The sequence below is a fragment of the Pholis gunnellus genome (assembly GCF_910591455.1).
Source record: "Pholis gunnellus genome assembly, chromosome: 2".
In the NCBI taxonomy this organism is placed as follows: Eukaryota; Metazoa; Chordata; class Actinopteri; order Perciformes; family Pholidae; genus Pholis; species Pholis gunnellus.
Window position 1 is genome coordinate 19422559 of NC_136536.1, and position 72089 is coordinate 19494647.

The 72089-nt window shown below is 43.0% G+C and overlaps 1 protein-coding gene across 1 annotated transcript; it reads right to left on the reverse strand.

The window, feature by feature from the left end:
* Positions 1-14331: 14331 nt before the first annotated feature.
* ajap1 (adherens junctions associated protein 1) lies at positions 14332-58753 on the reverse strand (the record flags this gene model as incomplete). The annotated part of the gene is made up of 5 exons (XM_079174646.1): positions 14332-14404; positions 16271-16513; positions 16652-16739; positions 30432-31195; positions 58725-58753. 5 exons carry the CDS (start codon positions 58751-58753, stop codon positions 14332-14334), a joined length of 1197 nt encoding a protein of 398 aa, XP_079030772.1.
* Between the last annotated feature and the right edge of the window lie 13336 nt (positions 58754-72089).

The following is a 72089-nucleotide window of genomic DNA, read 5'->3' on the forward strand; positions in this document are numbered from 1 at the left end:
TTGGTCTTTTACACTAACTGGCTTTTGAAAGATTTTACATTTTTGAAATGAGTGTTCTGACGTGTTGAAGGTTTTATTGTCCCTTCCTTCCTCTGATGACACACTGGCTCTCTGAGACATAATTACTACGGCTGCTGGAGGGCTTTGTTACTTGAGCATGAGCAAACGTATTTCCCCGAAACAACTGATGCTCTTGTTTTTCTTAAGCGGACAGTCTCTTTTTAGCATATTCAATTTTTCTCTCTTTTCTGCATTTGACGGCTCCCATTTTTTATTTGTGTTGTATTTTGGAATTTTCATTAGCAGTGACTGAATTCGGCAACACAAATGTGCAGTGTGTGAATGTAATTAAAGGCAGGCGTGATGTTCTCCAGAACCTATGGTTGAAGCGTTGTGTCTCCTTGTCCTCGCCGCATGGGAAAACTCTTCTACCATATATATTTTGAAAGAGAGCTTATGAGCTTTACAGCTTTAGGGCAGATGTGCTGGTAGTTCTACCTGTTAAGGTGGTAATCAATGTGCCACATATACCATACCCAGTGATCTTCAGCCCCATTTCTGCATCGGTTGTGGTGTGAAATCTGCAGCCTTGATGCTGACGCAACACTGATCAGCTCTTGGTCACCTTAGTAGAGTAGCTAGTTATTGATGCTATTGTCAGTTGTTTATTAGCTTTATTGATAGCAAAGTAGAAATTATGATTTCAGCTACCGCACAGACACGCAAAAGGAACAAACGGATCAAAGCTAATGCCTCTCCCAGCTCACACTGAGCAAGAGTCAGGGTACAACCTGGACAGGTCACCTAACTTTCATAAGGCTGACACATACAGACAACCATTGTCACCTGTGGGAAAAGACCAAAACTCCGGAAATCCGTCTCTAGACACAGGGACAAGTCTTCAAAGGTGTCATGCTAAAGCTGCACATGCTAACCTGGAGACCGTTGCGCTCGGTTATGACTCAGGAGATGATTCTGGATAGGCGTAGAGTTTGGGAAGGTCTGTTGCCTGCTGTCTGTGAAGTCGATCGTGGAATTCAAAGCCAGGACAACGATGTCAGAGAGAAGGACTGTCAAAAGGAAGACGAGCTGCCCAAAGACTGTTGGTCCTGTTGGTTTACCAATAGAGGGTCGGTGACACTTCGCCCCTTATTTGTCCTGTACTGGATGCGGTCAAGCGTGACCCGCGCCACGTCTAGAACGGCTAACCAGACTAGCGAGGAAGTCTGGTTCCTGTAACAACACACGGCTGCGAGACACACGCTGTCTGTCTTTTGACTTCTTACTGGAGAGGGTACGCTACCCACTTTTCCCTGCAGCTAACCCATGTTTTGGACCTGGATTATATGAATGAAGATAATCAAACAGACACACTTTGAGAGCCTGCACGACGCTCTGTTAAAAAAGGACAATCACGGCAGGATATGGCCCATTTCAACCTCTGGCTCTTCAGCACTGCAGCTATTACTTTAGGTGATTTTGAAATAAAAGTTGTGGAACTGAACTTCCGGGGTCAATCAGCTGCCTGCGAACAGAAGAAGAAGATGTGAGGAGGTTAGGTGTTTGAGACTTTCTCTGGTGCAGCCAACAATTTCATGAAAGAAACTTTAAGCACCGGTTTGGTAGTCTTCTCTGTCCTGCCCACACCTGTTTCAGCTGTCAGTCAGAAGCAGTCCCTCCACTCCTAACCGGACAACCAAGGAGCTAATAAACTTTGACTGTGCTGTCTGAACCTGCTGGTGGCAGAGTCTTTGATGGGTGCAGGTTTGCAGCAGGGATTAATCTCATCACACTAAAATATCTCCCTGGCAGCTGTTGGCATGTGTCGTCCACCCCATTGATCGTGCCCGTCTGTGCAGGCAGGACTGCATAATTCTATTTAATGTATGAGGAGCAAAGGGGGGCTCCGGGCCTGTCACAGACAGTGCGGGCCGATCCAACTGGCCTCATGCTAATGCGGCCTGCCAGGTCCCCCCGAGGACAGAGCCTGGCTTAAGGGAGCACAGAGGAGGACTCATTCTGCCCATGCCGATCCGTCAAACACGAGAGGAGAACTGTATCTCCAGGTGATCCCAAAAACATTCCAGACAGCATGCGAGAGAAAGCAAGGGCGAGGCAGAAAGAATACGACAACCCAGAGACGGAGAAAGAGGGCACGAGAGAGCGAGAGAGATGCCTCTGATCAGAAGATAGGTTGTTAAATGGAGAAACACTAACTGGCTGCTTGGGGAAATTAACATTTATTTTTTTTTCATCGATGGAATCAGCTGAGTGTGTATGTGTGGGTAAGGAGGTCGGAAATGCCTCCACCGTTGTTTGTTGTTGTGGCATTTCGCTAACAGCTGGGCGAAAGGTTTGTCAAGCCGCTACGTTCCAGCGTTTCAAATTTCGAGGATTTATTAATAAGTGGAAAAGAAGTATGACGTTATATTTCCATTACCGAAACAAGTGAAACTTGCATCATTCATGCAGAACAAGAATTATTGTTGAGCTGAAATGAAATATTAATGCTTCAAAGCACTAAGGCAGTCTACTGGGAAACCACTCCACCTCTTATACTGTCTCACGTAACACTAGCATAAAGTGCATGAATTAATCAGATTCTGTTCCTTTTGACCCCTTTGACATCACTTTGCATAAGTCAAACATACTTGTATATATCCTGGAACACCCCATTGTCGAGTTAGCGGCTCCCTAGCAAAGCTAACATACATATACAGTGTATCAGATTAAAGTTCTAGTTCCACGTTTAGCTTATTTACAGTGCACATTTAAAAACGACAAAAGTTGACCAAAGTGCTGTACAGTTGTAAAAAAAACAATACGATATATATGAAGGATTGAAGCATAGAAAAAAAACATAGTTGGCAAGTACAATTGAAAGCTTTAAAAACCAACTGGAGGATCTTAAAACGAATTTGGTAGTGAATTGGAAGCCAGTGCAGGATGGCCAGGATTTGGGGGAGGGGGGGGGGGGGGGGGGGGGGGGGTGCTGTGGGCTCTTAATCTTTTCATGGTTCCAGTGAGCGGCATTGCAGCAGCTTTCTGAATGAGTTGCAGGCAGGACATGGAGGAGTGGGAGAGAGTAGAGGGAGTTGTACTCGTCAATCCATAAGGATATGAAGGCATCAGTGGCGGGCTGTCAGGGCCTGCAAAGCTTTCTCTGCTGGTCTAAACAGAATCACAAAGTTAGAGCTATTTTATAATTTAATACTTTTTCTTAAATACACTACATGTATTATAATGTATAAAAGAAAATGTCACTATTATCTTATTTTCTCATTGCACAGCTACTGTGTTCCTCAGTTGCTCTGCTTCCAGTGCAGCTTGTTTTAAGTAGAGCTTTTATCCAATCAGATTTCACCTCTGTGTCTCTAGGTAAGAAGAGAGGCCTGAGGCCTGCAGACTCACAAGTGAATCCATGTGTAGTTTAAGTGAATGGGGATGATATTGTTGATTGTCATAGTGTTCAACCAATCAGATCTTTAGTTTGACATGTTGGGCGTATTCTTTGACATGTCAGAGCCTTCTAGCTGGCCTACATGTACGTGATTGGTCAGTGGGCTAGCGTGACATGTTGGGCGGTGACAATCTCAATATCTGCTGCCTCTGTCGAGCGGACATTTTCAGCCACAAACGCATTAAAACGTATTCAAGAAATACAACTGGGGCGGCTTGACTGTCTTCACTGGCGTCCATGAATCGAAGAAGGACTTCTTACTGGAACTAAAATGCACGGATGTACTGAACAGCCGTGAGATTAAACTCTTTGTTAACAAAGAAAGGAGAAACAGCAGCTACATAGTGAACAGCAGCTCTGGTAAGTCAATTGCTTTTGTTTGTACATCTGCAGTCGCTTTAATATGTTTATATATTATTATTTGTATGAAGATGGATTTTTGTTTGGTTTAATATGTGATAGGAACCATTGTTACGTCCAATGTTGCTCTGGGGACATATTTAGCCGGTGCCAGTGTTGGCAACTTGCCGACTTTCTCGCTAAATCTGGCGACTTTCCAAACCATCATGGCGACAAATCTAGCGACTTGTTCTGGTGTTGTTGGAGACTTTTGTGGTGTTTTCACTCTGACGTGAAAGCACGTACGTTCTGCACTCTCGTGAATGAGCAGCGGGTGCTGCACACAGGCGGGCACTCTCACAGAAGCCTCGCGCAGCAGTCCCAGCTGCAGTCAGAGAGGAGAGGAGACGCACTCTATCTGTAGGTGTTGGCTTCATTTTTGCACGAAACAAATAATAACCGTAGCTGTTGTTTCAGCTGCAGGACAGCAGTGAAGGCCCAGGTATAAAATGCACGGCCCGCCACTGGAAGGCATGGATGACTATATCCAGGTCGGGGCGGGAGAGGAGAGGTTTGAATTTAGCTATGACGACTGCATTTGTCTGTTTAACAAATATTTGGGCGGAGTCAACATTGAAACCAAGGTTGGTAGCTGGTGGTGAGAGGATGGGTTGGGTTTCTAATTGAATGGAGCCCAGGGGGGCAAAGACTACAAAGCCTCAGATTTGTTTTCATAAGCTGCATGAAATTGAGTTATAGAAAAAGTGAGACATACAACACTATAACTCTCGGTTATTACAACTTATGGAATCTTCAGATCGTCTGACTCCTGAAGTTTTACTTCTTTTTAGTAGTGTTGCCAAGTTCCCATATCTCAGCAATTACTTTGGTGAACATAATGTTATCATCGATAGGAATGATGCCCAAATAAAATACAAATGACGATTAAAGTTTTAATAAACCCTAATTATCCTTTCAGATATTACCAGATCAATCAAAACTAAATTTGATAATGATTATAACATGATTGTTAATCTGAAAAAAAATACCAACTAACATTTGCATTTGTGCAAAGCTTTACTTTACTTTCTACTTGAAAACAGCACATTAAGGTGTAACACACTTTAGGATATGGCAATTCATCAAGACACCGACAAGTCTGAAAATGGATTTATAGGCTAAACAGTGTTCTTTGAGCAGTGCCTGAGCTAAACATTTACAGCTGAGGTTGATGAGACATTTATTACTTTGCAGGTATTTACTGTAGCCATAAATCAAAGTATTGGACAATCTGATGTATTCAATTTCACATCAATCCATTCCACAGGCAAGATATTTCACCGTCACCCTCGTTGTGGTGCTTGAGGAAAAGTCAAGGAATTAGCAAAGTCAGTAGCATTCATCCTCGAGGGAGCATGTATGTAATGGTAATACATCCAGTAGTTCAGTGGTGAGGCTGCGCTTAGGCCGGTACTTCAGCATGCTAATATACTCACAACAACAAGGTTAGCATGCTGATGTTTAGCAGGCAATATTAGCCATGTTTCCATCTTTTTTTGGCATATTAGCATTGCATTTGCATTTGCTAATTACCACTAAACATAAAGCACAGCTTAAATTTGTGGAAATACTTTTCAGTTTTAGAGGTATTTCAGTCATAAAACCAAATTATTGGACAAATGAACAATTAGGCCAGATGCTTTAGCTGGATGAAATGTCGGGGGTCATTAGAGATCATCCTGTGGGAATAATGAATGTACCAAATATCTCAAACTTTTGTCGAGACATAACAAGCCAAATCATAAATGTCAACGTTGAGGTGGTTCCATGTGGGGAAAAGTGAAGATTTTCACCAAAGTCACTGGGATTCATCCTCTGGGGACCACGAATGTCTATAGAAAGGACGATGTCTCAGATGTTTCAGTCATGCCGAGAACCATTCCGCCAGATTGACACAAAATATAACACAATTAAGAACAAAAGCCATGTATAGTGACTCAACTGAAAGAAATATAGTCGGTGCTAGAGATGCCAGCAGCTGTTTCATGTGAGCTGGTAAGACCAGGTTTCAACTTTGATCCAATGTTCAACAGGATTTGTAACCCTGCCGGCAAAAAACATTCTGAAGTGAATACTGAACAAGCAGACGCTGTGCTCATTAAGCTTTAATCAATGCTATTATTAAAGGTCTGACTGCTCGAGATAGGAAGAAGAGCCAGCTTAGAAGACATTTCACACCTTAATCAAGTATAAAAGGAGCTGTTGGAACACTTTACGGTCCTTCCTGCAAACATGTCTCTGCTCATTTTGGAGCTTTTTACTCCGACGGACCATGGTGCCAGAGTTACTTTTGTCAGTTAAGGAGTAAATAGCGCATTTGGGCCGATGATAATAACCATAATAATATTGTCAGTAACATAACACATGTTCCTGTGTCAATGACCCCAGAGAGACTCCCAGCTGATCACATTTAGACCCATGAAGAGATAATCCTGCATTTACAATAGCCAATCACACATTAGCAAATGAAGTGCAGTCATAGTGGGATAATTATGGGACATTACACTCATAACACTTGAGCAATGCAGACCTTAGGCAGCGAAGCACAGCAGCTAATACCCTTCATGATACTTATTGAATAATAGTAATATGATTAATATCCTCGGGTATTCGTACGTTTTCTAAGATAGAACATTTTAAATATGCAGACAATTATTAGAGTGTTTTTTTATTAAAGCTGTTGCATGAATGAAACCATGACCATTATAAACATTGCTTAGAGGACACAACCGGTACAAAACAAAGACCAGAACCAGTCTCATGCGTAAACCAGGATCGGATAAAAGCTAACTGTGGGAGTGGGATCTTTTTTAGTGCTGTAATTTTCTTGCGATACCAACTTATTTTTGATAACTCCATTAGGAATGATCGTCATAACTGTGACATTAGGTCTACTTATTATTGATCTGGCATCCGTGCTTTGTTCTCACCTCGTTATCTCCGCGCTCAGAACAATACAATGCCATCAAATGAGACGTAAATTATTGTTTTGATATCTGGAGATAACATTATAGTTAGATTGGTAATGATTTTGGATGAAGTTCTATTTGTTTTTCCCACGGTATGTTGTTTGTATGAACACTAAATATTCTGTGATTGATGTCCAACTCTCTCGGTGTTTGAAGAACCCTGGTCCGGTGTCAAACCGCGTAAAGGCCGGTGCGCCATGGTGCTCTCCTTAGTGCTGATCGCCTTTGTTTGCAGTCAATATATTTGTGTATTTAATCTAACAAGATAATAATGTGTTGATTTAAAATGCTAACTAAGCATAGCACCCCTAAAATCAGCATGCCATTTGACAAACGCATACAGAACCCAGCATGAATTCATATAGAAATCTTTTATTTGTGCTGTTTGGCCCTCGTCGCTGCCTTTTCCCCTCGGACTCGCTCCAAGAAACTCCCCGTGGCACAAGCCCATGTTGTTTTACATTTTATTAATAGCAACATCAGAGTACTAAATGTACAGAGGACGAATCCAATGAGAATCGCATTTACAGTGCTTGCAAATACAGAGCTTAGTAGTACAAGAGTAACCAAATCATAGTCACCTGGAAATCGAAACGTTTACCAATAACTACAAAAGGAAGAGATGTGGTTCATAAGACACGGAAAATAAAAGTCACACAACATTTAGCCGTCACAGAGACAGACTGAGTCCCTTTTGTGGAGGTGTGTTGTGTGTGTGTGTATGTGTGTGTTTGTATATACTATAGTCATAGGTCTTATACAAAAGTTAACAGAGGTACTCATTGATATATTAAACACAAATATAAAAAGTTTAAGAGTCACAAAGTACAAACTCTTCATTTTTATGGCGACAACACATCTCGAGTCAGGTTTCCTTCGTGGTAGGTATGGATTGTGATTGTAAGTCGGCTTCGATGAACAGACCACTGTGTGCCCGCATGTGACCCCCCCCCCCCCCACCAAAAACAAAAAAAATCACAAACAACTTCCTCACCAACAGAAATTGAAACTATGTGATATTTATATATATATATATCTTTTTTATTTTTATTTTAATCAACTCTCAGGGAACAAGCAAAGGATCTATATTTTCCAAATGTCCTTGCAGCGTCGGGGGCAAATTATGCAAATCAAACGGCCGATTTGTGTGACGCAGCTAGTCTCCATCTAGCAGAGGGGGATTATGGGAGAATTGAGATGTTGTTGTCTCTTTTTTTTTTTTTTTGAAGTCTTTGACTGTGTTGACACGCACTGACGGTGACAGTGCCTTAGCTCTTGTGAATAGAAAAGTAAAAACATGACTCAAGAGGAGAGTCAGAGCCCTCCGCTTTAAATACAGTAAGCGCACAGTACGTGATTTTTTTCTGAAACCGCGAGAAGCGGCGCGAGGAGAAGAAGCGCGAGGAGCTACAGGTTTCTGACGGAAAAGAAAAAAGAGAAAAAGGATTGAGTAAGATACACATCAGTCTATGAAGATACACGTTGTCCTGTCCCGCTGCGTTTTACTTTTCATCTTCAAATCAGATATTTGCTTCTTCCTGCTGAGTCTCACCTTGCTGACATTTATATGAAACTCACCACCACGTCACACGTGTGCACGCTCATCAGACACCCGAAGGCCATGACTAAACAGAGGCGATGCATTGATTCTCCTCCTCCCTTGATATGGAAAAAAAAAAGAAAAAAGAAAAACTCAGCCTTGCAGATGTTCAGGCTACATCTAATTCACACACACACACACACACACACACACACACACGTGATAGATTTGATTCCGCTCTGTATGTCTAATATGCAAACAGGAAACACGGTCCTCTGGAGGGAAAACCCTTGCTGATTGACAGCTTTTTTGTGCTGAAAAGGGGGGACAGAAGCGGGAGCTGCACAATATTCATTTGCTGTGGAAAAAAAAATGCATGACAAGTCTTTGGTGTCTGTTTAAGACTTTTCTACAACCCCCCCCCCCCCCTCCCCTCCCCCCCCCCCCCCCCCCCCCTCCTTCACCCTGTCCCTTCTGCTTTTGCCTGCGCTGCCCTCAAATGATGTTTCGTGAATCAGATCTGACCAGCGGAGTGGAATCATGTTCCTCCCTCTCAGCTATGATACACCACGCTCATCAGCCATCCCAAAATATATGAACTGAAGAGGCGAGGGAGCAGCAAGGCATTTCCCTACGCATCAGTTTGAGTTCAGACAGGGGTAGAAGGAGGAAGGGTGATCTATGCCGATGTCTGCAGATAGCCTGTCTCAAAGGTGCGTCTGAGCCGCTCCCTCGTCCACAAGTCCTTCCGGAATGCAGAATGAGTTGCTTTCAGCTCGCAGCTCCCTGCGGGTTTAATGAGATGCTGCCGATGCAAACTAGCTTTTCGAGGCTAACCCCTTTATTTTCATACGGTATGAAACGGAGAAAGAAATTCCAAATGTCAAGGTTTCTCTTTGTTCGATAATTAGATTTTTTTTTTGTAGGTTTGAAAGAACGCGGAAACACTCACGCACACTCATTCTCAGCCTTGTATCGAATTTCAACCATTTTCCAGTAAGGTCACGTTGACGTTTTACAATTATCAGCTTACAGTGTTACTAATGCAGAGACTTGGAAAAACACATTGTACCTTCTTTGATGAGACAGTTTGCAGTAATACAAAAGAACCGGCATGGTCACAAACACAGCAGCCCAATATGTCTAAAAGTTTGGGGTTCGTAGGGAACTACTTCATGATACTTCAGCACAGATCTCTCACGGTCGTCAGCAGTTAAAGGACCAGTGTGTAGCGTTTAGTGGAGTCTACAGCAAACATCTGGATACTCCACTCATCACTCCCAGGTGGCAAACTCCTGGTCTGAACAGTGAAGTGCCTTTAACTTGCGTTCTTTGTTGTCGACAACAGCTGGCGACTCCTCTGGTTGCAAAAAAAAAAAAAAAGTCTGATTGTATCAAATACAATGACTGTTGTTCTTAGCCCCACCCCCTCGTGTCACCGCTTGTTGCAACTACCAAGATGGCGAAGGCCAGAATGCCAAACTCGAGGCGTCAAAACGGTGAGAATATAGTTAAGACTATTACGTTCCATCTTTGCTAATAAACCCTCCTCAGTCCTACACACTGGTCCGTTAGGCTGAAAGGATAATTCAGGTTCTGTAAGACTTGGGTCTTATTTTCTGACCTCTCTTTGCCCATCACTGCCGTCACTAAATATAATAATGTATTCAATCAAGTTCAATGTTCAAAAAATAATCCAACAAGGCACGAGCAGTCGGGTTGTAAACAAAGCCCCGTTTCAGCTGTTAAAAGGATGAACTTTGACTAACTGTGCTTACCGTAGTTGTGTGCGCACACAGTTTTGCGCTTGTGTTTTACCCCGTTGGGACTTAATTTGTTCATTTTGTGTGTAAAATGTCATAATAGTCTGGTTGTCGCTTTGGCCAAAATGTTTAGGAGGCTGACTTAAAAAAACCCAGCTATCAAGGTTAGAAAAAAGCCCAAGTTAAAATAAACCAGAAATATCCTTTAAAGACTCTTCACATCATTGTGCGTAACTCTTGGCATTTCTTAATTAAACAGGTCAATTTAGCAGTTGCAATCAAAAAGTACTCAACAAACCGTCTTCCTCTCACGTCTTTCCCTGATTATTGTCATTAATCATAAATGCTAATATTAGTTAGTTTACGCAGTGATTACAATGTGGCAAACCATACATGTTATGGGGCAGTTGTAGCAATATGTATATACAAAAAGAAAATATGACAAAATGAATGCAACCCAGTCTAGGTTAAGTTTAGTTGGTTTCTTGGCAGCTACTGTTGGATTTACACTGATTATCTTTTTTTTAATTTTTTTTCATTATTCCTGTGATGAAACACTCAATATTAGAGTTGATGTAGAAATGATATTTAAGCACAGAGAGTCACTGGTTTCTCAGCGTGCCGTGATCGCAGCAAGCTATGATCACAACACCTCTTGGAACCACTCAGCACTTTCACACATCCCACCTGGAAACCCCCCCCCCCCAGTCCTCTGAACTATTGCAGCGTCTACTGGAGTATTATACTGGTTAGCTAAAGATATAACACACGTACTGCTTGAAAGTGCAGGTAGGAAGCTTGGCACAAGGTTAGTTTTGTGTTTTTAAAAGAAATACTGTAGTTACACATGTAAACAAAGACACTATCCCCGATCTAGCTGAAACCGTCCCCAAAAAACGGGTCAGGTCCTGAAAAATAGAACACACCTGTACACAAATAGAAGCAAATATATAGAAAATACATTTACACGTGTAGAATATACAGTTCCGTTTTTTCGTAACCCTCTCGACTATTTAAGATAACACTCTTCATTCAAAAAAATATATGTTATGTCAAAGAAGCGACTCCGCAGCCTTGACAACACACGTGAGGCTGAATCGGTACGGGGTCATTCATGAGAGTGTGGGTGTTTCATGTTGTGAAGGGGCAAAAGCGGGAGCTTTGTGTGTTTGTTTTGCACCACAGTGTTTATCCCAGGCCGTCCTGGCGCCTCCTGAATGGCTCACATTTACAGATACTGATCTCACTGGGACAACCTGCTTCCTCGAATCCTTCAAAAGACGAATAAGCCTGAAAACAACCGCAGAGAGTTACTGGAGATCCACCGTCGACGCGCTAACAGAAAATCCCTCCCCCCTCCCCCCCACACACCTTTTTTTGAATCTGTACATATTGCTGTCTGCAGCCAAAAAACGCTTACAATTACAGAATTGTATTTGTGCTTTGAACAAACCCACAGCACAATAAAAGGTAGATTCGTAGGCGGCTTCCTTCAAAAAGCTCCGTAGCACAATGGTAGTCTGTCTTTCAGAGCTGGGAGGTTGATCATAAAATGATTTTGGGGGATGGAAATGCTCTCAGGAGAGCTTTTCCTTCCTGACCATGGAGTTCCCTCATCTTGACACAAGAGACAGTTTAAAGCAATTTGGCAGCGGCTGATTGGCTCGTCATAATCCCCTTCCTTGGACAATAGACTGGAGTCTTTTGGGCCTTTTGAAGGAACAGAATGAAACTCCCCTTTCTCACACGTCCGCGTCGCATTTCCCTTCGGCACAAATTCAAACAACCTATCTGTGCACAAACCTCGACTTCTCTGGCTGTGATAGCTGGAACTGTGTGATATGCTCGAGATATTGTCCTCCAGGACTGAGTGGCTCCGGAGAGAGCGAACTAACCTCGGCCACACATTCGTCCAGAGAGCTCCTCCCTCCCTCGCATTTAAAACATCACTCTGATCCTGATGGACGCCTCTTTCACAGCTTCTTCTCCCTTCTGAGTGGAAAAACTGAGGATAATTTGACGTTCCGTATTCAACAAAGTGGTTCATGCTCTTCTTGATTTACTGTAATTCAGACTCTTTAGCTTTTCCAAATGTATTATTAATTTATCGAGTGAATCTGGGAGTTGCGTGGGGGGATGTTCATGTAGAGGGATTACTTTTTCAATCTCTTTCCTATTCATGCAAATTGTCACATGAATGGTTTGAATTTGAAGCTCAAATTAAATCTATTCCGATAAGCAATCATTAGAATTCATCCCAAACAGCGACTGAAACGGAGACCAACGTGAAGTGTGCAAAAGAGCCAGACAGACCTGAGGCAGTATGAATGTCCTGTCCAGCTCCATGCCGTCTGTTACTCCAGCTATTCATGAACTGGCTGCTGTGGGATTCGTTGTGATCCAGCACCACAGAAACCTTTTTGTTTCTTTTTTTTTCTTCCATTAAGCCAAATCGAGGTGCAAATGGTACACATTACGCGCTTGGATTGGCTGGCACCAGGTGTATTCAGATGGGTTTCTTTGTTATAATCTCGGCCCGGGTGGGAGTATTTCATTAACAGCGCTGAATCCCGAGTGCTCCGGACCTCCACTGTCGTGGCAGACTGTACTGTGTAAAAAAATAGACATAAGTATTCTTTTTAAAATGGGACCTATAGAAACAATGTCTTAAAACCAACTGTTCACTAAAGCATATACCGTCGTCTTCTCTCGCCCCCAAACTAATAGAATAATGTGTCTTATAAATATCTTTTAGACTCTTTTTGCAACACATTTCTTAAAACTATTTCAAAACATTTTCAAATACATTTGTCGCGTTTTTTATCTTTCACATTTGTTAGAAAACAAACCAGAATGTAGTTGGAGTCGATACAGGGTTGATATAGCGCTCTTTGTTGTAGTCCGTCCGTTGTTGTTGAAACTTCCTTCTATCCAGGTTGTGGCACATAGTGGCATTATTGGCACATTGTTCAGAAATACAGTTCCGTCTTCCACCCACTGCAGCTCCTTGGGCTCCTTTTTTCAAACGTCAAATGTTTTCCTTGAGACACCTGTGACGTCCACAGTCCCGTCCCTCACATCCTGTAAATATACCTATATATAATCTATATCTAAATGACTGTACGTTCCTGGAAAGTATGGAGTGGCAGCGTTGTGGCTGCTCTGCTTGTCATCTCTAGAAAAATAAATATCTTCACCAGTGTCCAAAGAGTGATCACACTATTTTACAAAAGAAGCTGTTTTTGTGTGTTTTGTTGTTTCCAACTGGAGCCTGCGGAGAACAAAATCACAATTACCACTCATGAAAGAAACAATACAAAACAATCACTGTAACACAGACAGGACTTTCTACTTTGATGTTATGGGGGAAGTGGTATCCAGCTCTGGCCTGGGGGAAAAAAAACCTCAAGAAATGTCAATGCTCTATTTGAAATATCTACTGTAATACATTAGGTTTGCAGCACAATAATAAGGGATCTTGTGTCTTTTAAGGCCGCAGCACTGGGGACTCGCTGCGTGGAGCTGACTGAGACTAATGTGTGTCCAGACATCAGCGAGGCGCTGTCCTCTCGCTACACTACCTGCGGGCCATCTATTCCTTTTCAAATCTGGGTCAATAGCAGACGTTACACCTCCCCCCGGGCTTCCAGCAACACTGTGGGGCCAGAGCATGTGTTTAACTTTCATGCTTTGAATTTCAAATGCGGGGCCATTCTGGCATATATTAGCCATGCATAAAAAAAAATATGGCACAAGTCAAGTAAAAGGGCTCCTTCACTCCTGTTCAGAGTGCTCAAAAACAATCGGTGTAGCTTTCGGTGTGAGGATGAGAGCGGCGACATACATATGAATGAGAGCGTTTCAGAGATGAGGAGGGAAATGATTAGTTGTGAGCGTATAGCTTATAAATACTGATTTATACATAATTAACTTCCTATCTAAACTAGACCTCTGATACTGCACTGAACTGGATTTCCTCAGCGCGCGGAAGATGGAGAGAGGAGCGTAATCATGTCACAAATACCAAACATATGCCAAGTTCTCATCTATTCCCAAAGTGGGGCAGTGTCGCCGTGGCAGTCGAGGTGGCCGACGCTCAGACGGTGATTGGCAAAGGGGGCAAAGTGGCACGGGACCCACCGGAGCGTGACTTCAGGAAGTCTCTTTCACCCACAGGAAGTGAGCAAGGCCTTCAGCTCGTCAACAAGAGATCTCGAACCATTTCTCTGACACGAAGGCCACAGGAATCAGCTGTCTTTCAGTGGGGGAGGGCCTGCGGGATAAAGAGGCGGGAACGTTAGTACTGACGGATGGCAGTTTGATAGCTTTCATATTTGTATTCTGAAGGGACGTTAGTTGCTGAGCAGGCACGCTGATAGCTGTTTTCCAAGGACTCCATCGATCCTCTCACAGACCTGCTGTAGCAATCAAACCTTTAGCACCTCTGTGAACACCGTACCGTCGGTCACAGACCAACAGAGATAATCGCATGAAGCCTCCGGAAATCCTGGATTATCTGCAATAATGTTGCTGAAAATGTGGCCATCCCTTCCATGACTTTAAATAAACACATACAGGCACGTTGGACTCTTTACACCAGATGAATGATCCCGTCCTCGCTGCCAACATAATGAATCTGTTACAGGGTTTTGGATACACAGAGTAAGTGTGACCATCTTTGCTGGCCCTGCAGCTTCGATGACTGTTGCTGTTATCCACTCAGACAGTAAACACTGTCGAAACTCTACAAAGCGTATTGTTACGCTACATACAAATGAAAGTTTATGCCTGATTTCTATGGAAAAACACACCTGCCATGTCGGATTATACCACAGAGAGAGACACGTCTTCCCCCGCAGAGAGAAGCGATTTCAACTCAGCGATATGCAAACACACCAATGACTCACCAGTGTTGCATCTTGTGGTATGAAGCAGCACGTATTAGCTGGGTTGGTAAACATGGCTGTGTTGTGTGCAGATTGCTGATATCACATATCTATATATATATATATGATATATGCAGTATATACTGTCTGCCATTTGAAAGGCTATCAGAAGGATCCGTTAGATAGAAAATGTCAGCGTAAAGGCTTCCTGTTGCCTACAGCACATCTAGAAATCGACTCGGTACACAACCACGGAAATCACTGGTAGGTTTAGCGTTTCGCGTGCAGCTTGAGGCAGGTGTTGGGCTGAAGGAGGAGGAACAGGGCGATGGACGACAGCATTAAAGGAAACCGGTTTATGTGTGGCTTTCGCCGAGAGACAAACCTCTGACTGGAGCTGATTGTGGTTCAGAGTAACAGCACACGCACGGGGAGGAGTGTGAGGAATCCAAGCGAGCGATGCAGCGATAACGATGAGATATCATTTCATGGGAAAGTTATTAAGACATGTATCCCCTCATAACACCATTACTTTTATTAGGAAACGTACTGATTTCTTAACTAGGTCTGATTCCAGACTGCTTTGAATGGGAGGGGGGGGGGGGGGGGTCCGAGCGTACACACACCCCAGAGAAACATTTGGGTCGTAAAAGCTAGAATCTGGAGGCGTCTATTATATTTGTATACACTGTTCTTAACTATTGCATATTTTAATGAGTTATGTGGTGAATTAGGCTTCTTGTGCATCTTAGCCCACGCAGTCTGTAAATAGCTATAAAAATGTAAAAAAAACATGCTTATTCCTGACTGGTCAGAACGAAACTAATTAAGAATTCATTACTCCACATTATATTTCAGTTTTTAAACATGATTTTGTTCATCTGACATTAATTAACATAATTGGTCACTGGAAGAAATACGAGGAGGCTTTAAAGTGTGAAATGACGGTGTGAGGCACGGCCTTTACTCTGTGAACGTTGCCCGTTTTAGTGGGTGTTTCAAACGCCTCTCAGAGTTGGCTCTGCTGTAAAAAGAGCAGTTTCATTCTTCCATTCTTCCTCTGCGTGTTTCCTTTTATTCTTTTAACATTCCAGCCATTAAACTCTTAATAAAATCAAGGACAATAACTGTAGTGGACAAAGACATCTTGTTGCAGAAGCACAAAGTGTCTGTGTGTTTCCAGTGCTGGCTGACTGAACTAATGCTCCGATGTGCATCCACATTGTGCTATAAACAGCCCTGCGCCGGCGTACCTGTTCCCGTTGTAAGCAGTCTTGTAGACAGGCGTCTGCTGGATCATCTCATCAGTGTAGATGGGCACGGCTGTCCGGACGCACTCGTGTGAGCACTGCAGGCTGTCGTTGTAGGCAGTGAATATGTCCACCTTGCTGGGCACGCGGGCCGGGGTGAAGTCCGTCAGGTTTTGGCAGCTTTCTTCCTGCTGGTGGATCTTGCGCTGATGGCTATTGTGGCGGCCATTTCCCGACTGCGCACAGCTACAAAAACACGCACCAAAGACAAGAAACGAACATAAAATCATACCGTGTACCCTGCTGGATCGTCTGCGAGGATTTCCCGGCAAAAGTGTGAGCTCGTGCAGTTCATGAATTTCAACGTAAAGGAATCTTTCCTACCAGTTTTTAAGGACGAGCGTTGTGATCAAGGCTGCGATAACCATAATGAGAGACACAGTGATTGTGATTATCTGGTGAACTGCCAAACCTGCAAAAGAGAAAAATCAACACAAGAGCAAGAGGATTAGATTTGTTGAGGACATTGTTTGGCTGCTGTTGCCCACAGCACAGAGCCATGCACTCCACTCCTCCTCTCTGTGCTGTACAAACTCTACAAAGTACTCAGGGCGGCGGCTCTCTTGAAAAGGAAGAGGGTGACTTTTTGCTCTTCAGTAAGTATTAATGACACTGTCATCCACTGCTATTCATAATTTAAGAGGAATATGAATTATTCCATTACAGTACAGCCAACTGTAATGGATAACCAAGTTTTCTCAAAGTACTTATAAAACTTATTATTCCCAGTTTTATTTGTATTGGTCTCTCGGGTCTTTGTAACCTTTGAGCGTACTCCTGTAGATTTTGCCCCAAGGCTTTTTATTTAAACATTAAGTGGGAGCAGGTTGTTTGACACGCTGTATCTTTGCAAAGGAAGGCATGTTTACACAGGGCAGAGGAGAGACACCGTAAGGAAGCAGTGAAGCTGGTTTGTATGATAAGAGCATAAATTAAGTGCATTTAAGACTCTGGAAGTGTTTATTACACATTGCATTTAAAACGGTTTTAATACCAACATAAAGAAACACATAACTAAATGTGTAAATAAGTACAGGATTGTCAACGACAATCATAAATACATTTTATGTGAATTAAACTTAATGGGACCAGCTTGAAGCGCAACATTGTAAATAAGAAGATAAATGCGTCAGCACTGCTTGGACAACTCACATCTTCACAGAATTTGCCTAGGCTCTGTTTTGGTCTGGAAAAATATCGGACTCTTGAGCTGTGAAATGCTCCGCTATGTTCACCCGCTCGTCATAACACTTTGCATGTGTGTTGTTTGGAGCTGGGCAGGTAGCACACAGTGGCTTAAAACCAAACAATGAGCTAAACTGCAGCGTAACGCGGAGGGGAACTGATGATAATTCTCTGTAACCTTTTCCACATCGCACAAAGTCATTTGATCCCTTGTTAAATATTAAAACATTGAATAATGCTGCTTTGTCACCCTGCTACATCCTAGGAAAGCTAATTGATGCCAGTATGTCTGTGGTTACTCAAGGAAGTGTGTGAACTGCAGATAATATGTGACAGTGGTAAAAAAAGTAGCTCCGGCCAAGACTCATCCACCGGTCACCCACTTAATATTCATAATGCACGGGCTGTTTAAGATCTACTTGCACTTGTCTGCCCCATTATAAAAAAAATCATTATTGGACAAATTAAAACCCAATTACAGTGCTATCAAAAGGACAGCAGAGACAATGGTAGACAACTTGTTCAGACTGGATACTCAAATATTTTACACACACTGAACGGTCAATGGAGAATAAACTCTTGGTGACTTTCACTGATGATGTTTGATTTAATAAGGATAATAAACCCATCAACCTCTGTATAATCACACCAAGGCCTTCCGCACACTTTAGTGACAGGTATCGGGTTCATTGCATTGTTTTGCTGTTTGCTGAAAGCTGTTTGGACAATTATGTCTATTCTTTAAACTATGCATCCTTTGCTGATATGAATGTGGACCAACGGCTCTCCGCTTGCTCCCTTTGTTCTGTATGACTACAGGACAAAAGCATTGTTCTTATTTAAACTCTTAAGACTCCTGTGTGTGCTGATCTCTCACTTTTTTGTGGACAGTAATCCACAAACAAAACTGTGCGGTACATGTCTAAAGTGAGGATTAGTGTGAGCCTATTCAACGGTGCTGTACGGTGTGTGTGTGTGTGTGTGTGTGTGTCTGTGTGTGTGTGGGTGAGTGATACAGCATGAGGGCCACAAGGACACAATGACACACTGCAGCAGGTGACGAGCTGCAGGAGGTTGGAGAAAAAAAAACCCACCCAAAAAAATATAAGCCGTCATGATGAAAATGCCCACGTGTGCCTTATAGATCTCGCCTCTCCATCAGCCAGCTGCCTAGCTGCTGATCCAAGCCAATTTGTCTTTCGGAAAGGCTCAAAAGGAAGTGCTGCTCGGTCTATTTGGAAAAGCGTGCGGCCTCTCCTCTGCCTGCCTGCTGCCCCGCCAAGCCTCCTCTTGGATAATAAACTTCAGCGGGCAGGGCGGTGCAGAAGGCTGGGCCAGGTCAACCTTAGATTAATGATATCTCCGGCTGGCTCGGGGAAGCCTTACCTTCGCAGCGCACGGCAAAAGGCACATTAACTTATCTGGCAAGTCATTTGCATTTCCCTCATATCCCCCGTCTCCCTCTCCGCACGTCTCCGGCTGACGTCGAGGCCGTTAGGTTGAAAGTGTTCGGTTGTAAATTAACATCTGTCCGAGTTCAGGGATAATAGAGCTCGCCCCTGACCTTGATCAATAGCCGAGCTCTCTGCTGAGAATTGTTTCGTTTCACATTGACGTCGCCGTGAAAGGGAGCACTTCCCAGTCAGGAAATTTCAAATTAAAAGCTGCACTTGGCGAATTTGTTCTGTAATACCGCCCCTGATTAGATCACATCGTGGCACTACATAAGGTTGGGCACTGTCTCTACCTCTAATGGACACTCCTCTGCCCACGCAAGGGGAACTTCTGAGTATAATGCAAACTGTCAAGGAGTGCATGCAACCATCGATTGGCGAATGTTACGTCACTGAACGCAACGCGAGCCTGCTGTGTGTAGTTCACTCCGTTACATGTCCTCATTGTATTTAAGTCCAACTAGCTCATTAAGAGTTCCTCCAGGCTGCCGTTTGAAGCCAAAACATTCGTACACTGTTCCTCGTACAGCTCTTTAATGAAACAAATTAGCCCGACAATGTGAGCCCAAACAAACATCAACATTAAGTCCATTATAACCTCATTTTCAGGACATTACGTGTAAGGGTGACGAGATAATAGAGCAGATAATGATATGGCTGACAAATCTGAGTTCAGAGGCCAGTTCTTCTTTTTCATCCAGGACTGCCAGTTGGAGGGAAGGAGATTTGGCCTGGCCGTCTGAAACTCATCGGGCCCTGGCAGTCAGGTTGAAACATCACCTTTGGCAGTCACCTTGCTTCAAAGATATACCCGGTTAGGTTTTGTTTGGTCAAATCTCTGCCAAAACAAAGAGAGGCTGAGAGGCAGATAGATGGAGAGAGAAGGGGACAGAAAGAGATACAGAGAGGAGAGGACAGCTAGCTTGTGACCTCGGTGGCAGCACGATTTGAGCCCCTATCGTTGCTCCCAGCAAGAAATAAATTAGATTTTTTTTTTTTGTTGTTGCCTCCATGGCCATGACAGTTTGATGAACACGTCAAAGAAAAGCAAGGCGGTTAGATGAAATCTATCCCTGCTACCTGCTTTTAATAAAAGAATCCCAGCGTAGACACAAATACTCAGTGTGGGGTCAATAAATGTGCCTAGCAGGTAATCTCAATATGTTTTTTTAACCATTGTCACATCACATTATCTCAGTATTTTCAGGCTGAATACATCAAAAAAGTGATACAATGTTTGCCTCAGTACAGATTGAAATATCAAATTACTATTTGTAAGAGGTAGTGACAACCCTAGAGAATAGTAACAGGACTCAGCTGCTGCCCTCAGCTTTAATTGACCTTCTTAGCTAATTGTTTTAGTGTTACGACATTATATTACATTACAGTCATTTATCAGCCACTTACAATTCAGATTCTATCACGCTGTAGGCACAGCTATGGGTGCAATTTTGGGGTGAGGTGTCTTGCTCAAGGACACATCGACATGCGACGAGCAGAGCCGGGGATCGAACCGCCAACCCTCTGATTGAAGGACGGCCCTGCTCTCCACTCAGCCACACAACCCTCAACCTTCATGTACATATGGTTCAGTCTCACCGCCCTCATCAACTTGGTTTGCAGACACAGTGGGCAGCTCTTTTTAGGGGAAAAGCTCCAATAAATCCACTGTGTGCTACCTGGTGAGAATCTCACAGCAGATAAAGTTAGCGGCTAGAAGCTAAAGGACCAAATATTTCCCTCAGGGGTTGGTGGACACCAAAACAGCGCTATAAAGACAATGCATATTGGACATGGAGTCTGCTGAATGCCGACCAGTTTTGCAAACACCTTTGCCTCAACGTTATAAGGTGAGAAAAGGTCAATGTTATTTTTACACCTGAAGCATCGCAGCTTCAGGAGTCAGAGGATTTCACTCAGGATTTAACACATGGTCCTAAACAAGGGAGTGATTTGCTGATGTTGGTTACATCAAACTAAAAAAACAACAGAACGTGTGTTAGTAGCTGCTCTACTGACACAAGATAATCCCAAGATGTCCGTTCAGTGTGAGGGACACAGAGCTGAGTCTAAACTGTAGCTCTGCTACTTCAGCAACTATTATTTCCCTGCAGAATACCTCTGATGCAAATTATTTATTATTATTCATTTTGTTTTATTTTATTATCGTTTATTCGTCACAACCCAGGTGTATAAAGGCCTTAAGTCTTGATAGTGTGACAGTGGGGGGCATGCCAAATACCAGGACCCTGAAACCCAAGCAGCTAAATGGAATGGAGCCGTCATTCATGTGACATTCAAGTTGTCAAATGAATGTACTTGTGTTCATATGCTCCAAGTCAAAAACCACAAATGACAACATATTGTTACAGCCGGCCATAACTTTGAGTGACCAAAGACAATTTCATTTCTATGACCTTGCTGAATTCCTAAATCTGCGATTTACACGGTGAATTATGTGACAGCAGGCAGTTTGTCCTCTGAGTAACAATGCCATCAGGCAATACTGGACAGATGATGAGGAAAATAGAGTCCCTATTTAATTAGTATGTATGAGTTATTGTCCGTCTTTAGTGTGTGTGTGTGTGTGTGAGATAGTTCACCGGACCCTCATTATGTAGCAGTAAGCCCTATCAGGCAGCCATTGCAAAGAGCCGTTTAGGGCTAATGGTGCCTAAACCCACGCGGCACCGGCTTGAAAGCTCCTAAGAAATGTGGAAAAAGGCCCCTCATTTGCAAAACAGATAGCTGTGGCTTACAAAAGTTGAGCCACCTCCGTCCCACACACACACCACGAAACACATTTGTACGGGCATATTCAATACAGGCTAATGCGCCGCGTGACCCGTTTCCGAGATGGCCTCTCCTACAACCCGGCACCTGAGCGCGACAGGCTGGCGGGAAGACTTCCGTCAAAGGCGGCGTGCTGATGGTGAGGAATTGCCAATTAACGTCGGTGTCAAAGTGTCAATCCAGGCTGATTTCCACTGAGTCACCAAGCAATCTAAAACACTCATTGAAGAAGAGGGTGCAGAGAGAAACAATTACTCTCTCGTGCCTTTTTCTCGCGGTGTCAAAGGCGGCGCCGCGTACCTCACTCGAGCTGGACGGCAAATGTTAGAACGGCCACAAGAAGAAAAGGGACCATTGCTTCTATGACGGCGTCCCTCACGGGAGGACGCGCTCGTCTTGCGTGCCTGCCTTTGTTCGGAACACTCAGCAGCTCATCCTGTTAGCGACAAGACAAATGGAAATGACTGTAATTTTCGGGTGGGTGTGAAATGGCATTGCTACTAAAGCGGCTTCAATCAGTCATCCTGAAATCTGTGTACCGTCATGTTGGAGACAGGAGTTATTTTTTTTAGCGAAACAAAGCTTTGCTGAATTGTTGAGCAGGTGAATGGAGTGGGAAACACACACCGTGCACCTGCACTGTCTGGCTCCGAGTCCAATGCGTGCTCCGTCTTCCTCTCTGTCATGTCTCTGTTCAACAAGTCGTATTCAAATTCGGCCTTGTCCCTCTGGGATTGACAGAAGCTCTCCTGCATCCAAATAGTGTCTCAGTCAACATCTGCACTTTCTCTTCCTTCAGGCAGATGTGTCGAGCCATGAAGACAGAGTGAGTGAAACAGCATCTCTCAGTCTGGCCCCTTCGTCTCCTCTTGGCTCGGTTTTCTGTAAATCAGGCGATGGGGGGGGTTTGACTCTGCACGCCTGTCACCAGGCATCCGCATTTAAGTCCAGAATTTAACGCTCGAGAAAAGCAGATTCATTTTTACCGACTTTCTTGAGAGTCAATACAGAGAGTAATGGCACATTTATTGGATTGCCATGGTAACCGTTGGGAGAAGTGCTTTCTCTCCGTCTCTCCGTGTTGAAGAGGCTGCATCGTACGCCTCTACAGGTCCACCGCGGGTCACAATGCTGCATTACAATGTTCACTGAGCTCGCCTCTTTAAAAATAGATTCCTGGGACACTTAACATACATTTTACATGTCCTCACTTTGCACTACAGTGGATGTAGACTTACTTATATACTCCATTCATTTAACCCTCCAACCCTCCTTTCACAAACTTGAAAGCGGGATGTGAATTGCTGGAAGCGGGACGGTTCTATTTATTTTAAACACCTGCTGGCTCGTACGCCGGATACCATCTTTTACTGGAGCGATGTAAACGTGTTTGTTCCAGGACGCCACAGGACAGAACTGTAAGGCTCTACGGTGGGCCCATTCGATTGCCAGCTTGTGGGCCACATCCATTATACATAAATCGGCTATATGACAAAATATGTAGACTGTTGTTGTCCTCCATAGCGCGCTGCTAGTGGCAGCATGGATTGTGCTCAGCACTCAGCACGTTTCCAGCGAACAAAGCGTCAGCGGAGATGCAGCCGTAGAAATCTCAAACCAAATTCCAAATGTGCTTTGTATCCAATTGGCAAAAATCACATTTCATGTATTTATTTTTTATTTTTTGCTTTTCAGATTTCCTAAAAATCAATCTAGATACAATCCGGAAATGCCAAAAACAGGGCTTTTAAAAAATTCTGTCTAAAGTAGGAAAGTGCTTTAGTGAAAATATCTCTCTGTCAACCCTGAAATGAAAAGTGAACAATGAAATGTGTGCGTGGGCGAGAGAGAGGGGAGATGGAGGGAGATACTGGTAAGGAGAGAGAGAGAGAGTGTTATTGGTTACTGTTATTGCCACTTGTTATGGTTCTGTGGATTGATAGCTTTTTATTATTCTGTTTCTGAAATCTATGATGTGTATGGCTCAGATGTGTGACTAAAACAGTTTACAAGTAGTAATATACAATGCTAATTTCTTTTTTTTGGTACTACATTTGTTTTTCATTTGTTTAAAATGTCTCTGCAGTATCGATCAGGAACACATGGTACCTTTTTGCTTCCTCCACACAAGCCTGCCACATTGAACACTGCGTCTCTCAGACCGTCTAACGAGACCTAAGTTATCAGTAGTGGCTCTACTGACTGCAGCTTTAATCATCTCGTAGCCATAATGGAGCTGACAGCTCCATCTGCGTAGAGTAGAGGGGGGTCGCAGTTACTAGCAGCACAGTCACCGGGAACAATCAGCGAGCATCTGGAGGCACAACAGCTATAACCCCCCCCTCTCTTCCCCCATCACCACCTCCTCCTCCTCCTCCTCCTCCTCCTCCCACCTCCTGTATGTCCAGAGCGCTGTGAGAACAGGATCAGCAGGAGGCCTCCGCTCAGCGCTGCATCATCCAGACAAACTCCTTACGGAGTAAGATATGCACGAGATACACTCTGAGGCTGACAATGCACATTGGTGTCACACAGTCTCAACACAGGGAATCACATGTACGTTTAAGTTATTAACCACCAAGGCTGAATTATCACGGCTGCTTCGTACTCCGGCCAGTGGCCTGCTGGGCTATTTCAACATGGCACAGTGCCTGATTACGGAATTACAGCCACCTTCAGCGAGGCTGCTTTTCCGAATGACAACTAAGGTCCATGTGCTGACACTGTTCATTGGAAAACTGTGCATACTAGATGTGCAAAAGAAAATCAAACTATGAATTGCACAGAAAGGCCTTTTTCACTGATTACAAGCCACATCAACGTCTTTGTCATTTTCTGCAACAACAGAAGGAGTTGTCCCTTTGGTTGTCCTGCAGTCTCAATGCCAACAGTGAGTGGGAGTAAAGACACATAGCCTGCAGTCAATAAGTGCAACACAGACGAGCTGTGGCGAGTTGTCATGTACTCAGTGTCATTACACAGTTGGTGTCCGACCAAGCCAAACTGGGAGGCAAAATGTCACAGAAGAAAAACTAATGAAACATGGTTTGTGAGGATTTAAAGTCCATGGATCATGTCTGCTCCCTGACATAGTGAAATCAAATAGACAATGCTTTATCAGGCATTATAGGTAAATCTAGTTTTCTATAACACAACTGTTGCTATTGCAGATGTGTTCTTATGTTATACCCCCAAAACTAATTATACTGGCTGACCTTATTCACACTCAACAACAGTCAGAATACTTTACAATCAAGTCACATTGCAAATGTTCCTTCTTAGGGGACAGAACGCCTCAAATCACAGCAATATTGACGAAAAATAATGGCTGACTATGGTTACCAACAACACACAAACTGTGCTGGCTCGCCTGGGACTAGCTGGGCCTATACATGGTGATAATAAAACGAGTGAGTGAGTGAGTATCTGAGCACGGTGAAACTCCTCTGCACAGAGACAAAAAGAGGTAATTTAATGAGGAGACTGGATGATCAGATTCTGCCTAGTTAGTCCAACGTGTGTGTGTGTGTGTGTGTGTGTGTGTGTTTACTCAGCAACATCGGACTTAATGTGAGGAGACATTTTATTTTAGGAGGCAGGAAACTTTGGCAACTTGTCCGCTGGGCTCTGGCGCTCGCTGTAAGTCTTTTCTGCCTTCATGGGGAGACGGATGCAACAGGCTGTCAGAGATGCATCACCACTCGATGTATTAATGATTACATTAGACCACAGTCGAGTGAGAAAGTGGAAGATTCAGACTACTGTGCTGCACTGCTATGTGAGAAATCCTTTCCTCCTCTGCTCTCTACCTCCTTCCACAAACAACCACTTGCATTCATGTTTGACAGTGATGTGCACACACCCACACACACACACTCACACACACACACACACACAGTGTGAGATGATTACGGTCATGATACTCACATCACATGCCTTATGTGGCTGAGACAAAGTACACTAATGGCTTGAATTTGTGCTGGTTGCCCACAGTATTCATGAGTCAGAGTGAATTAGTTCATGCAGACCGTTTACTGCTGGGCTAGATGTTGCTGCTGTAATCCCACAGTTCCTTAGAGCCTAACTTGCAATGATACATATACACATAGATGCATTTTCTGAGCTGCAGTGGCCGGAACATTTATGTTTATTATTCTTTCCAAAAACATCTATTCTAATTTAGTTGTATAAGGAAACAGAAATAGGTCATATCCAGGTAATGTATTTGCTATTAATAAAAGGGACCCAACACACAGAATAGGCTCCATACTATTCTGAACGGGATAAGTAGATACTAACATTTTTGAGTTCCATAGTATATAAACAAAGTAATTGTTGGTTGAAGTTCTGCACATAATAGACATGTTTTTGTGTCACCTGTCATTTCTACATCAGCGCTTTCAGATTACAATTAGCTGTGATGTCAGGGTGGCTGGGTGCGTTTCTCCCAGAGGTGTTCTCTGAGCTGAGGCCTTTCTGTCTGAGATGCTAGATGACAGCGAGACAGCTGGACACAGAGCAGCTAGACACAGAGCAGCTAGACACGGAGCAGCTCCCGTGCACACTGATTGATTACTTCTCTGATTACTGGGATTAATCAAACAGTGAGGAATTACAACAGTATTTAAAGCGCATGGTTTTGACGTTTACCCATTGACGTGGGGCACAGATCACCTGGTGTTCACGGAGCTGCATGTTTCGCACCCTGCCCCTCTTGTATTTGAACGCTCGTAATTGGAATCTATGAGCAGTATTTGAACCGCTTATACACTTTTAGTGTAATACATCTCCATTATCATGACATGGTGTGCATGTGCACCACCATAACTCAAACTCAGCCTTAAAGGTTTCTTTGAATAACATTCAGAGCATTAATATAGCATCATTATAAAGATGTATTGGAGTAATGTCCACAGCATTCGGTCTCCCTCTGTGTGTGTTGTTATCCGAGCTGCTCTGTGCTTTGTTTACATAGCCGAATCGGTCGCGCGTGCTTTGAGTGTATATTGGTGCACGTGAGCGTGCCCCACTGGCTAGCTCTTCGCCTGCCGCTCTGCACTGTGCTCTTGAGGCGGTTACAGCTGTTAAGGCCATCCCGACCGACAGCGTTGTCGCGGCAGTGTAGCGCCCACCCTCTGGTTCCCCCTCAGGGAAACACCGTCTCTCAAACTGTCAGCACCTCGGCCGTTGTTAGCGCTGTTGTGCTGCGGGCCGCCGCCGGCTCAGCCGTTGCCATGTTGAGAAGCTGTGTGGAGGAAATAGATACGCTCTGAATTTAGAATTCAGCGCAATTAAAGGGAAGTTCACTCGCCATAAGAACCAGAGAACCTCTTTCAGCACTGCCGAAGTAGCCCTTTGTCTTAAGCACTGCCATACAGTTTGTAATGAAGTCGTTTCACTGAGGCAGCTATTTGATGTTAGGAAATTGCTGTTTAATTAGGATGACTATGTCAACTCAATTACCCACTAAAAGTATCCAGGTTAAAAGGATGTTAACATAAATAGTTTAATATGGAGTGAAAATGATCTCCCGAGGTCCAAAATAACATTTCCCTTGCTCTCTCTCTTGATATCACAAAAGCAAAGTGTAATTCAACCAAGATGCACTCGAGACCGCATCGCACGATAAAACAGCAGCGTAGCCATGTTAGCACACTGGTGAGTACAAGTCAATAAGAGCCGTTGTAATGAACCAGTCATCCTTTATGCCAGAAAATGTAATAACTATCCTTCCTTTTAAAAAAACAACAACATTTCAGATAAAGTAGATAGAGTTTCTCTATATTATATAATAGATATGAGTTGTGTGTGTGTCCTCTTTCCTCAGTTGTTTGTAAAGGCACTTTGCTTAAATTATTCCATAAGAGACAAAGCATTTATCCATTGGACTGAATACATGCCATAATAAATCACAAGAGCAGTAATCCAGTGGAGTTGAATAGTTATGTGAGCTCTGATTATCACCTGATTAACATCATTAGTTTGAGATGTTCACTTGAGTTTTTCCTAAGTTTGCATAATCAGACTTAGATTGAATGCAATGTATCCATAAACATCTTCAAAGCAGGAAAGATAAAAGAAAGAGATGGAGAGAAGCACCTCTCCTTCACTAATAGTTTTGTTTTATCAGCGATCCGATGCTGTGCTGTCGGTGTGGTAATTATGTCTTGCCTTGGGGCCAATATGAGGCAGACATGGGTTAATGTGTTGTGAAGGCAAAAGGAACGTTTTCTGCAGCATTTAAGCACCGGGCTTTGCTTTGAGAAGACATTCTTTTCATCTGCTCTGATGAGACACAGTCTGCTTATTGATACAATAATTTGCACCCAGTCTGAGGAACCAGACCTCTCTTTTCCTCATCAGAGTTCCTTCCAGGATAAAATATCAAGCCGTCGTCTTGAATCACTTGGCGGTCACGCACTCACCTCCCAATCAAAAGAAAATAAAGGGATCACAACATCGCTGACAAGGCAATTACATGCTGCCACTTCATTTCATATTCAATATATACACCTGCGTCACCATAGTTCAATATGGATTTATACCGATAACATTAAAACATACTTTTATGATCATTTGTGTTTCTCTTTTTTAACATGAACAGCAAACAGCTTCAATGGTTGCTTGGGGGTTGGATGATTGGACAAATATATCTGCGATTGATGACATCCTTGTTTGTTTGTTTTTTTTTGCAATGTATTTTTATATTTTTATTTAATGGTCTGCCTCCGAAGAGCAAGTATGAGACACTGCTGAGCAGCCAGAGAGAGAAGCAACGTGTAAAGACAACATGTAGAGCCAACATATTTTCACTCGGTGAATTAATTCCACCAAACCGGAGTCGGTGATTGTTGGAACAACTTGGTTTGTTGAGTTTTATTTTGTTTGACGAGTTTGAATCAAGTGTGTTTTACAGTGAGATTCAGAAGCTGTACGGTTGTATTTTTCTGTTTAATGAGGAAGATAGTTAATGTGAGTTTACTTTGATTATTTATTTGTAAGGGAACTTGTGGAACGTAGCAAACTCGAACACAAACACATATCGGCAATTTCCGTTTGTTGGGCTGATTTTGAACATATTGCCCAACCCTTGTTGCCATTTAGGACCGTCAAACTCACAGCTTGACATGACCTATGGATGCAGCTAAGCTTCCATCAAAACTATAAAGGTTGGTACGGTCATCTCAGTACGGCTCCACAAAAAACCCCAAAAACTCTCCACATTTCTCCAAACAGTGTAACTCGAGTGTACTGAGACAACAGTAAAGTCCTAAAACAACACAGGTGAATTGTCTCCTGAATGTATTTAGGCTTCATAATTAAGGTAATGTAGATATTTCTTTCATTTTTCAGAGTGAGGACTATTTTTCAACAGCAGGACTTCTACTGTACATTTCCATATTCTGCTGTGCTTTAAGACATTTTTCACTGTAATTGAGTAGGAGGTGGCCAAGGACTTTTGATCACCGTTACTGTTAGCTGCCTAATTTTATGACGTTTATATTAATGCACCAAATGGGGAAAGGTGCAATTAGCATAGTGCTTGCTTCACAAGTTGTTAAACATGACTTATATTTTATGGCTACCTGGATGGTCCATTTAAAACGCCGTGTTCCTCATGGACTTAATGAAATGGTAAATCCAATATGTCTGGCTGGGAGGCTTGTGTGTTCACTGCACTGGGACTGTCCATAAAGACCACACGCGGTCATGTACAGTAAGTCAGGCACGAGCAGAACAGTGTGGTCAAGGGCATACTCTGTGAATAAGGTGCGGTTTTCCCAAGCTGCGATATTATATCAGAGATAACTATATCATTATTCATGTGTGACAGTGAAACGGTAAAAAAGAGTTTGCAATATAATTAGAGAAAACTTCACATTATTTGATTTATTGGTAACCATTTTTTAACCAATAGAAATCCTCAATTCCCACCCACCTGAAGGCACCCCCACCCATCAAGTAGAAGTCTATAGTGCACATAATGTCACACCGGCTCCCCACATAGTCTACCTGGAGGTACCACGACAGGCATCACATCCTGGGTCTCTTTGGGGCTGAGAGTTTTGCCGCTGTGTGACCGGTGTGCCCTTTAAATATTATTATTATATTAGTTTGTTCAAGTTTAGTCTTACAGATCGACTTTTTAGAATGGTAAGACTCCTTTATTTGTCTGTCCAACCTTCAAAATGGCAAACATTCAGTTGATGCTCTGAACATTCCTGATTCAGTTGCTTTGTCTTGAGTTTGTCACACTGTGACAAAAGGCCCATTTATAGATGTGGTACAAATTTGACGATTAGATACCTCATCGCATGAAAAAATGAGGTCGTATGAACTTTGCAGAGCAGGAGCTTATTTATCTGGATGAAAACCATGGTGTTCATTGGTATGCCATGCAGGTTTCTTATCCGTTTTCAGTAATGATTTCATGAATTTGTAATTTGTCTCTCGTTAAAGGTGAAGTGAGCTACTGTTTCGTTAAAATGACAACCTGCAGAACAGAACTAAATGGAAATCTTTACAACATCTGTTCTGTATTGAAGACATGGGGTGAGTGTTAAGTGTGACTGAAGCAAAAAAGATGCAACAAAGGCAGCTCAAAGAATGATTTCATAGTAACCATGGAATTCATGCTAGATGATGAGCCGTGAAGCTGTTTCATGTCTTACCTGGTGTCTCCCCATATGGCTTAGGTTTGACAGTCTCCCCGGAGCCGACAGTGGCCTTGGTGGTGCTTAGCCTCTTGGGCTCTGGTGTGGTCACCACAGTGAACGTCCTTTGGGAGAGCCTGGTTGTAGTGCTAGGGGTTGCGGCCACTGTGGTAGTTGAGACCTTGGTGGACAGCGTTGCGTTGGGCTCCTGTTTGCCGTTGTCATCTACGCTATCTGTCCCCGTGGGGCCCCAGTCGATAAATCCAGCCACTGTGGTAGTCCGGCCCTCCTGAGACTTGTCATAGCTGTCCCATTTGAGCTGCCTCCTGGCTCTAAGTAACAACCTCACTACGTCTCCTCTGCTCCCGCCGGACAAAGCTGCCGGAGCCCCCGCTATTACAGCCAAAGGATCACTCGTCTCCATTTGAGAGTATCTCAACCGGCACTCCTTACACGCTGCTTGTCCTTTATGTGCTGGCTTCCGATGCTTTTGGCCCTTGACCTTTGGCCCTACCCCTGCCCTGTTGTCTTGGGGTGGAGGAGGGATAGGGCTGAGGAGACGGCGGGCCAACGGGCTCACCGTTCTCCAGTGAAGCTTGTTGGGCGCGTCCCACAGCGGCTGCCAGCGAGGTCGAGAACGAGGCACCGCCTTAGGCGTGAGTTTGACCCCCATGCCCTGACTGAGGGGGCTGCACACGGAGAAGTCCAGGGTGAGGTGGGTCATGGCCAGCAGGATCCACACCCGGTGCCCCACACAGCTGCCTGGCCTCAAAGCAGACGGACTGCAGAGAAGGGAGAAAGTGAAGGAGAGCATTTTAGATTAAATTCATGTTCACTGTATGTTCAAACCATACTAATCGGGTTGCCTCCGTCTCCCACCTTCAAGTTAATGGTCAGTTCTAAAGATTCACATCAGTATTCAATCCTCCATTTTGCACTCCCGGCAAAGTTCTACTCCACAACTTCTTCAGCTCCGACTCAATTAAGCTTCGATGATAATTAGCTTCGCGGAGAGCCTCTTGAATTGCGGCGCAAAGGTCGGGGCACAAAGTAAACGTTGTACAACATGTGAAAGATTATGGATTTGCACTCTTTGCTCTCAGCAGTCAAAAGCAGTGATGACTTATCCTTGATGTTACAGATTCATATCAATCCGGGGATGATTACGCCGACACACAAGGTCAGGCCTGGTTTAGCTGATCATCATATTCTGCATTATCTCCCTCCGAAACAAAGTCATCTGATTCCCGAAGGGCGATTTGATTATGCAGTGCAATGATCAGGGAGGTAACACGCAAGGCCAGCAGAAGACACAGCACGACAAGAATATCGCAGAAACCTTCACCTACACAGCTACCGCATTAACTTATTCAAAACCAAAGGATGTCCAAAAAATGCCCTTTGTTAGTGTATGAACCTGACTGACGTCTGTTCATCAACAAGATGGCAAGGTGATAGATAGGCTGGCTGCTCAGGCCGGGACCCTGCAGCAGACTGATTTTTACAGACAACCTTCAGTGGCCCCTGGAACAAAGCTACACATTGATTCCTAAGGGAGAAACCTCATTATGGGCTATCTTTCATCTCTGCTGTCCTTGGCCAATTTAAGCCCACGCCGAGGACTCATTTTGGAAGCGTCACAGAGGTGATGACGGATGGAAAAGTGTGAACGGGTTCATCGGCTGTCAGAAGCGACACAAAGATGTCCGTAGTTCGTGTAATCGCCGAGTCATGTTCTTGCAGGTCTCTAACTATCGTCTAGCTGTACTGGAGGGACGAATGACGAGACAAGCTGGACTACTGTTGGGAAGGCGTGGGTTTTACGACTGCGATACAAGTCAGAGGGGATTCTTCTCACACGCTGACCTACGTCATCGTGTTTGAATGTGAATGTTCGGCAAATGAGAGACAGTCAGTAGAGATCCCAGTAAACTCTGTGGAATTTCACACAGAGTGATGTGATGTATTATAACTGCTCCGCTATAGATTTAAAATAAAGAAAGAAATTCAATCTGTCCGACCACTTGCATGCCCTGATACCCTGTCAGTAAACTAAGCCTGCTCTTGTTCTCTTTGTTTGCACAAAATGGTAAAAAATGATTTGGATTTGATGTGTGAACAAGAACAGAGGCTGTATGTAGAGTTTGTAAAAATGCAACCGCCTGAGAGTAATGCTGGTTTGTCTCTTCAGTAACAACATATTTGTGTGTCGCATTTACATTTATTTAAACAAATTACATAAAAGTTTGAATTTATTCAAACTTCTTGATTATTTTCAAAAAAAGAGAGCCCTAATGTTTTTTCTGCGCACAATATTTTTATGTCAGAGTTTTACGGTTTAGTGCAGGGGTCCCTAAACTTTTTCCTGTGAGGGCCACATCACTGAACATATCGTTTGACCTGGGGCCCGATCATGGGGGGGGGGGGGGGGTGCTACTCGCGTGCTACTCGCAGGTGAGCTACTGTTGCATCGTGCGCGCGGATCGGGGCGGAACACCGCCGTGCGCGATAAAGAGAGCAGGGGAATTGAAAACGCGCGACCATGTAGTGACACACATGACATGCCGGCGTGTAAATAAATTAAGCACAAGTACTCGTCCTTCAAGCTCCCGTCTCTCTCTCTCTTCTTCTACTTCTTCTACTCTTCTACTTCCACAGGGTGCGCGCATGACAGCTCTCATCTCGTTCGCCCCCTGGTGGTTGGCTGATTAAAATTCGATTAATTGTGCAGACTGAAAAAAAATCATAATGCGTCTCTGGTATTGTTCAGGGGGCCGGACCAAATGTGGAGGCGGGCCGCATCCGGCCCGCGGGCCGTAGTTTGGGGACCACTGGTTTAGTGAGTAGTTACAAAATACCGTTGACATTTAAGACAAGTCAAATTCATGATTCATGCTCTCATCCGTCATTGACATGCTGCTACATTTAAATGCAGGCATAATTGTGCATATTAATAAAAAAACAAAAGGACTTAAGACAATTCATGTGATGTTGGGTCAACATTTCTATACACACAAGGAGTGATTCTGAACCATGTTTTTATTATTCAGCCCACTTTTTATTTGACTTTTGCAGGACCAGCAAACCCCTAAGTGATAAATAATTCAGAATGGCATTTTGATTGAGCCATAAATGGTGACTGATGTGGTCATTAAAGAGCAGAGACAAGGTCAGTGTATTAAGGACAGTTAGAAATATGGGTCATAACTTGTCGTGTGAGTGTTTTGGCTGTGACCTCAGACTGAGATCCTGGCACCTCACCAATCAACACACTGGAGAAGACTCAAGTTTAACTCTCTGTGCCACATTAATGCAAGATCCGATCAGGGAAGCGGTGTCACTCATCATACATAATGTGACCTGGAGCAGGATGAAGAGAAGAGCTGTAAAATGCTTAATAAATGGCCGTGTTTGTTAAAGGGTAACTTCGGTATTTTTAATCCTATTGGAGCAGGCTGGCTTCGTCACTTTCGTCCACTTCAGTGTTTGCTTTTGCCAGGACAGGCTCCCATTGCTGTTGTTATTAGTGTCTGAAATTATGGAGAGAGTCTTGCTCAAGGGGAGTCTCGTTCTGAGACCTCGCGAGGTGAATAGTTGCCGGAAGACAGCGGTGGAAACCTGAGTTTGTCGTGTAGGAGTATAGAAAGCGTAGCTTAGAGGTATCTAAAATGTTTTCAATGTCATGGCTGAATATTAAGATGATTTCGACAATGTGGAGGAGTTGGCCGCCTGTAGCAACAACATGACTTCTCCTTGAGCGGGACTTGGACACAATAACAAACACACTGGATCAAGCGAAAGGCAAGAAACACGTTTTATTCCTCTGTGGGGTCTCTTCCATAATGTTGTCAGACTCTTAACACAACAATCTGTGTGGCAAAAACAAACACTTTTAGTGTACGGAATGTTACATTAACGCTGCTCATTTCACAGTTGCTGTTAGCTTTATTCCTCAATACTGGACCAATGCCAAACTGCAGCTGATTAGTATTGTGGAAGATGTCGGTCTGAGGAACGTTCTCAAGGTGCGTTGGCGCCGCGTTTGTGTGTGAACGCACCTTTAGGATCGCAACGAATGATGCACCATCACAAGAAGAATACACGAGTTGTATGAAAAGGAGAGGACTACAAAAGCGACGGCGTTACAACGAGCACCAGCTGCTGCTCTCACTGGAGACTACTAGACATCGCTGGGTAACCATCATCGCCTCGGAGTTACAGCATTATATTGATGAACAGTAGAGCTGCATTCACATGCTCTGACTGTCATGAAAACAGAAGACAGACATTTTGATGAAACGTGCTGAAACATTTTATTCATGTTGCACAGCAGTGGAACATTTCACATAAAGTCAGCACACTGAGCACTGTTGTCCTCTCTAGTCATTTAGACACAAAAACGATGGAAAATAGGGTGGAAGTGAAAATGCACAACAATGAGGAAGACTTCAGAGCAGCCATGGCAACAAGAGTTAACTGATCAGAGAGAAAATCCATAATAATACAGAATTGAGGTGAATCCTGTGAAGTTGGAGGGTGCATTGAGACTGGCCCTGTTATTATTGGTTATTATTAACTTGTATTACTGTTTTCAGGGAATAAATGAACCGTGGTCAGGTCATCCACATAATGCCCGTTATTTGCTGCAACGTTTCTGGAGATGTGACGGAGCCGCTGGCTGAGTGCCATGAGACCGCCTCGGCCATCGCTTTAGCACGCTACAGTGTGAATAGTGTGCTGATACAATCTCACTAATTGTTCGTTTAGGAGGCCGTACGCAGTAGGTACTGATTGACTGTGAACAATGCATTACATTTGTATGCAATGTTGAACACAGCCTCTGTGTTATGTTTATTCAAGCAAACATCCCACACCTTAGGTGCAACTCAACTTTGGTCCAATGCCGATTTGCTTCAGACCTCGGCAGGTGGCGAGTGAAAAAAGCTATGCAGTGTGAAATAGACATTAACCACGAATAAAACGCCAACAGCTGAATGAAAGCCGCAGAGCACTGACGATAAAATCAAGCTGGGTCCAGATTCTTTTATAGGCGCAACGTTGCAATGATTTAAACTCATTCCCAACACAACATTTTGAAAAAGTGAGAGGAGCTTTGATGCTAAAAAATTGAAAATGGTTCTTGTCTTGCCCCAACAGTAAGTTAAGCAGTGATATCAAATATTAATCATGGGAGTTTTTACAGCTGCACCGACATCCTCGTTAGTACCGCAATCAATCAAGACCCACTGTCGTGAGGAGCCTTCCATTAAAACATGAATAATCTGTCCAAAGATGTTAAAAACTACAATTACTGGCCAGCGCATATATATATATATATTTGAGTGTACGTGGTGTATGAGCTTTCCCATTAGTCTGTTAACCTAATCTGAATAATTTCTGTTCCTTAATATCCTAATTATTTTTATGGCAGCTGTATTGTGTCCCTGCATTGTTGATTACTTGCTTTGTGTTGAATTATTTGTTAATTAATGAGCATAAACACAGATCAAGGTGATTAATTAACATCACGCCTAAATTACACAGTTAATACAACTCTTAGTAAACCAGATGGTGTAATCGTCATTCAAATGTTTCAGGTACTAATTCTGAGTCAACATTGTGTCTTTGAGTGATGTATATATTTACGAACGTATACTCACATCAGTTAACTTCATTCTAAAAGTCTAATTGCAATGAATTATTTGTCATTTCATGTATTAATGTATTTTCCCTGTCATTGTTCATCTCACACAATGTGCCTACTGTTGAAGCATTGACACCCAACCATAAATACAATGTATTTGACATTGCAGGGTAAACACAGGTGTTAATAACATTAGGTTGGCCCTGGTGCTGTGCATGCTGGCTCACTGTGACACACTAAATAGAATGGGACCATAATTGATTTAATGAATTACACCTGTGTTTACCGTGCTACAGTATGACATGTCCTAATAACTGCCTATTGTAGAAGGAGGATGTCACACACTCAGGTCCCATTGAGGAAGCATGTTCGCCAACACGCTGCAGGTTGCAATTCCGAGTGCTCTAACATATCAACGCATTCAATTATCTATGCAAACAACAAACAATGCATTATGTAATGACTTCACTAATTGTGTAATTTAAGTATTAGGTAGCTAATTAACAGATTGTATTAGACTGGAGCACAAAGTAGAGTCAACAGCTCTAATCTGTTAGCCTATTGCTGAGCTAAACTAACTAACTCAATGTACGGTCCGCTTCAGAGTAAAATAGCACGGTATGTTTTAAGGGGGGGGGGGGGTGCTACCTTGTGATTGACAGGTCGCTACCCCGTCGTCCGGTCTGGGAGTTGTACGTGTTTTCATCTTACAACTTTAACCCTTTCACAGTGTGTTTTCAGTCCAAGAAAGTTTGGTTGGTTCATTTTTGACGCCTGATTATGTCTCATTCAGCGTTTGGTTGTACTTAGCTCCGCCCTCTGCTGTCACTTCTGGTTCCAAATAAACCAAGATGGCTTCAAAATCGTAGTCCACAAACCAGTGAGTGATGTCAGGTTGACTACGTCCACTTTTTATATAGTCTATGATCAATATTACAAAATAAGAGGCTGAACCCTTACTATATTCTTTTTAACAATGTCAGTCTTTTTTCAGAATTGTCATACATATCTGTAAGTAACAATAATGAAATGATTGCTAGCGTTTCTTAAATAAGTTTAAAATAAGCCAGTATCAGGCAGCATTCATTATGGTACACTCAGTAACATGGTAACACATTGACCAGCACAGTACACCAGTAAAGTACTGTATTGGTGCTTACATGTTCAATGTTGACATGGAGTACAAGTATAAACAGAAAGAACAGCTCGTGCTGCAGATAAATTGGACTGGAAATAATAATTCCTAAGACATAAAGTTTCATCATGTAAAAGCAACTTTCTAATATTCTTTGACATCCCACATAATGAAAGTATAATTCAGAAGTGTACTGCACAGATGGCTGACAAAGTGCAGCATTCACAGTGTGAACATACCAGATTGCTTTCTGGTCGGAATGTGTGTCTGGTGTCCTATTTAATGAGCACATGCTCCATCATGCCGTCATTACGAACTTCAGTATATAGTTAAGCCTCAACAAGATGGCAGGAAATCCCTTAAGTGGAAATTGTGACATCTTCTGATTGTGAGCTCGTGCTGTCCAGCGCATCACATTTCTATTATCACAAAGCGTAGTGATTGTCCTGCGGGGCACACAGGCAGATGGGTTTTCAGTGAAGAACTGCATTTAGCTGAAAAATTTAACAACTGGGTGTGTTGCTAGAGGAGGAGGACACGTCCCTTTGCACATGACTATTGGAAGACTGGGGGAAGTTGAAGTTGATTGTAAGCTACTTCATATGCGTTATTCGGGCCGTATTCTTTGACCCAACTGGCTGCTTTCAAGTCCTGGATCTCAATATGCTGAGTCCATTCTACAGACAGACATACGGGGGGTGAAATTACTCTGTGAAGTTATGGAGAGGACCGTTAATTAGCCTGTCTGTTGGCCTGGAGGAGTCGGGTTTGAAGGTCAGCAAAAGACTTGCTGGAATGATGATTTTAACCAGGACATGACAGACAGCAGATGAAAGAGGCAGCCTGGGCTTCTGCTCACAGACGCACCAGGCATACAAAAAAAATAGTCTCACACATACACACTCCTGGAGCCGACACACAAACATAATATTTTTTGTATAAGCCACGTTTGCTGTTATCTCTCATTGTTTCTTGTACCTATTGATCCGCGGATCAAGATGCCTGCCATATGTTCAGCAACGCATGTATACACAATTATAGCCAGAACTGAGAAGAACACTGTGTGTGTGTGTGTGTGTGTGTGTGTGTGTGTGTGTGTGTGTGTGTGTGTGTGTGTGTGTGTGTGTGTGTGTGTGTGTGTGTGTGTGTGAGTGATCCCAACCTCGGGTGTCCTTCATCAACCTGAAGCAATGTGGAGTTTCAACAGAAAGCAAGTGATGTAACAGTGTATGTGAGATGTGATATTTCGGAGCAATATATTTGGATTATGCTTCTCAGGCCAAATACGAAAATTCCCTCGAGGAGGGTTCGCCAGGCTCCACTCTCTCTCCTCTGTGCCAATTTAAGCTGTACTATATTCGGTAAATCTACTTCCAACTTATTCTGCAGCTTCCTACAAATGCCAGTCAAGGGCGTTAGGATTAGGCCCTGACAGGCACTCCAAATTAAACACATGATCTTCATGCTTGCGAACCGCGGTCTGCCGCGCATAATTAGGGTTTCCCCTTTTAATTTTTATTCCAAATATCATAAGACTCAAGCTGATTTCTACAGCTTAATTGCATTCTAGAGTTATTCATCAATAAATAACATTCTGCAACTACGTTTACAACATGCTAATGGCCAAAATGCTGTTCAAAAACATGCAAAGTAGGACCGAAGCCGTTGCCAGCAGAGTTTAAGCGCACGGCGTCAGTCTCGCTAATGCTGTAACCAAAGAGGATATTTTTTTCTGTTTCCCTGTCAGTTTCCTCTTCAAAACCCACGCTGCACTGCTGCGCAAACAGGGAAAAACACGAGACTGAGTAATCCGTTGCACATGGCACTTAATACAATTTACCTGCCCTCGTAACTGGACACTTCATACAACCAACATAATGCCATCAAAAGACCAAAATGAATGAAAGAATAGCCTTTGAAGTCTGTGAGAAACATTCAGAGTATAATCCTGAATCAAATGCTTGAGCAAAGGGTGAGAGCGGTTAATGAAAAGGGCCATTCACACAGAGAGCTATGCCTTGAAGGTACAGGTTGCTTAGCATAAGAGGATGTTGTCTGCGTCCCACATGTCACATTGTTGTGAAGTGCCCTACTGTGGATTGCGCTGTTTTCTGACCGGCCTGTTATGTTTCTCACTCTCTCGTGATCCGTGAATTCGGCCGGAGCACTTTTGAGGGTTCTCGTTTTATCGGCAGCACAATGACTAATGTGCTCCAGATGAAGTAATTACATTTCCCTCCCTCTGCTTCATGTGTAGCATCAGCGCAACGGTCTCATGTGCGGATGTTTGAAGCTGATTTTAATGCATCTCAGTAGGCGGCAAACAGGCCGTCCATACGGAGCAGTAGGCTCTGTGCAAAGTGAAGTCACGTGAATGTTACATTTGTCAGATGCAACACAGATACTCTACATCACCAACACTGGAAACGCCAAGGAGAGCATGAAATGGTTCAGGGTGTAAAATCAGGTCAGGAGTTACAAATTACGGCCCATTTATCATGTTACTCAAAGTCCTGTGTTTCACTTTGTACGAGTACAACTGCATCATCCCTGCAGTAACTCTGACGCCTGACTCGTATCATGTGTATGTATGTCAGCAGTGATATGATGCACAGTTGGCTAACCTTTGTGTGTGCATGTGAGTCATACATGTTTACTATACAGACTGTGGAATCAGGCAAAGTGGTCGTATAGATTGTAACCCGGTCAATGTTTTGACCTATTTTGGGCTGGTGTTCAGTTCACTGAGTATTGCTCCATAGAAGCTGCTAAGCTACTTTTGATATTAATACGCTTCATGTATTTTGGTTGGGACATCAGGGGTGAAAGTAGATTGAAGTTCTTGCTGGTACTACGAGTACAACCCACCCCCAGCCGACGTTTAAGCAGATTTAATATTTAAAAATGAACGGGTGAAACAGATGAAACGATTATAATCTTATTTTATCTTCAGATGACATTAATTATGCAACCAATGTTTTAAAGAAGAAGTTAACATCTTGTTAATGGTTGTTTCTTACAGTAGTTTATTCTTACAGTAGCTCTGTTTATTCACTAGGTCGTCCTTGTATGTTACATGTGTTGGTAAAATGAGGGTTAAATGGTGGAACTGCCACAGAATCATTTGTAAATGTTGAAAAAAACTTTCAAAATCATTAAACTGTTTTGTTTACAAGAACTGTGTGTTAAGGAAGTAAAAATGCGCACGCACACCGTTTCACCAGCAGAGTAGAGAAGTCACATCTGTTTGACCTGCTGTCCGTGTTGATAGAATAAAACTGAACACCATGAAACATCATAACTTATTTTGTCATTTTACTTTGGGGATTTCTGCAAGAAACGACTGCCTGCCAAAAAAAACACAGCCCTCGATATCAGACAGTCAGCTGCAGCAGAAGTTGACGTTTGGCACCAGTGGGCCAACTGCACAGTTTATGGAAAGGCAGCAAGCACAGATTAAGCTGCAGATCCTGTGCTGGACACAAACACACCGCCACTGGAATGATTTAGAAGAAGTTTATAAGAAAACTGGAAAGACACTCGCAACACGGAGAGCGCAGGCGATAGTGCATTCAGGTGCTCCTCGGATGGTCTCTTTTTCCAGAGTTGGGAAGTCGTTCTTGTGACTCTGGTGTGTTAATTAGCTTTAATCTGTAATGTGGAAACAACACGGACGCTACAAATAAAATGTGCTGTATTTTACCGCTTCAACAACATGGTAGCTGTTTTTGAGCTGTTGTTTCGAATTGAAAGGGTGTGAATGTAGCACAAATGCCCGATCTTACAATGTTAATAATGAAAATGAAACGTACTGTAATGCGTGTACAAACAAACAGAAGAACTCTGCGGAGGTAATTAAATTAATGTTGACCCAACGTTAGCAGATGTGTTTTCTTGTTGGAAATGCAGACAGCTGCTGTCCCCTCTTCCCGGTACTGCTACCTGAGCATGATATTAATTTGGAGAATCAGCAGTATCTACACCTGATCGGACAGTACGTGACCTATTTTATCCGGTCACCATCACCATTTGATCCCCAAGAGCAGGAAACTCATCACATACTTGAGGCTTGCAACATGTCAAGCATATTGAAAAAGGCCAGCAAGGCCCAGCGATTGATGATTGTGCTCTTCCCCCAGAAAAGATCAAAGTGGTTGAGTGCTGTGTAGGCTATTATGCGCAGCGTTTCTGCAAACCCCGTGCCAGCGGGGCCGAGATAAGCAAAGAAACAAAGGGCAGGATATTGTCTCTGTAAATGAGGCCAACTTTAAAAGCTCTTCTGAAGCCTTTTCAAAAAGTCCTTCACAGAGCCTCGATGTTTTAGTAATCATAAGAAGTCAAGGTTAGCAAAGAGTGGAAAAACAGCAGAGAATACATTAAAGAAGCACTGCACATAGGGCTATTAAAAATGTCTAAATTTAGAGCCAGCTTCTTTCCTTATAGTGTGTATAAATTATTGTCACGAGAGTACAAGGGGCTAATGAAGGATTAGCGTCATGTTAGACCCAGTAAAACAAAACTATTATCTCTGCACCTAATTATTGTGTTCTGCACTGTATCTCTGGCCCACTTCCTGTGTCACCATCGCACTGTGATCACTTGTGCAAAGTAGGTCTTAATTAGAACTTGTGGGGAGTTTTGTGGAAGTGAGGCCTCAGCAGATGGGCCTCTCACCTGAGGGAGGTGAAAAGGGCATGCCTTCTTGAATCCGCTCGCTCTGCACCCCCACGCTGCCATCAATGGCAGTTCTATCAGCACGGTCCTCGACTGAGTACGCATCATTTTCTAGCCAACACAGCCATTGAAAAGGTGCCACGTTGAAGGTGACTCCACCTCTGATGACAAGCCGGGTGAGATGGCAAACACTGTCTTCCAAGCAGGAAAAACCCCACTGAATCGGTGGTTTCAAACCTCTCAGTGGGGTTGTTTCCTCTCCGCTGGGAAAGGTGCTACTGTTTTTTTTTTAGGGTAGCACTGGCAATTGATAGAGCATTTACACGCTGAACTATGGTATCCATGTCTCTCCCACACACTTCTAAAAATGGCACTTGGAAGAAAGAAAAAAAAAAACAGAGATCCACTGGGGACGAGGTTCATCAGCTACAGTTCATGGAGTTTCAAACTACAGTGGGTGGTTTTCTCTGGTGGGTCCAAACAGAAACAGCAAGAGGTTAAAATGAGACTTTGTGAGCTGCACAGGAGGACTGCATCTCAACAACAAACTTCGTTTTCACTGACGTGATTTGTTCTTTTTGACGTTTAAATGTTTTCGGTGTTGTGTGAACTCCAGCACAACTTTTGGAATCCTTGTAATAAAAGATATGCAATAAATATCAAAGGGAGAATTTCATGCACATTTCATGCGATGCAGTGCGGATCGTAAATGTAGTCGATGTACGTAAATGCAGTCAGTGCGGGCTGTAGTGTCAGAGAAATAGGGCGGGGGCCTTTTGTCCCCACCCAAGCAGGATATTTCAGGATTTTCAACACGGGGGCCATTTTTTAGAAGTAGTCACTTAAAATTGATTTACTATACGTTTCTTCATCTTCCCCACGTTTAAAGTCATTTCGGCACTGCTGTTGTTATGGTAACACCGTGTGTCATCTAACGATGTTATTCGCTGGTTTTATATATGCTGTTCACTTTAATGGCCATGTATGAGTACGGAAACTAAACTAACGTTACAGACAGCTGTTTTATCCTTTCATTTGATTATCTTACCCCAGTGATGTAATAAACACAGTTTTATGTTTTAAGTTGTAGAAATACTGATTCTTCACTTCAGGGAAGGGGTTGCTATGACATACACTCTTTAGATTAATCATAGGTTTATATAAACTAGCTTTGTTTTCCAACAGCAAAAAATGTCATTCCATGAGGATGTTATGGATGAGGATGGATCCGTTGACTCGGACTCTTTTATGTGAGCCAGAGTATACAAAAGAAGAACTGCAGCAGAGAGAGGTCGAAACTGTGTCTGCATTAGCTTTCTCTGTCAAAGTAGCACGCACGGAGGAATGTATGGATGTATGGATCAATACATGAATGCAGATGTCCTCATCGCATACTTTACTGTATATTGGCAGATAACGATCGTCAGTAAACCTTTATTTCACACTGTGGTGGTTAACGGTAAACTGTGTAATTAATCCGCGTCTCACATGCAGGCCGAGCCGTGAGGGGGGATCCGTACGCTTCACGGATCAACAGTCTCTCTCTCTCTCCCCCTCTCTCTCTCTCCCTCCCTCTCTCCCTCTTCACTGCAGGGAGTTGTTCTTTCCTTTTTGTCTATTTGCTTGAGGGAAGTCCTCATTGGTAAAGAGTCCTGAATCTTCCCACAATGGGTCGGGACTTTTGTGAAGATGACATATGCTTCCCAGCCCAATGAGCCCCATCCAACTCTATTTTCTGATGATCCAGTTGGTTTTTCAAGGAAGAGTTTTCTCTATTTTTCTTCAGATTCAATCAACTCTACTTTTACGGACTCTTTAATGCCATCTATTATAATGCCCACTTATCCAATAGACATCGGCCAACACTAATCTGGTAGACGCCGCCCAATCCTAATTCGGTATATCTCGTAACCAAATATATATATCTACTACCACTGAACTCTGTGTTTTCACTGTAGTATTTAGTTGCAGCTGTCACATATACTTTATAAAGATGCTAGGACACATACGTTGGTAAGTTGCCCCCTGGTCATGTGTCAACACTAAAGGAACTTGATTGGTGCTTTTCTGTTGAACTGTTATAACTGTATCTGTATCAGAAGCACGTTCAGATGCTGAGGCCTCTGGGCTGAACCAAACTGATTCTGCTGCTGGTTCCAGCACCGTGAAGATGAGCCAGGCAGCATCTCCAGAGTCTATACAAAGGCTATGTTTCCATTGGTAGTACTCTTATTCAAGTTTAGTGAGGGTAACTGAGGGTAAGTTCCTTTTTACTTTAAATATACCAATTCAAATACAATTCCTGCTTTCTTACTATACAGTTGTAATATATTTAATGAAAATCAGAAAACAGTAACGTGTCCTCAGATAAAACACACTTCTTAGTCATGATCTTGTGCATGTTATCCTAACCGTTATAGTTATTATCATAATGTTACAACTTAACATCTGGTTAGTATCAGTCAGTGAATTAATATTTCATATTTACCAAGCAGCTTTGCACGTTAACACCATACACTGTATATGCGCTATGGGGGGAAATCTGAAGGAATATGATGTTGATCTTGTCTTTGAGAGTGTCTGCATAATCAGATATGTTTCCGCTTGGAAACATTCATTCTGGCATTCAGTGCCTGTGTGGATCATTGTATTAGACGTTATTTATAGCCAAGTTGTCTGAAACACATGACGATGTCACGGCTTTCCTCAAAAGCCTCCAGGGGATGTGTGGGTGGGTTATGTCTGCCTTTAAAGTCGCACATTTTGAGGGGTGCTATTTAGTAGATCCAGTAGCCGAGTTGCTACATTGAACAATGTCAAAGGATTATGGATTGAGAACACACTTAAGACAGAGGGATGCTGCTAAGAGCTCATACAATGTGTTTCCATTCATTCCAGCTTCCCCGATTCTGCCAGCCCCGAGCACAGCCCGTTCACACTGGGGAGGAGACTCTTAAAATAGAGATGCATTTGCATTACCTTAAGAGAGTGACAGAGATGGAGAAATAAAAGAGCGAACGGGGAAGGAGCTGTTTGGCATTCTTGCTCCTCTGGGGGGTAAAAACTGATAACATCCAGGCCATAGAACGAGGACACTTCTCCTTTCAGATGACTCACTGTGAGGGCAGCACACACAGGAGGGCAGATCGGACCCCACTGGCAAGGCAAGCTGCATTTGACTGCTTCATCAAATTACAACAATGGCCCCTCGAGAGAGAGAGAGAGAGAGAGAGAGAGAGAGAGAGAGAGAGAGAGAGAGAGAGAGAGAGAGAGAGAGAGAGAGAGAGAGAGAGAGAGAGAGAGAACTTGTAGATTTTCACCAACATTTTAGCCGACGTGATCTTTGTGACCATCATCAGGCTTGGACATTGCACATTTTTGTTAACTGAGCCAGAGAGTCTGTTTTATTTATTGTTCTGATTTGTGTGATTTTATTATATTTATTTAGGATATTTTAATATCTTTTGTCCTCTTTCAATTTCTACTGTCACAAAAGTTCATTACTCAATAATATTCGGGCAACGATGTTTTTAATAATGTGCAACTATATTGTCCAACAGAAGTAAGTATCTTGAAAGGCCTTTTCATTGCCATCTTTTATTTAGTCTTTTTATTTGTTATCAACCAATTTATCAAATGTTTTTTACTGCTTTTTTTTGCGGTTTACTACCGACACTCTAACATAAATGATTATCTACTGCAGCACTTGCTTTTAGAAGTTGAAACCTTTGTGAGCTTTTCAGAGGTAAACAAATTAATGTGAATGCATACGAAAAAGGCATAAAAAACATACACAGTAGCTATAATGGTGTTTAAGGGCTGCAAAAAGAAATACTGAATAAACAACAAAAAGATGTGTTTTTAAATAACTACCTTCTCTGACTAGACAAATTGAATATATACTCTTATGTAATAATAGTTTTTAGTTCAAATTAGATTGGAAACATTAAAGTTGTACAACATTTATTATGAAGTTATCTCATCATCATCATATAATTCCACCAAAGGTTTTAAACATTGACTACATTTAAAGCCCTGTATTTAGACTCGTGTTTGTCACTAGGAAATTGTACTCTACATATGGCTCTGGTAATGGGATGGTGTTATGGTGCATCAGCAGCTCAGAGAGCTTTTACAACCTGACATGATATTATTGCTGAGCCCAGAAAACCACATGTGAGCACTCCACGTCTACGGTAAGTGCACCTCTCTGCTGTCCAGGGAAAACATCCATCTTCTGCTCCACAGATCGCTGCCTGGTGAGCTGAGACTGATGAATGTACAGTACATAAATGACATCATGCACTGTCACACTACGATAACAGCTTTCGACAATAGAGGAGGGTTCAAGCCATATCAGCGTCACCGTAAAATCACAAGTGCATGAGGCCTTGGGGAGCTGAAAATGCCACTTAATCTCCCCAAGGACTAAACTGACCTCTAAAAAAACATGACCAGTGCTGACGCAGAGTAAATGATTGCATCAATCTCACTTATTGCTCTCTAATATGCTGGTAATTGCCTTGCTGTCTTATAGAAAACATAAATTCACATCTTATAGAAACGACTCTGACCCCTCTGGGATTAGTGAGGGGACAGTTGTTGTTTTTTTGCTGCAGCGTATTGAGAAAAAGAGGACATGTTTAACAGAGCTTCTCTGCCCTTCCCAGTTCCATTAATTCCAGCATGTAGCTTTAAGAGAGTCTGACCCAGAATAATCACTGTTTTCAAGAGGAGGTCAGCAGTGATGTACTGTATTGCTGAGACAGCCTCAAGTAGGGAAGCACTTAACAATTTAACTTAACTACGTCTCTCTTTGTAAAAGAGAAGCAACGCAAGCAAAAGGTACTAACATACACCATCATAATTAGGGATGTCAACAATTAACTGTTTAACCGTTAACCGACTAAATTAATTTTGATGGATTAATGCTATCAGTTAAACAGTTAAAAGGAACTTTAAGTGAGCCTGAGCCAGAGTTGTTGCAATCTTCTGGGCTAACCCCCTTCACTTTAATCAGCCAGTAGCAAGTAAGACATAGGAGCTTGGCTTGGGGCTCGATGAGTTGTACCATTTATTTACCGGCAAATAAGCTGCACACACAATGCACTGCTACGTTCACAGCTATACTGATAACTTCACACTCAACGTCACACAAACGCTCTCGCTCTCTCTCTCTCTCTCTCTCTCTCTCACACTCACTTATGTTACACCGGACTTGCCATACACTGGTAGAAACCCTGACAGAGTATGCAAGGCGGTAACACAGATTACTGGGAAAGTGGCACAATTCACCACAACAATGCAAGCAACATCGTGGCTGCCAACTCTTCAACCGCAGCACCTCTGCATGCAAGGCACTGATGTGTATGGTTAACGGTTAGTGAACGGTTATAGAGGGTTGGCTATCGGTCAGGAATAAAAAATATCATAATTTGCATCCCTAATCAAAATATTAAGGCCAGTGGTGATATTTTACATAGGTTTAAAGTGAGATCACAGGCACGCACAAGTACAGAAATGTAAGCCCTCGCTGAAGAGCAAAGGAGTGAACAAGTTGCAGACATGCTCTGAATGAGACAGAACCGAGTTGTACGAATGGTATCATGTTACAGACCTGTGTCCACCAGGCAGTGTCAGCGCTAAAGAAAGGTCTGGCTCCATATATTACCACTCAGGCATACGGTAAAAATGCTTTGGCTTGTTTGTATTTCTTTAAACCAAACACAATTGTCTCGGGTGGCACTAAGCACAAGATGCAGCAACGGTGCCCTTGCTAAATAGATTGCGCGAAATACACACAGCTATTGGCCGGCTCATACCACGTGTCTACTTCCTGTGAAACAAGCTACACTGCATATCTACTATACATCCACCTCAACATAAAGTGGTTACGATGGCAGTGAGCCTGAATAGTCAACTATTCAGGCTCACTGCCATCGCATCAAATCGCCCCAGTGACAGGAGAGTGTGGTTGTGAAGCAAACGATGATTCATCATTCACAAATAACGACAACGTAGGGTTTCGGTTTCCGAAACAAAGAATAAATGTATTTACCAGCGCACTCAAATAGGAAAGTAGCCCCATCATTCTCTAAAATCACCTGGGGTAGGCACATAGAAACAGCTGTTTGTGGAGCTATAATAACTGTTTGCGGCTTGAAGCCTTGTTGCAGCAAACGGGACAATATTTTGGGAGGCCAGTAATGCAGTAGCTGCATGCTCAAGGACTTCTCGTGATTGCGGTGACTCACACTTTCTCAAAACACCTTTTATTGCCTGGTTTGTACTGCCATTGACCTCATTGACCACTGTTTACCAGCCCCCGGCCAGTAAAGGCGGCTAGGAATAACACTGCTGAGTGCATCAACAACCCCCATCCGCTACCCTGCGCCCATGGACACAGTGCGGAAGTAGTTTGAACACGATTATTGCTTTTGGACGGTGTGTTTGGCTAACAGCTAACGGAACTCGTTTTTTACTGTTTTTATATAGATACTTTCAGAGGGGAATCAACAAGCTCATAAAAAACGATTCGACAATCAGTCGACTTGACAAACCAGATTCCACAATCTAAAATCTTTGTCGGGAACACCCTTAGGCTACAACCAACAGTTCGGGAGGCAGGAGGATGCCTACTGGTAACCTGTAAACAACGTAGAACAATGTTGTAGCCATGCACATGCCATGTTTACTAGGCAACCATGAAGCTTGCCTTCGTTTAGAGCTGCCAGTAGATAACAAACTGTCTCAGGAGTGACTGACTTTAAGAGTAATACGTCTGTAGTGCCACTGACTGAGATTGATGATGTACGAGGTGTAAGAATTTCAGCCTTTATATATCTCAGGATTGACATTGTCAACAACCTTACTTGTACTGACGGCGCAGCTTCTAAAGCCAAGAAACAAACAAAATAACATTGATCATCGTGTTCTTTTTATGAGTCAGAATGTCAAGTACTGCTACAAACTTTAGCACATCCTAAAGACAGTGAGTGAGATCACTGGAGTTAAACACCAGTACCAAAACTTAACAATGATCTCATCATAAAGATGACTCAAACTATACATACACTTAGAATGCAACCTGTCAGGAGGGGCAAAATACTGCAACACAAAATCTAAACAATAAGTGTAATTGTTTTCATGTGTACTGTTTATACTGTAAGTATGTATTACAGTGTATCATTTGTAAAGCCACTGGAGGCCCATTAATGCACATGACTATATAATCTCTTCCTTCCTTGTCACAAACTGATTTCATTCATATTCAGTATTGCGGTTTTAATTTTACCGCTGCTTTATCTTCAGTGTGTGTGTGTGTGTGTGTGTGTGTGTGTGTGTGTGTGTGTGTGTGTGTGGGTGTGGGTGTGGGTGTGGGTGTGGGTGGGGGTGGGGGTGTGGGTGGGGGTGTGTGTGGGGGTGTGTGTGGGTGTGGGGGGGGTAAAGCAGACGATGGGGCTGGGGACGTTTGGGACATTTAGAGTATAGAGCAAAAGCGGGGCTCTTATATTGCGCGGTGCTTGCAAAGAGCAAAACTCTCGAGGGGAGCGAGGGAATATGTGGAAGCTTAAATTATACAAGCTCCAGAAACACACTTACTCTCTCTGACACACACACACACACACACACTGCCTGACCATGCTGCTCCTCTTAATACACCTGTCTCTCAGGTGTTCCTCGCTCCTTTTGCATTGTTCTCTACACACACTGGGGACAACCAACAAATGAAATCATGGGTGGTGGCATAAAAAGCTCTACATTATTTAGAGAATAAAACTTGGAGGTCTGGATGGAATATTTATAGCATAAAAACAATATACCGGCTATTTGCAAGTTTCACAACCTGTCATCCTCTTATCCGTTTACCTGGGGAACTGACTCTGCCAAGACCTGCAGTCTCTGTAACAAACATTTGTACCTCCGATATTTCACCAAGCAAAGCTTTCAGGCCGCACTAGCGTCTGTTGGTTGGATCGGGCTCAGGGTCTGGACAACTTTTGGATGGATTGTCGTGAGATTTGGGGGAGACATTCCAGGTTCCCAGACGATAAATCCTGTTAACTTTGTTGATCGTTTGACCTTTCATAGGTCAAACCCACCACACACTACAAAAAAATAATGCGTTAAAAAAGCCTCTTTTTATTTGCAATAAGGTGAACAGCACTAAAGGGTTAGTCAGTTGAAATACATCATGAATAAATTCAATGGAGAAGTATTAGGCTCTCATATTATCATTCATGAAATCTAAGGTTAAGAGGACATTGCTCATAATTGTCTCAAACAAAAGAAAGAGCATGAATCAAATACATATCTATGATACAACTCTACAAGTAATGTTATTCATAGTGGACCGAGGTATTTACTGACGCCACGGTGTCATAGAAAGTTATCCTGATCTCACCTCACTAGCCGTCCACTCTGTAATGCATTGATCGCTGAAACCGGACAGGAAGATCAGAGCTAGAGCAGGGGCGACCGTGGCTCAGTGGTCCTTCAATAAGAGGATTGGCGGTTCGATTCCCCGGCTCCGCTAGTCCATGTCGATGTGTTCTTGGGCAAGACACTTAATGGGTGAATGATGCACTAGTCCTGATGAGCAGGTGCACCTTGCATGGTAGCCCCTGTCATAGTGAATGAATGGGTGTGAATGATGACATGTAGTGTTAGAGCTTTGAGACTAGAAAAGTGCTTTACAAGTACAAGTAAATCTACCACAGCTGCAGTACATTGTAATCCAAGTGTCTCTTGAGAGGTCACGCCTAAATTGACCGAATCACCTCCACTTGCACGAGGAAATAAAACCCAGACAAGGGAATGTAATCACGCAAACAGTTTGAAAGAAACACCCAACTGTCATTGAGGAAAACATATAGCCATTATGAAGGTTGAACTTCTCAGAGAACTGTGTTATTAATGGAAAGAATATGGCAGGGCTGCCATTCCAGTGCAATAAACTCAATAAACTGTTAATGATAAGGCAAATTGAAAATGTCAGAAGGTATACAAAATGCTGAAAGGAGCTCTCTGCAGCCTTGATGAATGGTGCTGCTTATTGGATAGTTATGAATTATGAGGCTACATGACTTCCTCCATTGTTCCATTTAAAACTCATTTTAACTGGCACCTGGGCCACGGTCCTGGACACAATGGGATCTGTTGTGACACTGAAGGCAACCTTTAGCACATTGTTGAACTAGTGCTTCACATATTGTCGGGACTCGGAGGTAAATTCTTCACCAAAGGAAAGCACTAAGCCTAATTCATCACAATTGTCTGCAGGCTTTACTGTGTGTTAATAAGTTGACGTGTTTGAGAGCAAGAATGAGAGTGAGAATGCTTCTGCTTTCCAAAAGCATTCTCACAGTACGACGTGCAGCGCATTAGGTCTTCTCTACAGACATCAGCACCTTTCTTATCCACCATCATTCTCACAGACAGTATCATTCTGTGGCAGCAGCTCAAAATGGACCATTAGCAAAATGCTCTATTGTTATTTTAATCCAGTTCTGCTCATTTTTTCCCCCGCCTTTGCTCAGCGCTTTTTTTCCTACTCTCACGACTCCCATTGTGCGAAGCACTTTTCAGGGACGAGGCTCCAACGGAGAAGCTCATGGGGGGGGGGGGGGGGGGGGGGGGTGGCAGATCCTGGAGGTTTAGGCTCTGATGTCTGAAAGCTAACGGCTGATAAACCTTATGCTTTTATATGCACATTATCACAACCAGATGTCACAGAATGAAAATGTGTTGTACGGTTATCAAAATCCCATCACACTCATAATTACTAGGTCGCTACAATCAATGTTTTTACAATACAAATGAAGATACAGTATATCAGACTTTGACTACACTTTTTCCTATTTCTGCTGAAAAATTTATGAATATCAACAAGCCGTATTGTTTAATGATTACAGCAAATAATACATTTACTATGCCTTATGGTTATGGAACAATTATGTGTTTATTGTTGACAAGTGGCAGGAGAATGTACGTGATAATACATCTAATTATGCTACATACCAGGTACAACACAGTTAAGGGTGTTATTCTGTGACTTAACGTCTATTTACTGAGCTCATACATCATCTTGTAAGGGCTCCAGAGCTCATAAGGCATTTAATTGCAATATGAGCAGGGTCTGCAAGAATAAATACCAAATACTTCCAACGGTGTCACCCCTGGAAAAAATAATGCTCATGACATTTTCTGATATAATTATGATCATTATCATTATCTTGTAATTATAATGTACTATGGTGATATTTTACTTAATGACCTGACATTAAAGTGCTACACATTTTCTGATCTTTTCCCACTTGCATGCATGCACCAGATAGTCTAGCAAATGAGCATTTTGCCCTAGTTGAGGGCTGTATTTGCGCCGTAGTTCTGGAAGTATTTGCGTTTCATGCAGTACAGCCGAGGGGGTTGATCCTGTCTCCATTGGAGCTGTGATACCTCTGAGTCTCTATTTGCAGCCTGTTGAATATGCAGTGCCTTTACTGGAGCTGAGACGGGCTGTGTGCTCAAGCTTTGAGACTACGCGACAGGGCAAATACAGCCAAGCATGTACACACACCCACACACACACACACCCACACACACACACACATACACACACACACACACACACACACTCACTCACTCACTCACTCACTCACTCACTCACTCACTCACTCACTCACTCACTCACTCACTCACTCACTCACTCACTCACTCACTCACTCACACACACACACACACACACACAAATGGCTCTGTGGAGGCTCACTCTATAGCCAGGATACACAGGAATCACATTACTTATTCCCCCAATTGTTGCCACTTTCTATTTTGTTGATTATGAGGGATTAATCTTCCTGGATCCTGCTCCGGCTAACTTCTGCCGAGTGACATAAGTTTTGAGTGTTCACAAACGCTGCTCTCACGTACTCTGCCTTAAAACTGACTCATATAAACTGTATCCCCTTTACAACAACCCGTTTAAACTCTTATTTTGACTCTGAGAAAACAGAATCAAACATTTAATATTTAGTAATAGTTATCCATAAGTCCTTAATTTAGACATGACCTATTATCCAGGAAACAAGTGACTTCTTTAGAGGTCAAAAACATTGGTGGAGGGGAAGCTGAGAATCATATTTGTCGATAGTAAAACTTCTGTTTTGACATGATATTTTGGAGAGTGCCAGTGTCCTGTCTTCCACTGGACTTCTACAATGCGTTTCACCTCATCACATCTGTTAAATAACAATACCCTATTTGGAATTATCTCCATGCGTTGGTTGTGTGTTTTCAAAGATCAGCTGCATGGCGGTTGTTTAGCTTTGAAAAACACAGGCTCTGAGGTGTAGGAGTTGAGCTCTCCTCAGCTGATATCCTGTATTAGGAAGATAAATACCACAGTTGGCTCTCCAAAGAGTTCCAGAGATTTATGGATTGCTTCTGTGCAGCAGGCCCCTGGGAGGCAAATATTCTATGAAATCTTCCATATGTTTTGGTACTGTACAACACACACACACACACACACAGACCCCATCCATGCCTGTAAGGCTAAATTGTGGCAGCTGCTACTATGGTTGAAGTGTAAGAAACATTGTTGCATCGCTGAGTTCGGAACATAGTAGAGTGGAAAACGTAACAAAAATAGAAAGGGTGGAGAGTGTATGGCTGTGTTCAAAATCACATACTGCCTCCTACATGCTGCCTGCTAAATGAATGATTAAGTCTGCCATTACCAGCAGACTATTCACAGTAAGCATAGTCCGTCCCGTCTCTGAAAATGTCTCAGCAAATATTTAAACAGGCGTCATTTGGATAAACTGACCACACATTGGGGATCTAAACGGTTACTTTTTCACCTGAAAATATATTAAAACATAATAAAATGACACATATTACCAGCTTTGAGCCTGGCTCAAAAGAGACGCTGTGGGGCAGTTGATTATAACCAGTAAGCGGTATTTCTTGCTTTCACAAAATTCACAAACTATGCAGTTGGATTGCACTAGATATTCAATTTGACGTCATACTTATTATGAATAGTATTTTAGTATGCGATTCCAGATGTGTGTGGTTTGAGGGGGTCCAAGATGCAACAGCCAGGGTGTTGCATCATCCAATTAATTACCCTCACTGCAGTGTACATGACCCACATGCTTAGAAAGATAAGCAAGGCTGTAAAGAGCATGGGAATAGGATGAAATAGAAGAAGGGGGAAAAGGATCAGACAAGCAGGACAATGCCCCAATCAGCTCAGCCTCTCACTGTCAACGTTTTTTTTATTTTGGCCCAATTCTTAGGGGGGAGCTTTCTTTTGTTCATTTATGAAGTATTTTTCGTGGAAAGTGGCCCGCTGAGAGGCGCCCACCTGTGCCTGGAGAAGGCAAGTAAGTGGGAAGGGCCATGACGGATAAATGTGATCCTTTGTAGAGGCAGTATTGATCCGGCAGAAGGCTCGCTACATGAATCAAGTATGAGCTCCGTACCGTTAGTTCCTTCACTCGCTGGATGGATGTGCTTCAGTGCAATAGAAACACACACTTTCTCGCGTAGCCCAAACTGGACAAGCTGGTCATTAAACCCAATCAGGCTGAGGGATGCTGGCACTTTGGTGGGCACTGAATGAGGGGCTTTTAGCTTCGGAAGACAGCAGTGTCATTGTTGGCCCAAGTAGCTCATAGATCCATCTTAAAATAACCCATATTTAACACTGATTTGCCACTCTCAAATGATCATCATTAGGTTAGGGTTCCTTAAGCTGTCACCCAGTTAAACCTGCTCAGAAACCTGCCTTAAGAAGCTGTTAGCCCACCGCTGAACAACAATTAGTTTTATATGTTTTGGAAAGGTTTACTGTCCCACGATGGTCTGAATCCTGTTTCACAGTATTTTCATGTCCAAAATGAAAAGTATACTTATAATCATTGCTATTTCATATTCAATAAAATATATTGTGATTTTTCCAAAAGCTATATGAGCTGAGCTCCAGTCCTGTCACGATAAGCATCCTTTATGCAGCCATGTGGCCGTTGTGGTCCGCTTCTGCCTGTCTCTAACTCATTCTGTGTCTCAATGGCCGTACTGAGCAACAGCAAGTTTCTCCCTTGTCTTTCTCTCTTGGTTATATTTCCAAACAGCAGCCATGTCTGTTTTGTCTCTTACACTATTTCACTGGGACAACCTGTTCTGGTCCTTCTGGATTTAACAGACTGCTGAGCACAGGGTGTTTACGACACGCACACACAAGACACACACACTCTCACACACACACACACACACACACACACACACACATCTCCAGAGGATAGGATCTCAGAGAGGCAACACAGCCTATTTCCCTGCAAATTAGGTTAATCACGCTCCAGAGAGGCCCAGTTAATAACCCTCATTGAGGCTATTAAGATGGCACCTAAATCACAGGAATATCTGAATATCTGATGGACCCGTCCACAGTAATGCCACACTTAGCCCCGCAGGTCTTGGAATAGCTGGTGAGGACGGTGGCTGGTCATTTGCCTGACGCTGCTGCTTTAGACTGATGATGTTGTGCAAGGGCAATTGTTTCTCACCTCAGTGTGGAGTATATTAATACCATATATTAGGAGCCTTGTTTCATTAAGCCAGTGATATCAATGAGAATTAGACTATTACTCAGATACAAAGCAGTTGTCTTCTTCTAGCGGGTACCAGACACAGAATACTAAACACATGATCACCAGGAATATCAACGCACATAAATTTGCACATAATTTGCGAGCTCCAGATTAATTCAAGCCACTGCCTCTCTTTTTCTTCCTTATGTTCCATCACTTGACATATCACAGCTACCCCATCTCCATTAACTACAGGAATGTATCCAGGAAAGAAAAGGCCAGACACATGGAGGGTCACCTGGATTTAACATATTTGGTCGTCGTAGGAAAGTGGAAACTGACAAGTGAAGCCCTCCTGAAAGGCAACTGGTGTCTCCGGCAGTTATATTTTGCAGCTTCAGTGTGCCGAGGCCTGATTGCATCTCCAGTGACTCCGCGTTATGAGAGCTCACCGTGGGGAACCTAAGACTGTGTGACGTTTATGAAAGATTGAGCCCGGAGATGCCGAGCCTGGGAGAGATGAATCCCTGCTGGTTAGCCCTCAAGTGAGACACTCTCTGGTTCGGGTTAGTTATAATCCTGGAACTACCATTACAGGAACTACATTTATCTTCTTTGAGATACTACATGTATGAAACTTGAGAAACGTTGACTGGAAAGTGTCAAATTTAAGAGGCAACGCAGCATGCAAGCGCTCAGGACGCGTTGGTGTAGTGCGTCTTCCTACTGGCACTTTTTTTCTTTCCATGTGCATCCTCCTGAGTAATAATTATATGCTTTGGTAGTTCATGCTATAGAGGGAATTACACACTATTCATCCAATGAACCAATCTCTTGCTATTGCCAAAGTTTCGGTGTTGCGTGTTTTGATTTGGATAAAGCACCTCTTCAATCTTACTTGTGAAATTTGATTTTTAATTAAATGTTGATGCTTCAAAAGGCTTTCAACAAGCAACTGTGTTCCGCCAACATATTTCAAGTGCTCTAACCATACTTATGAAATACATACTACATTCATAGAAAATGAATCAACCACTACATTGACCATTGATTTAAGTAATTTATACACTCATTGATCCCAGCTTCACAAATTTTGCACTTGACTTGTTTTTATTTAATTGCAAACTGAATATCTTTGGACAATTGGTTAGACAAAAGAAACAATTTGAAGACATCAACTTCAAATTGTGTGCGGGTTATGATGGGCATGTTTTACTATCTTTTGACATTCAAAAACAACAAAAAAAGATTATTAAAACTGTATTGCAGCACCTGCCCTTTCTCTGCAGTGAGGTATGTTAAAGCTCAAATAGTCTATGGAATATATTGCCATATCTTTTTATATCACACTGCGCTAAATGTATGACAAATCACTCATAAAAGAAACACATTAATATCCAAGTGTTCCACTGTTTAGCATCACTTCAGAGAAAACTACACTCAATTAAAATAACAGAAACTAAAAACGACTGAATAAAAATCTATAAGCGATTATACTGAATTACCCCCCAGCCCAAGTCCACAGGGTGTCTTAATCAGACGTCTTGCCCAGATTACATAAAGAGTAACTACAGCGGCCGTCTTCAAAATCCACGGCTTTAATCTACTGAGGAATCCATCCATCCATCCATCCATCCTCCTCTCTAGGCTGCTAAACTCAGTGCTGTTGCATTTACACCCACACATCAAGTTTCTGTAGGTGGTCTGTTCTTTGTTCCAACAGGTACAGAAGCTGTCTCTACATTATGCTCACTGCTCGTTTCTTCTTGGGTTTTTTTCAACTAATAATGATAAACACAACCAGCAATGCTTTATCCCACACACTAAATGTCTTGGAAACCAAACCCTGCCACCATAATAAAGGACAATCACAAGCAAATACAGTATTTTAGCCTGCGATGGCAAACAGCAATCTGGAACATGGTGACTTATTACAAACGAGAAGTCCATAACAGCAGTTCCTGCTCACCCTTGCATCCCATTTTGACATTCCACATCATGTCAGCAAGCAGCAGGGACATTTCTAAGGATGGAAATTGGTTTCTCTGTGCCTCTCACCGATCAATCTCGAGATATGGGAACATGAATGCATTTCATTTCATCATCTTATGCAACCGTTCTGTCTACGGCGTGCATTGCCATTAGCCTGCCAGGTCAGCTCAAAGATGTAGCTACAGTGTGTGTCATGCATTATAAATGAACGGCTGAAAATGGGCAAGAATTAGAGCCACTGGTGGGGGAACGAGATCCAGCAGGTGGGCAAAAGGAATGCCACCGCTGGCAGGTTTGGTCTCATTTGACAGCGTGTCATCACCTCTAAATCTCTTTTACGGCAAATTGATGAGTTCAATTTTAGCTTTTGTTTGCAGACTCTCTAACTGAGTCAAAAGTCTGTAAACTGGTCTTCATACTGCTTAAGTAAGGATGTAATCTTACTCATCATATAAACAAAGAACGTATCCTTTTATTCGTTTTTTCTATGCCTAGATCATTTTTAATTGTCATAAAAACAGAAGGACAAAGGAAGCAAAGCATGAGTGGATGTTGTGATGGATGAGGTAAAGCTCCATCTACAAGGCATCCTCTCCTCTATACCTGGGATCAGCACTATACTCAGTGCACCACATACCACTACATCCATATTATATATTCATATATGTATCAGACTCCCAGAGCCAGAAGGTGTCATGTATCTTTTCACAGACTTAATTTACCTTGTGAATTCCGCGTTTTGGTATGAGAAACGCGTGCATGTGTTTGTTTCTCACTAGTGAAAGAGGGAGCCGGCAGACCTAACCTTGAGGCTGTGCGTGCGCGCGCGCGTCTGTACACGTGTGTTTTGAGCGCGCGCGTGCTTCTGTGAGTGTATGTGTGTTGCTTGCGCCGTACTGTTGGCGACCCCCAGCGTGCAGGATGTGAAATTTTTAATCATATTCTATGCTTCAAACAACACTAAACATATCCACATACAGCCTCCGCGGTATTAACTCTCTTCAGTGTCAACACTAAAGAGTCGGTATATTTTAAAACGGTGGTACAGAAAAGCTACGTTTGCACTTTTTGTTCACAGACCTATCGATACATATAATCCACACATCGATTCCAGCAGACTCATAACTTGCAGTGGCGTAGATGAAATAACTAAGACAGACTGTTGTCGAACAGCTTTGTCAAATGTGAATTTATCATATAACACCTACGTTTCTCGGTTGCAAATTCCACTGTAATAACTATGACATGAAATTAAAATGTTCGTGTCTTACCTGCGCGCAACACTCCGTTTTATCCACATTGTTCTCGGCTGCCGAATCCGACTCAGTCCTCCTGGTAGCCTCCCATTTAGATGGGTTTCCTCCAAAGTCGACAGTAGCTGATGAAAACACTCAAGTGACGGACCTTACTCCGGCTGTCAGCAACGCAACCATCATTTAAGACATATCCCTCAACGTTGCGCACGTCAAATTCCTCCAATACCGCTGCCAAACCCCACTCAAAATACCAGAACAACAGTCAGGTCTCTTTATAAATTGCGCGTCAATTGTTCTAATGGTGAAAAATCAGATCAGTTAAACGGAGAGGGGCTCGCGCGTGCAGGCGGACAGGTGAGGAGCGGGAAACCGACAGAGGTATCCTCAAACTTTGCCTTCATGGAAATCTTTCATATCCCCCCCTCCGGCTGTAAATACAAAGATGTAAGATGCGGCGAGCAAAAAAAATAAAAAAGGCATGTAGTTGGCATCCTCGTCGCTGAAATGAAAGCGCACCTTCTCCTACATTGTTGAAAGGAAGACAAACGTCCAAAGAATTGGGGCTGGAAGATGAGGATGATCGGTCCTCTGAAGCGCGGAGGAGACAAGTCACCGCTGGTAGGGGGTCCTCATTAGCCACATCACATCTCTGGTGGCGTTGAGCGGTGCGGAGGGGTTAGACAAAGTAACAAAAACACACAAAAAGAAGAAAAATAGGTGCAACTGAAAAAAAAGAGGAGGAGGGGAAACGAAGGAGGAGAATCCTGGAGGTTGAGAGTTGCTTCAGAGGAGTTGGAGAGAGCGGGAGTGAGAGTTTGTCGTTCGAGAGGAGAGGAGGCTGGTCCGTCTCCTGCTGCTTCTCTTCTTCTCTCAGACTGACGAACGACCTGCTTGCTGAGCACCTCGCGGCTGTGACGTCATTTTAAAGACAAAAATGCCATGTGCTGGAGTGCCTCACTTCATATGGGTGGAGTGTCTCTCACTTCACGTCAATCACACTCATGAGTGTCGGATTAGGCATATACGTTTTAGTGTCTTTTTTTGGGGGGGGGGGGGGGGGGGGCACTTCAACCCAGGTCTGAGCCAAAGGACCCCCCACTGCATCATTTTGAAAAATGTAAAAAAATAAAAGTGGGCAAGGGGTTGACTAGCTACAGTAGCTCACTAGCTACAGTAGCTTGGAAAATAGCTATATGACAGGGGGAATGATTTCTGATGGGTTTACTGTTTATCAGACCACATATGAGACTGAGTTACACTCCAGGGTCCCTCTACCTCACTCCCCGCAGCTGGGAGACTGCTTTGCCGGGAGGAGAAGGACCGTTGAGGCTGTAGCAAGTTGAATACAGCCAGCATGAACCCTATAGCTCCTCCGTACCGTCCGTTTGCTCTCCTCTCTGTAGACGCCTAGTGGCAGGGAGCAGCGACACACCGCTGTTGCTGACTATCAGCCCGTTTGCTAATCCCGCAAACATAGCTATGATCGCATGGCGGGATTTAGCAAGCGAACGTTAGCTAGCTAACTAGCCAGCCACTAAATGGACTGTGCTGTGATTGTAATGCTACACAGTGGTCACTGAAACAATTAGGGTTAGGGTTAGAGGAGAGGGGTCTGATTAGAGGCCATTGACATTCTTTCATTTCGCATTAGTCCCAAACGGTCCACTCTATCTCAGAATCGGCCTTGCAAGATTAGTACGTGATTAAAACAGAAGATGGCGTTTTGAGCCATTTTCAACCATGAAATGTAGATTTTTATGACAATAATAACACCAGCACAGGTGTTTCATCAAAGTACAGTCATGTCATTTAGTTTATAACTTTTTTAGTAAAAACATGTTTTTCAAAATGCCAACCTCACGGTGTCATTCAGGAGATCACTCGTTTTTTGTGGGCCACCGTTAACTTTTTCCCAAAAAATTCATGTCAATCCATTAAATAGTTGTTCTGTTATTTCAGTCTGTACCAAAGCAGTGGACAGACCAACGCTCCAGTATTGCCATCCCTAAAGCCATGCCGCAGGGTGGCTAAAAAAAACAAAAGTGCTACATATTTTACAATGTTTGCAGATTTAGATTTTGCCTGGAGCATGGAAAGTGCTTCGAAAAGCTTTACTTTGTACAGATGTTGGCTGCTCCTTTTACAAAAAAAAAAAGAATATATATATAAATATATATAAACACACACACACACAGTCAGAATTCAGGAAGTCTCAGATGTCAGGATCCATCCCATCACCCTGAGCTTCAGAGTAGTGATACCGTAACTTCTCCTAAGCTGAGGTTAACTGTGTTGTTCACAATATACCAGCTGAATGCTGAAGTGACAGCTACTTTTCTACCATCTTTCCCATATCAGACGAATACAGCATTAAACTGTCATCCTGCAGGCTTTTTGCACACATGTACTGCAAGATGTCAGCGGGAGGCAAAATCCCATTACGTTAGAATCAATGTGCTGATGTGACCGCGCAGCGAGATAGGGGAAAATATTACCTGTGACAAGATCAACTCTTGCGTGAGAAAAATAGACAGTGTGGCGGCCTTTCATGTACAGCTCGGGGTCAAAGTGTCAAACCAATGAACACATCGCACCTGTTTTAGCCTTTGCGAGTGCTCTGGCCTTTCCTGGGATAAAAAAAAAAAGAAAGAATTGTTTATGCTCAATGTATTTGGACTTGTTTTGTGCACAACTTCTCGACTAGAGAGATTCATAATTCTACCTGGTTGTGTGGCTCTGTCGGGGCTTTAGCTCACGCTCCTCAGGACAGCCTTGATCAGCGTATTCTGTCGAAATGAACGCAGGCGCTCTCCTCCCAATCAGATGAAGAGCAGCTGTTTACAAAATTGACTGCTCCACGCATGATGAGGCAACTTTCCTCCTCTTTCTAATTGTCGCCATAAAGCACACTTCTGTCAAATAACCCTCATTACTGCATTAGTGTGTATACATACATTCTGATATCTCTCTCTCTCTCTCTCTCTCTCAAGGAAGCCCATCAGCAGCTCCCCGGCAGATGGGAGCTGCCGTCGCTCTCTTCCCCTCTGTCACCTCCTCCATCCATTCCCCTCGTATTTAACGCTCTCTCTCCCACACTCACTGTTTTGCATGTTGCCTTCAACGTGTTGCGTGTGCTTGTGCGTTTGTTTCCGTTGGGTTCCCGTGCGAGCAGCATAAGTGTGATGCAGCGTGAACAGGCTTTTTTTTTTTTTCTTTCTTTCGTTTTTGCCTCGGAGAAAGAGTCACAGGTTGTCATGCATGTCGAAGACTGTGGGTGGCTTCAGCTCACATGGACCTAAGCGCAGCATACTGAACATCTGTTGTGTAAGCCATTAACACCCCGCCTCGAGAGCGTGAATTAAAAGGAAGAGGGATTTGAGTATTGCTGTGTATCTGCTAAGCTGGATTGAGTCATTCTGTACGGCAGTTGTGGGCACAGTTTAAGTGTGCAGGGTGAATTGGATGCTTCAGAGTGGGGTTTACGGCCGTGGTCTTGCTGGGGTTGCAGACAGCAAATATAGAGACTTTTACATGGTTCTCACCAGGCAACAGTTCAATCAACTATCCGTCTGGCCTTCCTTTTTAAACCCTTTTTCTTTTTTTTTTGCTTTTTTTGCTTTTTTTGCTCTGCAGCTGTCTGAGGCTTTAATCCATACTGAAATGCCGACTGGCTTTGACGTGACAGGGAACTTTTAGATAGGATAATAATAATAGATTAATTCATACCTATAATGATTTTCATTTATTTATTCAGATGGGGCAGTACACATGAATCAACATCAGTTTGATGTATGTTAAGATAAAAGGGGAATTGTAATGTCCATCCGAATGTCAGGTTGACAATGATTATTTTATATTTCATTTCTAAATGTATTTAAATGTCCTTATTTGTAACCTGGAAGGTCAGAGTTTAGTTGGCTGGTGCTGGGTAGGTAGTAGTGTTGATGAAGCTGGAAACCATACGCCATATTTGTGGGCCATACGCCAAAAACACCCCAGACGGCATCAGGCTCGCCACAATAATAACATTTTCCTGCGGCCAGGACGTGTTCATTTGTTTCAGTTCTTTGTGACATAGGTCAACATGTCACAGGAGTCACTGGGTTCTCTTTACCGGTTGGCTGGTCTGTCCGCAATTTGCCGCCAAAAGTTAAACTCTACAACATCAGGAGGATTCGCCCCTTCCTCACTGACCAGACGGTGCAGGTGCTCATCCAGGCTCTTGTCATCTCCCGCCTGGACTACTGCAACTCTCTACTTGCCGGAGCCACGGCGTCGGCCATCAGACCTCTGGACCTCGTCCAGAAAGCTGCAGCTCGTCTGGTGTTCAATCGCCCCAAGTTCTCCCACACAACTTCCCTTCTCCATTCTCTACACTGGCTCCCTCTAAGAGCTCGCATCCAGTTTCAGACTCTGGTGCTAGCCTACAGGGCAGTGAAAGGAACAGCTCCTTCCTATCTCCAGGCCATGGTCAAGCCCTACACCCCCGCCTGACCACTTCGCTCTGCTGCCTCGGGGCGAGTGGTTCAGGGCAATTGGTTGCCCCGTCGCTCAGAGGTCCCTGCGGCCGATCGACCCGGTCACGGCTTTTTTCTGTCCTGGCCCCACAGTGGTGGAATGAACTCCCCACTGACGTCAGGACAGCGGAGTCGCTGCCCATCTTTCGGCGCAGGCTGAAAACTCACCTCTTTAAGAAGGCCTACCCTGAGCCTTCCTCTTAGCACTTATTGTATTCGTATTTGTTTGTTTCTGCACTGTACTTTTGCTCTGGTTTATGCTCTTAGATGCTTGTTTAAAAAAGGAGATGCACTTATGACTTCTGGTGACTAGTAGTTCTCTTGAATACCTATGTTGAATACACTTCAGTCGCTTTGGATAGAAGCATCTGCTAAATGACTGTAATGTAATGTAATGTAAATTCTCCTCATCTTTTAGTTTGGACGCACTTCGGTGCGTTATCAGATGGCTGCAGCTCGCTTAGCTCGGGGTGGCGGCTGCTGCTTGTCGTAGGAATTGCGTCGCAGGCCGCATTTCACTGCTGCTTTGGTGTGTTTTTAGCCTTAAGAGCGAATAGGAGGATTAAAACACTCTGTTGAAGTGACTGAATCTCAGTCAGGTGATAATGGTCTTTGGGTCTGCTACTAAGACTGACATCTATCACGTTACACACAGTAATTCAATCTATTAATATAAAAATATTGATCAGTGCAGCTTAAAGGAGTCAGGGAATGTCCCTGCACTTACAGGATAGCACTGGTTTGCACAGTCAGGGGAAAGAAAAAAAGACAACCTTTTATTTTTTTAGTTCAGTATTGATTTATTTATACCGGTAACTTTAATGAATACAATTTAATTACAATGCTCGATTTGACTTTAAATCCAATTTTTCCAAGTCTTTGGGAGTAGGTACTCTCTTGCTGAATACCACTCGAATAATAAATACAACATCCTAAATGGACAGTTTTTACCATAATCTATAGACGTATACTTCAAGACACGGTACTGAGCTTCCTCACCAAATGACTCCATAATTAACAGATACATTAGGAGATGTTTAAATGTTTAAAATGCAATTACACCCACAGAGATGTGCTCGTTTTCTAATCTCCCTGCTGCAGCACCACCGTAATGGCATTTTAACATAAACATATATGTTTTTAGTGCAAGTGGCTCCATTGCTTTGATTGCTTACAGTACATTCAACACACTCAATTTGAATGTGTCAATACTGGGTACCTTTTCACAAGGATATTAGGTTTATATTGTATATATATTTTACTGTAAGATTGTTTTTTTGTTACCAAGAATGAATGTGAATAAGCAGGGGGCTTTTCAATGTTCATGCTAGAATATGTAGTCTGCTGTTACATCACTGAGTTAATTGAGCATACTGAGAATATAAAATGTTATTCTAATTGAGTTCATTCTTGTCAAGTGGTAGCAATATAACAGGTCTGCCCATATGCTTCCATTATACAAATCACTTAATCTGGTGTTTTGGCAGCTTTTCAGAATTTGCTTTTGCTTGATTACTCAGGAGCTATCTACTGTTTATCTCCTGTTTGTGTGTGCAAAGACCCATTTAACCAGCTATTGTCACACAGTTTAGTTACACATTTATTATATCACTCTGGGAAATGCTCATGCTTTAAAAAGGAGAAATATTCTCATGGACAGGTTAGCATGTATTTTCGAGCAGCAAGACTGCCCATATATTTCAAACGATATTTAAAAAAAACAAGAGACAAATATACATTAACTACATGCAGCATATCCCAGAAATCCTCCCGCAGCACAACGTAATGAGTTGTGCGCCCTGCGATGGGTCCCTTGCCAAAAGTTATGAGGCACTGAGTCAGAATTTATTCTCAGGTTTCCAGATTTCAAAGTCATTGCTAGTGGGAATTTCAAACGGAAATCGCAAGCGCAGACAAAATATATATTGCAACGGCTGTAATATGGGAATTTGTTAGTTTCCGCTTCATGCTACTGGTGGGCAAAGTGGTGCCAATCACAATCGGCTGCCAGACATATCTCCCTGAAGCCCAAAAATAATGCGAGGAAACTACTTACTATCATGGGAATGTGGGAGTGTTTCTGCAAGCAACTTTTTACATCACACAAGGTTCTACGTGTCTTTTTTTAATCTCTAAATGTATCGTGTAAGACCAGGGGTTGAAAGACAAAGCAGCTTATTCAGATAGATTTACTTTCCTTCAAAGTTTTCGAAAGTTGCAATATGGAGTTGAACAATTCATTCAGATTTAAATGTAGAACAGATCAGAAGAGTTTCATTCAGCCTTAGACCACAGCTGTCAATGGGAGAAATGACAAAAGGGAACATTCATAGGTCCACTCAGCAAAATGACACAGTAATGTCAGTTACATTGGGACTCCTGAATTCAGCTAAACAAAAGCTGGAGAGTCCGGGACAAGAAAATCCCTGAGAGTATTGTGGACGGGTGTGTTTTGTTGCTCATGACATCAACTTTTTATATTTTTCTTTCATAAATCATTTTGAATACGAAAGAGAAGGTGCTATTTCCTCTTTGAGAAGTTACATTGTGCCTTTTTTTCATTGTCTGGGTTGATGACATACATATCCCTTTTGTGGGCTGCAGTTTAAATTCAGAATAACAATATCATATTCTACAGAAGGATGTGTTGTACTGCTGCTGTTAATATTTCAGAGCCATGGTCAGGGCCACAGATTCTAATTTGCACAAACCTCAGTCAGATACAGGGTTCAGTGAGTCGGGCAGAGTAGACTATTCAACTGAAGGACCTCTCTGCCTGTGCACTCTGGAGGGACTGATCGGATAACGGATCGGGTGGCGGGGACAATAGGGCCAATCTATTCAATTCCATGTCTACACATTATATACTGGATGTTTGACCAGTTTGTCGCTGCATTAAAAAGGTGTTCATTTTGAAGACTTCTTTTTTTACCGCTGGTGCATGAATTATCATTTTAATGATAAATAACAGTTCACTTAACTTATATCTATGTGTTTATTTGTTCCATTTTGTTTTACAAAGTTAGGAAAGCGATGTTCAATACAATCCTGATCCCAGCCACGTACACACAGCGAGGCATACAGCTTAAACACCGGTGTCAGATCGGTATATCGGCCGATACCCAAAGCCCGGGTATCAGTGTCGCTATCTGGACTGGAAAAGTCTGATCGGTGGAACCGTGCCGTCCCCCCTCAAATCGCCTTCTGACCGTATTTGTAAAAACAAGCGGGCCTAAAAGTTTGCTGTGGGTCTATCGCGTGTTATTATGTTTCCAGTGCAGGATGGCGTTTTACATTTAGAAGTTAGAAACTCATGCTCACCTCTCGATTCCTCCAAACTGCTGACGAAAACAAATTCATCAAGAAAGAAAGGTGGTGCAAGTGTTACAGATGACCTTTTCTAAGTTTCCATTTAATTTGATTTACTATATTATTTTGTAGGAGGTGTCACACTGAATAATGGCATGCTGCGATGAACAGTCTAACTTCCTTGTTCTTTTCAACACATGGCATGAGTAGAGAAAAGCCCCGGTTCACTTAGAAACTGTGGAAGACACTCTGAATGAAATTGTACATATATTAAATCATTAACATTGTACTGTTGTTGTTTGATTCAGGTAGATGGTCGAAGTATTCATAGAGTCAGTCCTGTAGGTCATCATCCCTTGGTTGGTAGTGGGGGGGATTGCGGAGCCAACTCTGTCTGCTACACTGACTTGTCTGTTAGCACAACAGCTAATTAGTAAATAAGATGTGTGAAATGGGACGTGAAAGCAGCTTCCAAGTGCTTAAACATGAAGGCAGGGCTTCCACCTGTACGACAATTGACAGCAGTGCCCACTCACTCTTCTGTGAGAGAGGCTAAATGGAACGTACTGACAGTCTAGTCGAGGAGACTGCTTCATGTGGAATATTTTTCTTCTAATACTCCCTCTAAGCAATGCCTCTTGGCTCCTATTCACTCGCATGTGTCCATTTACTTTTGCAATCCTGTCAGAGTACAATTCAAGATGCAGCTCCCCTCCTGGTTAACACCATCAAATCAAATACACCTAAAACTCCTGCTGACCACGCTGGAGCCCCGGTATTACTGACCAGTTGATTCTTTGTGTATGGAAGATTTAATTAAAATACCTGAACTGAAACAATCAGAGAGATGAAGAAAAGAAAGAGGAAAACAATACACTTTGTTATATGTATTTCATTTTGATGTGGGCATTTACTGTGTCATAAAAAGAACAATTATGTTTTTGTCTTTAATGGCTGAATAGCTGAAACGGTTTTCCGTGCTGAAATCAAATCACAAGCCAGAGAGAAAGTGGAGATGTATACTGAGCTACAGTGTTGTCCAACAAAGAGCAGCATGAACTTATCAGTTCTAACCTCTAAGCTTTTTGTTTTTTTAAATGGAGACGCGCCATTAATGAAAAACAATTAACTCCCCAACCACAGCTTGATTTATCACCGCTGACATGTAACAATGCTTATTGTAGTTCACTTTATTCCTTTGCTTGATTTGTGCAGACAGCTGGATGGCTGGCGACCTGGTACGGCATCCACGGCATGTCACTCAAAGCAGCCCCGCCCTCAATTGTGCTTAACTTAATGCCTTAATATAATCGAAAAAAGCGTGAGTTATGTCGAAATGTACCCGCGCACAGTTGACATGAACACATACAGATAGCTATAGAGAACAAAACGTTCTTTTGTACCAGGCTGTAAACATGGTCATTTCTGTTGGGCATTTTAACATGGGGGGGTATACGGGGATCAGGTGGCCAGTCATAGAACTGCAGTTTTGGGGGTTCATCCCCTAAATGTATCTAATATACTGTATAAAGTGGAAGTGGAAGCCAAATATGATATAGCTATCTTACAATGCAGTACAGTCAATAATAACACTGCTAGGTTACAGCCTCTTAACTTTAGCCTCTCCAGCACATGTGTGTGTTGTACTACTTATTGCATGAGGGATTTAAAATGCTAGATCGGCAGGCAACGAGTCTGATGTGAGAAGCAGGGACTGCTCAAGCCCTACATTAGCTACAAAACACACACAATCAGGCCAGTGCACGTGGGACACTGTCTCCGGATCTGCTGAGGAGCTAATGAGCAAAAAACGCTCAACAGCTGTGCAGGGAGCTGGCTGACAACAAGTGCAGTCAGGTGAATCTGTAGTGGACAGGTGTGGTACAACAGGGTCTGGTGATGAGGATGAGATGAAGAAAAGAGAGAGAAGGAGAAGCAGCAGAACGAGCACAGGCAGAAGATCCAGATTAATCGTGAAAAAGTTGATGATTACAAGTGAAGGTTTCATGCACTAGTCACGAGGAGCACCACGCAGCCTTTGAAAAGGAAGCGTCTGCAGCGGCTCTGGAGGAGTTTTGACGGTTTTGAGACTATTGGAGAGTTTTTAAGTGAGAGCTTGTGTTAGAAACTGGGCCGTGGAGTTTGAAGGATGTGGGCTTTTACCCGGCACAAAGGGGCTAATGAATGCATGGATGTATTAAGAGAACTGCATGCACTGAAAAAGCTTCTTTTTTTTCAGGCTTTCACATTGTTCTGCCCATAGAGCATACTCATGAGATCCTTTCTCTGGCTGAGGGAGTTTGATTACTGCTGCTCCCGGCACACATAAACGACATAATAATTTACTTATATGGCTCTTCGAGACTTTTCAAAATTTTATTGCACTAAAGGATCCAATTCGGATTATGCAAAGACTAACTTTTGTGGTGTTTGTGATGCCAAAGTGTGCGTCTTGTGTTACATAATACCAACGGTGGCATAAAAATCGCCTCACAGTCCATTTTCTGGGGAGTTGCAGTATGGGAAGTGTATGAACCAGTGTTTTTGAAGTTTAACCCAAAAGTCAGGATATCTTAGCCTCTTATGCATTGATTTTGACCATATTCATTTCATCTGTCTTTTGCAATTCTTCCAATGTTATGGAAGTGCGAAAGTAATTTGCTGTAGTAATCCTTTAATGTAAAGAAAAAGTCTAATTTAAACAATTATAATGATTACATCTTTTTTCTCAAAAACTGTACTCATTTCAGATGACGTCAGCAGAAACTTAGGTCTACTGCCTTTTTAATTTTAATTTAAAATGTTGTTGAATCCACAAAATGTGCTCAGTGAAACAAAAACTCAATGTTGACTGATTTGACCTTACTTTTGTTAACTTACGTAGTCAACTAACGCCATGTGTGTAAGTTACGTAACCAATGTAGTTATTTTAAACCAAACCACAATCTTTTCCTAAACCTAAACATGTATTTTTTTGTTTCCTAAACAGCTTCTGCACTGCGGGGGCTTACGCCTGCGCACTGATCGCTCGTGTTGCTGTGCAATTCGTAGGAGAGTGGCCCGAAAAATGAGAAATGAGGGTACTTTGCATTATTCGCTACCAGGGTCTGTGAGGGAGGAGATAAAAGGATGAAGAGAGAGCGAGCAGGGCGGCCGATAGAGTGTGTGGATGAGCCACCTCCATTGATCTCCTGCCATCCAGAGCTGTGATACTCGACACTCCCCAACAAGCTGGACATGCACTTATTCCATCTCTTATTTAATACAGGGCCCACACACACACACACACACACACACACACACACACACACACACACACACACGTACACAAACTGTCAGCACACTGGGCCTTAGGCCAGCGCCGCTCAACTATTTTCAGGGAAATGTCACATCTTCTCAGTTCAAAGACCGGTAGCACTAGCAGCAAATTTTCCACTCACATTCACCTTAGTTTACATGTAGCATTTGGCCTGGAAAGGAAAACAAAAATGTACTTTTTTTTCGATGCCGCACAGGAGTGCGGGAGGAGACGCCCGAAAACAAGAAATGACAGTTTATGTCATGACAGAGAGCTTGAAGATGAATGTTGAGGGAGGATAGGGAGGGAATTGCACATTTGCAAAATGTACCTGTTCACCTGCTCCGCCTGTCTGTAACAACGGCTGCCTGCTTGATACGCTGCATTCAGCTCTCGTGTGCTTCCACACAGCTGCGGCGAAGTCACTCACATCTTCCACGTGTCACCAGGCAGGCGAGTTCCGACCGACACCCTCGACTTTGCAAATTTGATGACGCAAGCAACATTGTCAGCAAGGTGGCTCCTCAGATGTAATTAAGCTAATTATAATGAGTGCAACACAAAAATAAATATATATATATATATATAATAATAATGGGAAAAGGAAAAGTGGAGATTGTGAGGAGACTGTGAAATTGAGTAAACAAGGATGAGCGTTTTTTTTGTTGTTGTCTTTGAACCGCGAGCATATGCTCTCCAAAGAAAACAGACCGGGGTTCTTTCATTTGGCATCTATGGATGGCCACGGACATATGCCTGGAACAAGCGAAGAAACGAAACAACAAAGTGACTCGATCCATTTCACACACTGTGCGGTCCTCGCTGGAAGTGGGAAAGATTGGCACGTGATAAATCACCACAGTGCTTGAGTGTTTTGCATGATGAGATGGCGGAGGGAACATTAAATCAAGCTCGATTTGCTAATTGACTTTCTGCAAGACCCTCATTCCTGTGCAGTCTGGCTGCAAGCATTTCCCATGCATAAATGAAAATGACTGTCCAAAAAAAAAAAAAAAAGGAAAGGCACATTGCCAGAAACCCTATCAAGAGCTTATTGTTGTAATGCATGGCTTTAGAGAACGTTATGTGCAGCAGCACGTCCCTCCTGTTCCAGCTCTGCGCTGCCTCTTATAGTCTGTCATTTTGTTGAATCATACAAAGGCAGCCGGATAAATCAGTTAGAATTTGAGCAACGTCAGCAGAGCCGGTGGAAGGAGGGGTGTGGGCGATGTGAAAATGTGGGAGAGCTGACCTTGAAGAAATGTTCAATTTGTGTTAGCGGCGGGGGCTAAATTCAGGGGGTGCCAAAAAAAATCCCAGTGGTCAAGCTTAATGTTAAAATCTGTGACATGAGAATGAAATAACTTGAATAAAATTGACATGATCATGACGCAAAAGCACCACTACTTCTAGAAACGCAATGCTGTGCTTCATTCGACCTTTTCTCATTTCCCCTGTATGAAGTCAAAGAATCCACCCCAGTCTGTTTCCTCCTTCCTCGTCTCCTTTCATTCAGCCTAACGCCCAGAGACATAACTACAAAAGCCACTCTGGTATGTCGAATGTAAACACCTGAGCCTTCCAATGAGATATCAATGAAAATACATCGGAGCACACTCGAGGACAATTGGCGTACTGCTGGAATATCTCTCTTTAGTCGAGAGCGGAGGAGCTGTAATGATGAGAAATTCTCCAGTGAAGAAGTGTCACCCCGGCAGTGCCTACCTAGAAGTAGAGAATGTGGGAGCACGGGAGTCATCGCCATGGAAACAAGCACAACACTGACAGAAAAGAGGCACACACACACACACACACACACACACGGGCCATGTTTTAAAAGCAGGAACTGCGCCGCGGAGGAAAGAATGCTCTAATTGATTGGCTGGTGGCGCTGATGGAAGTGCAGAGAAATACCGGGTTCCCCTTTTTTTTTTACCGTGCAGGTCACACGTGTGCAGCGCATTTGTTCCCCTGTGTCGAAGGCGGGGGAAATAGTTGTTGTAACAAATGGCAACAGTGCTGTGCAGAGACAATGGATAAAAGCCTGGAGGGAGGAACACTGCCTGCACAGCTGCAAGCTGAATGCCCAGAGCAAATTCAGCACAGACTGAAGGGTGTCTCATTTAATTGATCCTGTTGTGTTACCTGGAGGAATATGAAACACTTCTGAGAATCATAATGTCAGCCTTCATCGATAAGTTGCGCTTCAATTCCTTATTCCTTAAGTAAGACTAAACTAAATATGAGAAAGACAAA